The sequence below is a fragment of the Ranitomeya variabilis genome, chromosome 4 (genome assembly GCF_051348905.1).
Source record: "Ranitomeya variabilis isolate aRanVar5 chromosome 4, aRanVar5.hap1, whole genome shotgun sequence".
Lineage (NCBI taxonomy): Eukaryota > Metazoa > Chordata > Amphibia > Anura > Dendrobatidae > Ranitomeya > Ranitomeya variabilis.
In genome coordinates, this window is record NC_135235.1 from 560,231,880 (window position 1) to 560,303,679 (window position 71,800).

The 71,800-nt window shown below is 46.3% G+C and overlaps 5 non-coding genes and 3 pseudogenes across 5 annotated transcripts; all 8 read left to right on the plus strand.

Annotated features, from left to right (window-relative positions):
• The first annotated feature begins 36,142 nt into the window (after positions 1-36,142).
• On the plus strand, positions 36,143-36,272 carry LOC143770786 (U2 spliceosomal RNA; annotated as a pseudogene).
• An 871-nt stretch (positions 36,273-37,143) lies between these two features.
• LOC143771177 (U2 spliceosomal RNA) lies at positions 37,144-37,337 on the plus strand. The gene has a single exon (XR_013215031.1). It is a non-coding gene; the product is annotated as a U2 spliceosomal RNA (small nuclear RNA).
• Positions 37,338-38,211: 874 nt separating this feature from the next.
• LOC143771178 (U2 spliceosomal RNA) lies at positions 38,212-38,405 on the plus strand. The gene has a single exon (XR_013215032.1). It is a non-coding gene; the product is annotated as a U2 spliceosomal RNA (small nuclear RNA).
• Positions 38,406-39,276: 871 nt separating this feature from the next.
• On the plus strand, positions 39,277-39,470 carry LOC143771179 (U2 spliceosomal RNA). Its single transcript, XR_013215033.1, has one exon. It is a non-coding gene; the product is annotated as a U2 spliceosomal RNA (small nuclear RNA).
• Positions 39,471-45,976: 6,506 nt separating this feature from the next.
• On the plus strand, positions 45,977-46,170 carry LOC143771205 (U2 spliceosomal RNA). The gene has a single exon (XR_013215034.1). It is a non-coding gene; the product is annotated as a U2 spliceosomal RNA (small nuclear RNA).
• Positions 46,171-47,041: 871 nt separating this feature from the next.
• On the plus strand, positions 47,042-47,144 carry LOC143770787 (U2 spliceosomal RNA; annotated as a pseudogene).
• Positions 47,145-51,431: 4,287 nt separating this feature from the next.
• LOC143770789 (U2 spliceosomal RNA) lies at positions 51,432-51,558 on the plus strand (annotated as a pseudogene).
• A 2,498-nt stretch (positions 51,559-54,056) lies between these two features.
• On the plus strand, positions 54,057-54,242 carry LOC143770714 (U2 spliceosomal RNA). Its single transcript, XR_013214712.1, has one exon. It is a non-coding gene; the product is annotated as a U2 spliceosomal RNA (small nuclear RNA).
• Positions 54,243-71,800: the final 17,558 nt, after the last annotated feature.

A 71,800-nucleotide genomic window follows, 5' to 3' on the forward strand; every position in this document is an offset into this window, starting at 1 on the left:
AACAGAGCAACACCCTGTGGCAGAGGGTGTTGTGAAGGGAGAGACTGTAGGGTCTCTGCCAGGGGTGGGATCCTGGCAGAGGCTTGGCATTGAGAGAACGTAACGGGACCGTGCCTGCTCAGCTTAGCGGCAGTGCCCAAGAAAGGACTAGAAGCGAGGCAGATTGTGCTGAGTGAGAAACGAGATCAAGCAGAAGGAGAATACCAGCAGGGGTTTTGTTGAAAGAGGCAGCACCCTGCTGAGGCGCAATACCGGTGGCCGGAACGCCGAGGGAGTGGATTAGAATACAGCTTCAAGCCATACTCCAAACAGCGGCAGGACAGTCGGTCTCAGGCGGGCTGTCTACCACATATCACCTATGAAGTCTTGGGGGGCAATTGCGGGAGAGGGGCGTCTCTAGGGTCCCGGAAGAACTCCAGGCCTACCTGACAAACGGGTGCCATTCCAACCTGAATACAGGGAGGGGTGGATTACAGAGGAACATCAAATCGAGTTGTGAGGGAACTTAAGAAACAGACACAACCGTTGTGGGGTCACTTTCCGTGAGCACAGCAGGGAAGGACTACAACACATAGCGCTAGAAGGAAGGCACAGATTTCCACCTGAGAGGAGGACTCTGGAGGTGCCATTGGACCGGCTGGACTTGCGTAGCCTGGTGAACCGTGTTCTGGACTGAGGACTCAGAGATCTCCAGTAAAGAGGTAAAGAGACTGCAACCTGGTGTCCTTGTTATTTACTGCGACCTGCACCCCACAACTGCACCGCTACATCGCTATCATCACTACCAACACCCACACCTTACATTCTACTGTGCGCCCCCCACGGCAGGGTCACGGACCGGGGCCTAGCCGCCGTGACAACTCCAGAAGCAGAGACTCAGAGGCCCGGTACCGGGTACCCCTCGGCCCTGCGGCGGTGGAGCGGGGCGCGACACATGGATCCCAAGAAGGTGCAGGCTATTAGTGATTGGGTTCAGCCCCGTGACTTGAAGGGCTTGCAACTAGTGATGAGCGAGTATACTCGTTACTTGGGTTTTCCCGAGCACACTCGGGTGGTCTCCAAGTATTTATGACTGATCAGAGATTTAGTTTTCCTTGCCGCAGCTGCATGGTTTACAGCTACTAGACAGCTTGATTACATGTGGGGATTCCCTGGCAAACAGGCAACCCCCACATGTACTCAGGCTGGCTAGCAGCCATACATTATGCAGCTGCATCAACAAAAACTAAATCTCTGAGCAGTCACAAATACTCGGGAGACCACCCGAGCGTTCTCGGGAAAGCCCGATCAACGAGTATACTCGCTCATCACTATTTGCAACGCTTCTTGGGGTTTGCAAACTACTATCGAAAGTTCATCAAGTGTTTTTTGCAGGTAGTTAATAGTGATGAGCGAATATACTTGTTGCTCGGGAAATCTCCGAGTATTTGTGACTGCTCAGAGATTTAGTTTTTGTTGACGCAGCTGCATGATTTATGGCAATTATGGCACTTAGCCTCTCTCTTCCCACTGCCCTGTAGCGGTGGCAATGGGGTAATAGTTGGGTGGTTGATGTGACCTTTGAATTGTAAGGTCACATCAAGCCCGGCTTAGTAATGGAGAGGTGTCAATAAGACAGCTATCCATTACTAATCCTATAGTTGTTAGAGGTTCAATAAAGACACAGCCAGAATAAAGTCTTTTAATTAAATAAAACAATAAACACATTTTGCCATCTTTATTATTCAGCTAATCCATGAGACGCCCTCGATCTCCTGTAATGAATAAAAAAAACCAAACAACAATATACCTGTCCGTCGTTCTGTCCCACGCAGTAATCCATATCTGGGGAAAATACAGTTTGCAACCAGGACTGTGCTAAGATGCTACCAGCCCAGCTGCAAACTACTGGGGAATGAGGAGATACTGCCAGCGTAGCCTCAGTGACTAGCGGTGAAGTCACTGAGTCTACCCTCCCTGCTTGCCTGACCCGCGCTGAACTCTGGAGCGTGGGAAAATGCCAGTTCATTTTTCCACGCTGCAGAGTTCATTGCAGTTCAAGCCGGAAGGGAGGGCAGACTATGTGACATCAGCGCTAGTCTCTGTAGCTGCGCTGGCAGCATCTCCTCATTCCCCAGTAGTTTGCAGCCATGGCGGTTGCATTTCAGCACCGCTCCTAGTTGCAAACTGTATTTTCCCCAGATATTGATTACTGCGTGGGACAGAACGACTGACAGGTATGGTATATTGTTAATTTTTTTTAATTACAGGAGAACAAGGGCATTGTATGTATTAGCTGGATAATAAGGATGAAAAACTGTGTTTAGTGTTTTATTTCATTAAAAGACTTTATCCTGGCTGCGTCTTTATTGAACCTGTAACAACTATAGGATTAGCAATGGATAGGTGTCTTCTTGACACTTCTCCATTACTAAGCCGGGCTTGATGTGACCTTACAATATAAAGGTCACATCAACCCCCAAACTATTACCCCATATACCACCGATACAGGGCAGCGGGAAGAGAGAGGCTAAGTGCTGAAATTGGTGAATCTTAAAAATGCGACATTTCTGGGGAGGCTGAGAGCTAGTGTTTGAAGCCATGAGGGGGTCAATATCCATGGCCCCTTCCTAGGCTATGAATATCAGCCCGCAGCTGTCTGCATAGCTTTTTCTGGAATTTAATTATAAGGGTACCCCATGTCATTTTTGGGGGGCCACCCTATTTTTATAGCCAGTAAACACGAAAAATACAGCTGTGGGCTCATATTCATAGCCTGGGGAGATCCATGGGTATTAACCCCTTCTTAGGCTATAAACATTGGCCTCCAGTCGCTGGCTTTCCCTCTCTGGATTGGAAAATTACACGGGAGCCCGCAACATTTTTTCCCCCCAAAATAATCTTTTGTTAATTACATACATGTCCTCTAATTTGCACACACACTATACTAATTGTATTGATCACTGACATATACAGTACATATCTAAGTATTCTGCATCTACTTAGTGTATGTAAACCATGTCTTCTATCCTGTCGGCTCCAGCAGTGATTTTAGAGAGGCTGACAAATGAATTACCGGCTATTCTTCTATGTATCTCTCTCTGCAATATAAAGACTATATATATACAGTGTATATATATATTGTAGGGATTTCACTCGCTCAGGTGCGACGGCTGACACTTAGTAGGCAGGTTCCAACAAAAGTTCAAAGGTTTATTGCTTCATAAACTAGTTTAGCATAAACAGGAAAAACAAACAGCCTTTAACTCAGGCAAAAGGGAAAAAACAAGTGTCCATTCCTTCAGGCTCAGTGCTGGAGCCTCAACACACTGGAGGCTAGCACCTCCACACATATCCACTGTGTTAAACATTAGCCTGTCTTATATAGAGCTAACCACACCCAGTAACCCATCACATGATTAGCCATGTGGTCTGACATCACCACAGGTCCTGACATATAGGTAGCTATGGTTACATCACAGCGGCAAGCCATCTATGCGACACATATCTCCCGTCGATTAGACACCCTTTAGCCACGCTACATACCTCCCCCCTCTGCCTAAAGCCGTGGGGCTTGGCACTTTCCCCCACTAGACAAGGGATTCTTGACAGGGCATCAGCATTACCGTGCAGCTTTCCGGCCCTATGTTCCACATGGAAACAGAAGTCCTGCAGGGCTAAGAACCACCGGGTTACCCTAGCATTTCTACCCTTCGTTTCCCTCATCCACCTAAGTGGGGCATGGTCGGATATCAATCTAAATTTACGTCCCAGCAGATAGTACCATAATGTGTCCACCGCCCATTTTATGGCCAAGCACTCCTTCTCAACGACTGAGTAGTTCTTTTCAGACGAGGACAACTTCCTACCCAGATAGAGGACAGGATGCTCCTCCCCATGTAGCTCTTGGGAAAGGACTGCTCCCACCCCGACATCTGAGGCATCTGTCTGAAGAATAAACTCTTTTTTGAAGTTTGGGGCCATCAGAACGGGTTGCTTACACAAAGCCTCTTTCATTTCTTGGAAGGCTGACTCTGTTTCTTCGGACCACTTAACCATTGAGGCGCAGCCATCGTGGCGATGTTTGGGATGAACCTCCTGTAATATCCCACGATTCCCAGGAAGGCTTTAACTTGCTTCTTGGAAACTGGTTTTGGCCATGTTTGAATTGCCTCCACTTTACTGATTTGGGGTTTTATTTCTCCACGACCCACTATGTATCCAAGGTACTTAGCTTCTTCTTTACCCAAGGCACACTTCTTCGGGTTTATTGTAAATCCGGCCTTTCTTATAGCATCAAACACCGCTTGGACCTTTTCCAGATGACTCTCCCAGTCCGGGCTAAAGATGACGATATCATCCAGGTACGCAGCAGCGTATGCCTTATGGGGTGCAAGGATTCTATCCATAGCCCTCTGGAAGGTCGCCGGAGCTCCCTGTAGGCCAAACGGCATCCGGACATACTGGAAACATCCATCTGGTGTAGAAAACGCCGTCTTCTCCTTGGCTTCCTGTGCCATGGGGATCTGCCAATAACCCTTTGTCAAATCCAAGGTGGTTATGTACCTGGCGGGCCCAAGCCTTTCGATTATCTCATCAACGCGGGGCATGGGATAAGCGTCAAACTTGGAGACATCATTCAACTTCCGATAGTCGTTGCAAAACCTCCACTCTCCATCAGGTTTTGGGACCAGGACAATTGGGCTCGACCAACCGCTCTTGGATTCCTCAATGACTCCAAGCTTCAACATACGTTCCACTTCCTTGGAGATAACTTCTCAACGAGCCTCAGGAATACGATAGGGCTTCACGTTCACCCGCACATGTGGCTCTGTTAGGACCTCGTGCGCTATGACCTTCGTGTGTCCTGGCAACTCTGAAAACAGGTCCCTGTTTTTCTGGAGTAACTCCCGGCACTGTTGTTTTTGGGTCTTCGATAGCGTCTCCGCTATAGTAACCGCTCCAACCTCACCTTCTGGGTTGCTTAACAATGATGGAGTTACTGTCGGCTCTCTATCTTGCCACGGCTTGATGAGCTTGACATGGTACACTTGGAATGGTTTCCGTCTTCCTGGTTGGTGAATTTTATAATTTACTTCACCAAGTTTCTCGACAACCTCATATGGCCCTTGCCATTTGGCCAAGAACTTGCTTTCCACCGTCGGAACTAACACAAGAACTCGGTCTCCCGGATTGAACTGCCTCACTCTTGCAGACCGGTTGTAGATTCTGGCCTGAGCTTCTTGTGCCTGGAGGAGGTGTTCTTTCACGATAGGCATCACCTTTGCAATCCTCTGCTGCATCAGGGCCACATGCTCAATGACGCTTCTGTGGGGCGTGGCTTCGGCTTCCCAGGTTTCCTTGGCTACATCCAGGAGTCCTCGCGGATGTCGGCCATATAGAAGCTCAAACGGTGAGAACCCTGTGGAGGCCTGTGGAACTTCACGAATGGAAAACATCAGATTGGGTAAGAGACAATCCCAGTCTCTACCGTCTTTCTCTATAGCTTTTCTCAGCATGCTCTTCAGTGTCTTGTTAAATCTCTTAACAAGACCATCTGACTGGGGATGGTACACCGAGGTCCTCAACTGGGAGATTTTCAGGGCTTTGCATAACTCCCTCATCACCTTGCTCATGAAAGGTGTCCCCTGGTCAGTCAGGATCTCCTTCGGCAGACCTGTCCGGGAAAAGACATGGACCAACTCACGGGCTATACTCTTCAAGGAAGAATTTCTCAAGGGAATTGCCTCAGGATAGCGTGTGGCATAGTCCAGGATGACTAATATATACTGATGGCCCCGGGCTGATTTAACTAAGGGACCAACCAAGTCCATGGCAATTCTCTCGAACGGTACCTCAATAATGGGCAGTGGCACAAGGGGGTTCCGGAAATGAGGAGTGGGAGCAGTTAGCTGACATGTAGGGCAGGACCTGCAATAGTTCACTATTTCTCGGTGACACCCAGGCCAATAGAATCTCTGCACAACCCGTTCCTGCGTTTTTTCCACCCCTAAGTGTCCACCCAAGATGTGTGAATGGGCCATGTCCAACACCTTCCGTCTATATGGACCCGGCACTACCAACTGCCCTACCAACTCCTCCCTTATTTTTGTGACCCGGTACAACAACTCCCCACTCATCAGAAAATGGGGAAACCTTGTGTCTGCCCCCGGCTCCTGTACCACCCCGTCAATAACTGTGACATTATTAAAGGCTTCCCTCAGAGTGGGGTCCCTATATTGGGCAGTCCCAAAATTTTCACCGGTTACCTCTAACTCCATAGTGTCAGATGCAGGGGACACTTCCTCCTCATCCCCAACCAGCACACAAAAAGGAAACCTGTCTGTCTCTGGGTGTGGTGACACCCTTCCAGGGTTCACTGGTTCCCTACTCTTGCTAGGGAGCTCAGAACCTTTTCCCCACAAATCCCAAAACAGACAGAAATCCCGGCCAATAATTATAGGGTGCAACAAGTCCTGCACGACGCCGACTAGGTGGGACTCAGTGCCACATGCCGTTTCAATGTCCACCCTGGCCAAAGGGTAGTCCTTGGCATCACCATGTATGCACCGCACGCCGACCTTCTTTCCCGGGAGCAGGTGGAGAGGGAAAGTGGCCCTCACCAGGGTCACTAAGCTCCCTGAGTCCAACAGCGCCGTTGCTGCTCGACCGTTCACCCTTACGGGACACGCTTGAGGTCCCTCTTTGGGCGGAGAGTTCACACTGCAGGCTGGATACGCATAGTATGAACAACGGCGTCCCATGCTGCAGTCCATCTGCTCAGTGGTCTGGGAACAACGGGCAGCTATATGTCCTGGCCCGTGGCACCTCCAGCAAATAATATCACCCGTAGGGACCTTGGGCACCACCTCCCCCGCCCTTTGTGACCTTGAACGCGCCACCCCTTTTTGGGACTCAGCAGCTTTCTGGGACCCCCAGTACGGCATGGGCTGCCTCCCAAAGGAGCCTTCCATCCCTTGGTATCTCTTGACCAGTCCGATCAGTTCGTCGGCATTCTGGGGATCACCCTGGGCAACCCAAATCTGTATGGACCTCGGGAGGGAATGCACAAACCGATCCATCATCACTCGTTCCACCGTCTGTGCAGGTGTACATAACTCTGGCTGCAGCCATTTCTGGACCAGGTGCAACAGATCAAACATTTGGGAGCGAGGCGGTTTGTCCCGGTGATAGGCCCAGCAGTGAACTCGCTGTGCCCTAACAGTCAGTGTCACCCCCAAACGTGCGAGAATCTCGACTTTCAATTTGTGACACTCTTTGGCATCCTGCAAGGTCAAATCATAGTACGCCTTCTGGGGTTCTCCCGTCAGGTATGGCGCCAGTACCTCTGTCCACTGCTCTGGCGGGAGTTTTTCCCTCTCAGCGACCCTCTCAAACACCGTCAGGAAGGCCTCAACATCATCCCCGGGGGTCATTTTCTGTAATGCGCGTCTTAAGGTACCGTCACATTTAGCGACGCTGCAGCGATCCAGACAACGATCCCGATCGCTGCAGCGTCGCTGTTTGGTCGCTGGGGAGCTGTCACACAGACAGCTCTCCAGCGACCAACGATGCCGAGGTCCCCGGGTAACCAGGGTAAACATCGGGTTACTAAGCGCAGGGCCGCGCTTTAGTAACCCGATGTTTACCCTGGTTACCAGCGTAAAAGTAAAAAAAAACAAACACTACATACTTACCTTCCGCTGTCTGTCCCCCGGCGTTCTGCTTCTCCGCACTGTGTAAGCACAGCGGCCGGAAAGCAGAGCAGTGACGTCACCGCTGTGCCCTGCTTTCCGGCTGGCACTTACACAGTGCAGAGAAGCACAGCGCCGGGGGACAGACAGCGGAATGTAAGTATGTAGTGTTTGGTTTTTTTACATTTTACACTGGTAACCAGGGTAAACATCGGGTTACTAAGCGCGGCCCTGCGCTTAGTAACTCGATATTTACCCTGGTTACCATGGTAAAACATCGCTGGTATCGTTGCTTTTGCTGTCAAACACAACGATACACGGCGATCTGACGACCAAATAAAGTTCTGAACTTTAATCAACGACCAGCGATATCACAGCAGGATCCAGATCGCTGCTGCGTGTCAAACTCAACGATATCGCTATCCAGGACGCTGCAAGGTCACGGATCGCTAGCGATATCGTTTAGTGTGACGGTACCTTTACCGTCTTCCGGACGTGGGTGTCATCAGCCAAACCTGGGGTTGGGGCGCTCGTCTTGCCCTGGATGGCGGTTGCCAGAAGCTGCATCTGCTGCCGTTGCTCCTGCTGACTCTGCCGTTGCTCCTGCTGGCTCTGTTGTATCTGCTGCATCAACAGCTTGTTGGTCTCTTGCTGGTTCTGTTGCAACTGCTGCATAAACAGCCTGTTAGCCTCTTGCTGCTGTGACTGCGACTGGACCAAGTGTTTCAGCAGGTCCTCCATTTTCCCCGGCAATGCTTGCTGGCTTACAGCCGACTTGACCCAGGACATCCAAAAATAGACTTACGTCTCCACTGGGAACGCTGCCCGCACGTCTACCACCAATTGTAGGGATTTCACTCACTCAGGTGCGACGGCTGACACTTAGGAGGCAGGTTCCAACAAAAGTTAAAAGGTTTATTGCTTCATAAACCAGTTTAGCATAAACAGGAAAAACAAACAGCCTTTAACTCAGGCAAAAGGGAAAAAACAAGTGTCCATTCCTTCAGGCTCAGTGCTGGAGCCTTAACACACTGGAGGCTAGCACCTCCACACATATCCACTGTGTTAAACATTAGCCTGTCTTATATAGAGCTAACCACACCCAGTAACCCATCACATGATTAGCCATGTGGTCTGACATCACCACAGGTCCTGACAGACATATAGGTAGCTATGGTTACATCACAGCGGCAAGCCATCTATGCGACACATATCTCCCGTCGATTAGACACCCTTTAGCCACGCTACAATATATATATATATATATATATATATATATATATATATATAACCATATGCAAGAAGAAAGAGAAGGCACTCACCAATCTAAATTTCCCAACTTTATTTCATCTTAATGTTAAAAAAATTCCATGGCCGGGGGAGTGAGGAGCGGAGTTCTTGTGAGCAGGGATAGACGACGGCCGTTTGTGCTTGCGCTTCCACGGGTCAGTATTTTTTTAACATGAAGATGAAATAAAGTTGGGAATTTTAGATCGGTGAGTGCCTTCTCTTTCTTCTTGCATATGGTCATGGATTTTCGTGTATTTTCAGAAGAGCACCTATGATCTTGATGCATGGCTGATGCTAGGACTATTATTCATTAATACCTGAACCCGAAATTTTTGGATAACCTCGTTTCACAGACAGTGCCGTTCCTTTTTGGTCTTCTTGGCGTTAGATATATATACATATATATATACACACACACTAGCTATTGAACCTGTTCTACGCCCGGGTGGCGAGCATTTATATTGGTATATGGTCTCCATCCTGGTATGCGCCTCTTCCATCCTGCCCCCTAATCTTGTCATGTGCTGCTACCATCTTGCACCCCCATCCTGTCATACGCTGCTCCCATCCTGCGCCCCCTTCCTGTCGTGTGCAGCCCCATCCTGCACCCTCATCCTGTTTTGTGCGCCTCCATCTTGTCATGTGCTACTCTTTTCCTGTGCCCTCATCCTGTCATGTGCTGCTCCCATCCTGCGCCCCCATCCTGTCATGTGCTGCTTTCATCCTGCACCCCATCCTGTCATGTGCTGCTCCCATCCTGCGCCCCCATTCTGTAATGTGCTGCTCCCATCCTGCGCCCCCATTCTGTCATATGCTACTCCCATCCTGCGCCCCCATTCTGTTATGTGCTACTCCCATCCTGCGCCCCCATTCTGTCATGTGCTGCAACCATTCTGCACCCCCATTCTGTCATGTGCTGCTCCCATCCTGCGTGCCATTATGTAATGTGCTGCACCCATTCTGCGCCCCCATTCTGTCATGTGCTGCTCCCATCGTTGATGGCCCCCATAAGATGCTCCATAGCATAATATGCCCCGTATGCTGCTGCGATTTAAAAAAAAAAAATGACAGACTCACCTCTCGTCGCTGGGCGCCGAGTGCCTAAGCAGGCGGGAACACCAGCGCACTATGGGGGTCAGGTGCTGGAGTCGCCGCTGGCTAAGGCCCACGGTGTAACAGCGTGTCCCTCCCCCGGCCTGTGTCCCTGGACTGCTATGTAATCAGGCTTGAGTCAACAACCAGAAGGGGGAGCTTTCCCTCATGGAGGGATGGATCCCAGGACACAGAACAATAGACTCATGTGTTAGCTGATTCAATTGTGTGGTGACTTGCGAAGGGCTGGGATCGTATGCTGAGGCGAGATCCTGGTGCCCGTTTGTGGAGGGTTAAAAGCTACCACGTGGAATGGTGTTGTGTCCCTCATCTGTTGGATCCAGTAAACCCATCCCAGGATTATTTTTCTTTTCCCTGGCTTCGGATTGCCAGGTGGCGCCCCCGGATCTGCTCCCTTTGTGTGGACTCATTGTAGACTAATTACGGACGCTGCAGAATTACTTTGATTTGTGTTGTCCCAGTTCCCTGTTCCGATAAATTTTATTGGATTGATTACTGGCGTGGTGTCTCTTCCTGCTCTGTCGCATGCCCCGTCACACCCGGCACTTGCGATATTCACCTGTCTCTGTTCCACCGCCGCGCGCCACTCTGTCATCCGTGTCCTCTGGCTGTGACTGTTGAGGCAGGGGGCGCGCACTGACCACGTCATCGCGCCCTATGACCTGAACGTCACAGCCAGAGGATGCGGAAGACCCGGCGGTGGAACGGGGACAGGTGAATATAGCATGGCTCACCCTCCCCCTTCATATTCACCCTCCTGGTGCGTCTCTGCTTCTCCGTCGGAGATCGCGGTATGCGTTCAGTGCTTACTCATACCGCGATCTCCTGGGCCACAATCCTCCTCCCCGGATGCGTCACACTGTGGGATCCAGACTGTGCAGACGCGTCGCGCTTGCGCAGTCTATAAAGGCTTTGGACAGAGTGACGCTATCAGCGTTATATTATATATATATATATATATATATATATATATATATATATATATATATATATATATATATATATACACACACACACACACCACACATTTATTCTATGTGTATATCTCTATTCTATCGTAATCTAACCTGTCACTCTGATTAAAATGTACGTGGCTGATCATTTGCCGGCTTTTAATCTATCTATCTATCTATCTAGAATATATATACCGTATACGTTTTGAAGAGTATTACGTTTTAAAACTATGTGTAAATGATTAATAACATTTCTGTATGTAAAATCTCATGTTAAAATCGCACTGCAGTCGGATGTAGATCGGGTGTTAGGTGTGAAAAGTCAGATTGTACTCGCACAAAAAGCGCCTGACACTCACATGACACTTGCATTGCACTCGTCAGACTTTCCTGCAATAAATAGGACCGATTTTTAAATCGCTAGTGTGTCTCCAGCCTGTGTATGTAATAGTGGTGTGAGATCAGTGGCCAAGGTCATTTAACCCCTTCAAATTCAGTTACTTATTCAAATCATTAAAATCAATCCCAACTTTGATGCCAAATCTCACGGCCAGAACCCATTTGGGAAAAGCTAAAGTGACATGAATTTCATGCAGGGCATCACAATGCATGTAATAATGGTGTCAGATCAGTGGCCCAAAGTCATTTAACCTCTTAGAAAATCACTTACTTATTCAAATATGTGAAAATGGGCTGTTTGCCCACTTTGATGCCAGTTCTGATGCCCAGTACCCATTTGGGCCAGGCTAAAGGGACCTGAGTTTGATGCAGGGCATCACTATCTGTGAATTTTAATCGTCAGATCAGTGGCCCAAAGGCATTTAACCCCTGAAAAACATCAGTTACTTATTCAAATCTGCGAGAATGGGCTGTTTGCCCAGTTTGATGCCAATTCTGGTGCCCAAAACCCATTTGGGCCATGCTGAAGGGACCTTGGTTTGATGCAGGGCATCACTTTCTGTGTATTTTAAGTGTTGTATCAGTGGCCCAAAGGCATTTAACCCCTTAAAAACATCAGTTATTTATTCAAATCCGTGAAAATGGGCTGTTTACCCACTTTGATGCCAGTTCTGATGCCCAGAACCCATTTGGGCCAGGCTGAAGAGACCTGTTTTTGATGTGGGGCTCCCTGTTTTATATGTATGCACTGTGGTATCAGTGGCCCAAAGGCATTTAACCCCTTAAAAACATCAGTTACTTATTCAAATCTGTGAAAATGGGCTGTTTGCCCATTTTGATGCCAGTTCTGGTGCCCAGAACCCATTTGGGCCAGGCTGCTGGGACCTGGATTTGATGCAGGGCATCACTTTCTGTGTATTTTAAGTGTCGTATCAGTGGCCCAAAGGCATTTAACCCCTTAAAAATATCAGTTACTTATTCAAATCTGTGAAAATGGGCTGTTTGCTCACTTTGATTCCAGTTCTGATGCCCAGAACCCATTTGGGCCAGGCTGGAGGGACCTGGGTTTGATGCAGGGCATCACTGTCTGTGAATTTTATGTGTCATATCAGTTGCCCAAAGGCATTTAACCCCTTAAAAATATCATATACTTATTCAAATCTGCGAGAATGGGCTGTTTGCCCAGTTTGATGCCAATTCTGGTGCCCAGAACGCATTTGGGCCAGGCTGGCGGAACCTTGGTTTGATGCAGGGCATCACTTTCTGTGTATTTTAAGTGTCGTATTAGTGGCCCAAAGGCATTTATCCCCTTAAAAACATCAGTTACTTATTCAAATCTGTGAAAATGGGCTGTTTGCACACTTTGATTCCAGTTCTGATGCCCAGAACCCATTTTTGCCAGGTTGGAGGGACCTGGTTTTGATGCAGGGCTTCACTGTCTGTGAATTTTAAGTGTCGTATCAGTGGCCCAAAAGCATTTAACCCCTTAAAAACATCATTTACTTATTCAAATCCGTGAAAATGGGCTGTTTGCCCACTTTGATGCCAGTTCTGGTGCCCAGAAGCCATTTGGGCCAGGCTGGAGAGACCTGGGTTTGATGCAGGGCATCACTTTCTGTGTATTTTAAGTGTCAGATCAGTGGCCCAAAGGCAATTAACCCCTTAAAAACATCACTTATTCAAATCTGTGAAAATGGGCTGTTTGCCCACTTTGATGCCAGTTCTGGTGCCCAGAACCCATTTGGGCCAGGCTGGAGAGACCTGGGTTTGATGCAGGGCATCACTGTCTGTGTATTTTAAGTGTCAGATCAGTGGCCCAAAGGCATTTAACCCCTTAAAAACATCAGTTACTTATTCAAATCTGTGAAAACGGGCTGTTTGCCCACTCTGATGCCAGTTCTGGTGCCCAGAACCCATTTGGGCCAGGCTGGAGAGACCTGGGTTTGATGCAGGGCATCACTTTCTGTGTATTTTAAGTGTCGTATTAGTGGACCAAAGGCATTTAACCCCTTAAAAACATCAGTTACTTATTCAAATCTGTGAAAATGGGCTGTTTGCCCACTTTGATGCCAGTTCTGGTGCCCAGAACCCATTTGGGCCAGGCTGGAGAGACCTGGGTTTGATGCAGGGCATCACTTTCTGTGTATTTTAAGTGTCAGATCAGTGGCCCAAAGGCATTTAACCCCTTAAAAACATCAGTTACTTATTCAAATCTGTGAAAATGGGCTGTTTGCCCACTTTGATGCCAGTTCTGGTGCCCAGAACCCATTTGGGCCAGGCTGGAGAGACCTGGGTTTGATGCAGGGCATCACTTTCTGTGTATTTTAAGTGTCAGATCAGTGGCCCAGAGGCAATTAACCCCTTAAAAACATCAGTTACTTATTCAAATGGCCAAAATTGACTGTCTGCCCACTTTGATGCCAGTTCTGATGCCCAGAACCCATTTGGGCCAGGCTGGAAATAACTGGTTTGGATGTGGGGCGCCTTGTTCTATATGTCAGCAGTGTGAGACCAGTGGCCCAAAGGCATTTAACCCTTTCTTCAGCGCTCTTTGGTGCCCACTTTGATGCCCATTTTTGTGCCAGTGTTATTGTTTTTGTAGCCGTTGTTAAGTGTATTCACATCAGGGCTCCTCGCTGCTTTGTGTTTTATTATTGTGATGATTATTTTTTTTAAACCTATAAAAAACAGAAAAGAAAAAATTGCCGAATAAGAAACTGACGGATAAGAAACCAACTTCAGTCTCGTAAAGATCTCAATCTTCTGATCCGAATGTCCAAAAGTAACAGAAAAGAGATGAAAAATACACTAATTGTGAAGCTTTCTGGTGATATAAAAGGGGACACAATGTAACAATGCAGAAGGGAACATTATCCCTTTAGTGGGCAGGGTCACCTGAGAGAATTGATCACATGAGTGGCTAATGACTCAGACCTATTAGCAGCTGCAGAAACAATCACCCTCAATATGTTGCCTCCAGCAGTCATGAGCAGCTCTGCAGGTTGTGGGAGGTATGATGGGATATTATATGGTCATTTTTGCTGAATAAAATTAAGTTAAACACAAAAATTAAAGATTAGACTCTGCATATACTAATTTCTATAACGGCATTCAATTTTTCCCTATTTCCATAATACTTCCCAACAGATCAGATGTGGGCTCCACGTCCTTTATTATTTCCAGTAACATTGTAACAGGCCAGATTAGCTCCCCCACCTAATATGTACCCAGAGTTAAAGTGGCCTAGGCCACATTATGCCCCAGGTATATTCTGGCCTAGGCCAAACTATACCCCGGGGTATAAATTGGACCAGGCCAGTTTATACCCCTCTGGGCCAGAATATACCCCAGCTGCTGTAGATCCGATTTTTCATGCTTTTGAGAACCATTGAGTGATATACTTAATAACGGGGCTCCAGTCAGCGCTCAGGGGGGCAGAGACAGCGCATGGGGCCCCAGACATCACACAGGATTGAGTGATATACTCAAGAACGGGGCCCCAGGCAGCACATGGTGGGCAGAGACAGCGAACGGGGTCCCAGACAGCACACGGGGGGGCAGAGACAGCGAACGGGGGCCCCAGGCAGCGCACAGGGGGGCACAGACAGTGAGTGGGGTCCCAGGCAGCCACAGGGGCCCCAGGCAGCACACAGGGGCCTCAGGCAACACACGGGGCAGAGACAGCGCATGGGGCCCCACATAGCACACAGGGGCCCCAAGCAGCGCACGGGGGCCCCAAACATCACACTTTGCACAGGGGCCCCAGACATCGCACCGGACTGAGTGATATACTCAAGAACGGGGCCCCAGACAGCGCACGGGGCATAGACGCTGTCTGGGGTCCCATGCGCTGTCTCTGCCCCTCTGTGCACTGCTTGGGGCCCCTGTGTGCTGCCTGGGGCCCTGTTTGCTGTCTCTGCCCCCCATATGCTGCCTGGGGCCATGTGTGCGCTGCCTGGGGTCCTGTTCAATGCCTGGGGCCCCTTGCGCTGCCAGGGGCCCTGTATGCTGCTTGGGGCCACTGTGCACTGCCTGGAGCCACTGCCTGTGGCCCTTGTGTGTGCTGCCTGGGGTCCTGTGCACTGCCTGGGGCGTCCGTGTGCTGTCTGGGGCCCTGTGCACTGCCAGAGGCCCCTGTATACTGCCTGGGGCCACTGTATACTGCCTGGGGCCACTGTGTACTGCCTGGGGCCACTGTGTGCTGCCTGGAGCTCAGTGTGCTGCCTGGGGCTCAGTGTGCTGCCTGGGACCCCGTTCACTGTCTCTGCCCCCCATGCGCTGCCTGGGGCTCAGTGTGCTGCCTGGGACCCCGTTCACTGTCTCTGTCCCCATGTGCTGGCTGGGGCCACTGTGTGCTGCCTGGGGCCCTATGCGCTGCCAGGGGCCCCTTTATGCTGCCTGGGACCCCCGTGCGCTGCCTGGGACCCCGTTCGCCATCTCTGCCCTTCGTGTGCTGCCTGGGATCCCGGTCGCTGTCTCTGCCCCCATGTGCTACATAGGGCCCTGTGTTCTGCCTGGGACCCCGTGTGCTGCCTGGGGCCCCGTTATTGAGTATATCACTCAATGGTTGTCAAAAGCCTGAAAAATCTGATCTACAGCAGCTGGGGTATAAACTGGCCTAGTCCAATTTTATACCCCGGGGTATAGTTTGGCTTAGTCCAGAATATACCGGGGTATAATCTGGCCTAGGCCACTTTAACCCCGGATATATTCTGGGCGGGGGTTAATCTGGCCTGTTACAACGGGTTATAATGGCTGATGTGTGCTGCCGGGTAGGAGTATAGTAAAAGTCACCAGCATTTACGGCCTGGTACTCATTTGTACATCTGTAGGCATAGGGTGTATTCATCAAAAATGTATGCAAGGCTATGCCATACTTTCAAATATGCCTGTCTAAATATTGACATATACTTAATAAATGTCTATATCTGTGGGGTTTTTTGTTGTTTTTATTTTTTCTTTTGTAAGTCCTTTTTTTTTTTTTGGTACTAGCTTTTGATGTTAAAAAACAGGAGATTGTTATCTTCTTAGACTCTTAAGGTACCGTCACACTAAACGATATCGCTAGCGATCCGTGACGTTGCAGCGTCCTGGCTAGCGATATCGTTGTGTTTGACACGCAGCAGCGATCAGGATCCTGCTGTGATATCGCTGGTCGTTGATTAAAGTTCAGAACTTTATTTGGTCGTCAGATCGCCGTGTATCGTTGTGTTTGACAGCAAAGGCAACGATACCAGCGATGTTTTACAATAGTAACCAGGGTAAATATCGGGTTACTAAGCGCAGGGCCGTGCTTAGTAACCCGATGTTTACCCTGGTTACCAGTGTAAAATGTAAAAAAACAAACAGTACATACTCACATTCGCGTCCCCCGCCGTCCGCTTCCTGCACTGACTGACTCCCGGCCGTAAAGTGAAAGCACAGCACAGCGGTGACGTCACCGCTCTGCTGTTAGGGCCGGCGCTCAGTCAGTGCAGGAAGCGGACGCCGGGGGACGCGAATGTGAGTATGTACTGTTTGTTTTTTTACATTTTACACTGGTAACCAGGGTAAACATCGGGTTGCTAAGCGCGGCCCTGCGCTTAGTAACCCGATGTTTACCCTGGTTACCCGGGGACCTCGGCATCGTTGGTCGCTGGAGAGCGGTCTGTGTGACAGCTCTCCAGCGACCAAACAGCGACGCTGCAGCGATCGGCATGGTTGTCTGTATCGCTGCAGCGTCGCTTAGTGTGACGGTACCTTTAGAGTTTCTGGTTGGTATACATTTCAATTTGTCTCCCTTGGAGAATATTGGAAAGATAACGTTCTTCTATACGTTTTTTTAGGCTAGCTATCAAAAAAAAGTTGTCAAATACATTTAATTTTTTTGTGCATAAATCACCTCAACCCAACCAATTCCATGTTTCTCATTATATGCTTCTGGTATAAGTCTGGCGTATTCACGGTGATATACCATACATTTCTTCATTTCATACGTCCAGATGAATGTGACCAGAGCCCGGGAGGTATTCAGATATATGGATTACATTGTTTAAATGCAGTTGTTGTTTTTTTGCAAAAGGAAAAAATTATTTTATGTCTCGTTTCACCTGGAAAAATAACGATATAAAAAGAAAAAAAAAAAATCTTCGTCAAATTTATGTAGGTTTTAGTGAATGCAGAATCTGAACAAAAAATGGAGCCAGAGTAAGGGTATGTGTCCACGTTCAGGAAACGCTGCGTGTTTGACGCTGCATGGGGCCGCAGCGTCAAACACGCAGCGTCCAGATGTTCCAGCATAGTGGAGGGGAATTTATTAAATCCCGTCTCCACTATGCGTGGTAACACTCATCCGGCGGCCCTGCGACTCCGGACATGCGGCGCGTCTTTTAAGATCGCAGCATGTCCGTGTACGTTGCGGCGATGCTGCGCTGCCGCAAGGTATAACACAGGGCCCTATGTGTGGGGTGCGATGATCCCGGATGTGTGCTATGAACACATCCGGCATCATCGCATCTACAGAAGGGGGTGTGTTGTGAATTTGGTTTCTGGGCTCCCCCGGTGGTTACTGGTGGTACTGAACCTGTGTGCTTCATCTCCTCTGTTCACCTGTTTCCATCAGGATGTGGGAGTTTCTATTTAGCCTTGCTCCTCAGTCATTTCTATGCCGGCCAACAATGTTACCAGAAGCCTTTCTGTTGCATGTTCCTGCTCCTAGACTACTACCAGCTAAGTTGGACTTGTAGTCCTAAGATTGTTTTGCATTTTTGTTCCAGTTCTCTGCGTTTGAATATTTCTGAGGCTGGAAGCTCTTGTGAGCTGAAATTGCCACTCTGGTGTCATGAGTTGATATTAGAGTCTTAAAGTAATTTCAGGATGGTGTTTTGAAAGGGTTTTCAGCTGACTGTGAAGTTCCCTTTTCTGTCTTCCTACTATCTAGTAAGCGGACCTCAATTTGCTAAACCTATCTTCATACTTCGTATGTCAATTTCCTCTAAAATCACCGACAATATATGTGGGGGCTACTGTCTGCCTTTTGGGGAAAATTTCTCTAGAGGTAAGCCAGGTCTGTATTTTCCTCTGCTAGGGTCAGTCAGTCCTCCGGCTGGCGCTGGGCGTCTAGGGATAAAACGTAGGCACGCTACCCGGCCACTGTTAGTTGTGCGGTAGGTTTAGCTCACAGTCAGCTCGAGTTCCCATCTTCCAAGAGCTAGTCCTTTTGTATGCTTTACTACGGTCTCTTGCCATTGAGAACCATGACAGTTTGGCCGGCCAAGGGTTAAAATAATTGGCAGAAGAAAGGAGAGAAAAGAAGTCTGCAGAGAATTTTTTTTTTTTTTTTCTGAGTTTGCTCATTAGTTGCTTCACTTGCATCTCTGCTTACTGCAGCCTTCGTCTCTCTCTCCTTCTAATCCTTGAATGGTTCTGATTTCACCTGATTAAAATGGATCCTCAGAGTTTAGCTACAGGTTTGGATAATCTCGCTATGAAGGTTCAAAGTTTACAGGATTTTGTAATTCATGCTCCTATATCTGAACCTAGAATTCCTTTACCTGAATTTTTCTCCGGGGATAGATCTCGCTTCCAGAATTTCAAACATAATTGTAAATTATTTTTGTCTCTGAGATCTCGCTCCGCTGGAGATCCTGCACAGCAGGTCAGGATTGTAATTTCCTTGCTCCGGGGCGACCCTCAGGATTGGGCATTTGCTTTGGCACCAGGGGATCCTGCGTTGCTCAATGTGGATGCGTTTTTCCTGGCTTTGGGGTTGCTTTATGAGGAACCTCATTTAGAGATTCAGGCTGAAAAAGCCTTGATGGCCCTGTCTCAAGGGCAAGATGAGGCTGAAATATACTGCCAAAAATTTCGTAAGTGGTCTGTGCTTACTCAGTGGAATGAGTGCGCCCTGGCGGCGAATTTCAGAGAGGGTCTCTCTGATGCCATTAAAGATGTTATGGTGGGGTTCCCTGTGCCTACAGGTCTGAATGAGTCCATGACAATGGCTATTCAGATTGATCGGCGTTTGCGGGAGCGCAAACCTGTGCACCATTTGGCGGTGTCTACTGAGAAGGCGCCAGAGATTATGCAATGTGATAGAATTCTGTCCAGAAGCGAACGACAGAATTTTAGGCGAAAAAATGGGTTATGCTTCTATTGTGGTGATTCAACTCATGTTATATCAGCATGCTCTAAACGTACTAAGAAGGTTGATAAGTCTGTTTCAATTGGCACTTTACAGTCTAAGTTTATTCTATCTGTGACCCTGATTTGCTCTTTATCGTCTATTACCGCGGACGCCTATGTCGACTCTGGCGCCGCTTTGAGTCTTATGGATTGGTCCTTTGCCAAACGCGGTGGGTTTAATTTAGAGCCTCTGGAAGTTCCTATACCTCTGAAGGGTATTGACTCCACGCCATTGGCTAGTAATAAACCACAATACTGGACACAAGTAACTATGCGTATTAATCCGGATCACCAGGAGATTATTCGCTTCCTTGTGTTGTATAATCTACATGATGTGTTGGTGCTTGGATTGCCATGGCTGCAATCTCATAACCCAGTCCTCGACTGGAAAGCAATGTCTGTGTTAAGCTGGGGATGTCAGGGGACTCATGGGGACGTACCTTTGGTTTCCATTTCGTCATCTATTCCCTCTGAGATTCCGGAATTTTTATCTGATTATCGTGACGTTTTTGAGGAGCCTAAACTTGGTTCACTACCTCCGCACAGAGATTGCGATTGTACTATAGATCTGATTCCGGGCAGTAAGTTTCCAAAGGGTCGTTTATTTAATCTATCTGTGCCTGAACATGCTGCTATGCGGGAATATATTAAGGAGTCCTTGGAAAAGGGACATATTCGTCCTTCGTCATCTCCCTTAGGAGCCGGTTTTTTCTTTGTATCTAAAAAAGATGGCTCTTTGAGGCCGTGTATTGATTATCGGCTTTTGAATAAAATCACGGTTAAATATCAGTATCCTTTGCCATTGCTTACTGATTTGTTTGCTCGAATAAAGGGGGCCAAGTGGTTCTCTAAGATTGATCTTCGTGGGGCGTATAATTTAGTGCGAATTAAGCAGGGGGATGAGTGGAAAACCGCATTTAATACGCCCGAGGGCCATTTTGAGTATTTGGTGATGCCTTTTGGTCTTTCAAATGCCCCTTCAGTCTTTCAGTCTTTTATGCATGACATTTTCCGTGAATATTTGGATAAATTTATGATTGTGTATCTGGATGATATTTTGATTTTTTCGGATGACTGGGACTCTCATGTCCAACAGGTCAGGAGGGTTTTTCAGGTTTTGCGCTCTAATTCCTTGTGTGTAAAGGGTTCTAAGTGTGTTTTTGGGGTTCAAAAGATTTCGTTTTTGGGGTACATTTTTTCCCCCTCTTCCATTGAGATGGACCCTGTCAAGGTTCAGGCTATTTGTGATTGGACGCAACCCTCTTCTCTTAAGAGCCTTCAGAAGTTTTTGGGCTTTGCTAATTTTTATCGTCGATTTATAACTGGTTTTTCTGATGTTGCTAAGCCGTTGACTGATTTGACTAAGAAGGGTGCTGATGTTGCTGATTGGTCCCCTGCTGCTGTGGAGGCCTTTCGGGAGCTTAAGCGCCGCTTTTCTTCCGCCCCTGTATTGCGTCAGCCTGATGTTACTCTTCCTTTTCAGGTTGAGGTCGACGCTTCAGAAATCGGAGCTGGGGCGGTTTTGTCGCAGAAAAGTTCCGACTGCTCCGTGATGAGACCTTGCGCGTTCTTTTCTCGTAAATTTTCGCCCGCTGAGCGAAATTATGATATTGGTAATCGGGAGCTCTTGGCTATGAAGTGGGCTTTTGAGGAGTGGCGTCATTGGCTTGAGGGGGCTAGACATCAGGTGGTGGTATTGACCGACCACAAGAATTTGATTTATCTTGAGTCTGCCAGGCGCCTGAATCCTAGACAGGCGCGCTGGTCGTTATTTTTCTCTCGGTTTAATTTTGTGGTTTCTTACCTACCGGGTTCTAAAAATGTGAAGGCGGATGCCCTTTCTAGGAGTTTTGAGCCTGATTCCCCTGGTAATTCTGAACCTACAGGTATCCTTAAGGATGGAGTGATATTATCTGCTGTTTCCCCAGACTTGCGACGGGTCTTGCAGGAGTTTCAGGCGGATAGACCTGATCGTTGCCAGCCTGGTAGACTGTTTGTTCCGGATGATTGCACCAGTAGAGTCATCTCGGAGGTCCATTCTTCTGCGTTAGCTGGTCATCCTGGAATCTTTGGTACCAGAGATTTGGTGGCTAGGTCCTTCTGGTGGCCTTCCCTGTCGCGAGATGTGCGAGGTTTTGTGCAGTCTTGTGATGTTTGTGCTCGGGCCAAGCCTTGTTGTTCTCGGGCTAGTGGATTGTTGTTATCTTTGCCTATTCCGAAGAGGCCTTGCACTCACATCTCCATGGATTTTATTTCTGATCTCCCTGTTTCTCAGAAGATGTCTGTCATCTGGGTGGTGTGTGACCGTTTCTCTAAGATGGTCCATTTGGTCCCCTTGCCTAAATTGCCTTCCTCATCCGAGCTGGTTCCTCTGTTTTTTCAAAATGTGGTTCGCTTGCATGGTATTCCGGAGAATATCGTTTCTGACAGGGGAACCCAATTCGTGTCTAGATTTTGGCGAGCGTTCTGTGCTAGGATGGGCATTGATTTGTCTTTTTCGTCTGCTTTCCATCCTCAGACTAATGGCCAGACCGAGCGAACTAATCAGACCTTGGAGACTTATTTGAGGTGTTTTGTGTCTGCGGATCAGGATGATTGGGTTGCCTTTTTGCCCTTGGCGGAGTTTGCCCTCAATAACCGGGCTAGTTCTGCCACCTTGGTTTCTCCTTTCTTCTGTAATTCGGGGTTTCATCCTCGTTTCTCTTCCGGTCAGGTGGAGTCTTCGGATTGTCCTGGAGTGGATGCTGTGGTGGAGAGGTTGCATCAGATTTGGGGGCATGTGGTGGACAATTTGAAGTTGTCCCAGGAGAAGACTCAGCAGTTTGCCAACCGCCGTCGTCGTGCTGGTCCTCGTCTTTGTGTTGGGGACTTGGTGTGGTTGTCTTCTCGTTTTGTCCCTATGAAGGTTTCTTCTCCTAAGTTTAAGCCTCGGTTCATCGGCCCGTACAAGATATTGGAGATTCTTAACCCTGTGTCCTTTCGTTTGGACCTCCCTGCATCTTTTTCTTTTCATAATGTCTTCCATCGGTCATTGTTGCGCAGGTATGAGGTACCGGTTGTGCCTTCCGTTGAGCCTCCTGCTCCGGTGTTGGTTGAGGGTGAGTTGGAGTACGTTGTCGAGAAGATCTTGGACTCCCGTGTTTCCAGACGGAGACTTCAGTATTTGGTCAAGTGGAAGGGCTACGGTCAGGAGGATAATTCTTGGGTGACAGCCTCTGATGTTCATGCCTCCGATTTGGTCCGTGCCTTTCATAGGGCTCATCCTAATCGCCCTGGTGGTTCTGGTGAGGGTTCGGTGCCCCCTACTTGAGGGGGGGGTACTGTTGTGAATTTGGTTTCTGGGCTCCCCCGGTGGTTACTGGTGGTACTGAACCTGTGTGCTTCATCTCCTCTGTTCACCTGTTTCCATCAGGATGTGGGAGTTTCTATTTAGCCTTGCTCCTCAGTCATTTCTATGCCGGCCAACAATGTTACCAGAAGCCTTTCTGTTGCATGTTCCTGCTCCTAGACTACTACCAGCTAAGTTGGACTTGTAGTCCTAAGATTGTTTTGCATTTTTGTTCCAGTTCTCTGCGTTTGAATATTTCTGAGGCTGGAAGCTCTTGTGAGCTGAAATTGCCACTCTGGTGTCATGAGTTGATATTAGAGTCTTAAAGTAATTTCAGGATGGTGTTTTGAAAGGGTTTTCAGCTGACTGTGAAGTTCCCTTTTCTGTCTTCCTACTATCTAGTAAGCGGACCTCAATTTGCTAAACCTATCTTCATACTTCGTATGTCAATTTCCTCTAAAATCACCGACAATATATGTGGGGGCTACTGTCTGCCTTTTGGGGAAAATTTCTCTAGAGGTAAGCCAGGTCTGTATTTTCCTCTGCTAGGGTCAGTCAGTCCTCCGGCTGGCGCTGGGCGTCTAGGGATAAAACGTAGGCACGCTACCCGGCCACTGTTAGTTGTGCGGTAGGTTTAGCTCACAGTCAGCTCGAGTTCCCATCTTCCAAGAGCTAGTCCTTTTGTATGCTTTACTACGGTCTCTTGCCATTGAGAACCATGACAGGGGTGGAGCTTAGCGCGGAGCGGGTTTGCCACTCTGACCAAACCGCCGGCCATCCTGAAGGTGGACACATACCCTAATTGTTATATTCTCGCATTTTAGTCAATAAGGCCACATACACACAATGAGTATTTGACTATTATACCTCAGTATGTTTAAGCCAAAACCAGGCGTGGTTGATAAATACAGAAGTGGTGCACATGTTTCTATATAGGGTATGTGCACACTTTGTGAATTTGGCTGGAAAACCAAATCCGCAGTGCACATTCTGGGGAAAATTCCATGCGGAAACGCAACGGTTTATTTTCTGCAGCATGTCAATTCTTTGTGCGAAATCCGCAGCGTTTTACACCTGTTCCTTTATAAGAATCCACATTCATTCTCCTCTGCTCGCGCTGCTGCTGGCAGAGCAGGGGACAAAGAATGGAAGCCAGCTACTTCACCACAAGCAGGGGAACAGCGGCTTACAGTAGCGCTGCTTCCCCTGCGGCCGTCCGTGCGCACGGAGGACAGTGTACACTGTTCTCCGTGTAATGTGTGCGGGACGTTTGGTGGGTCAGGTTTCCTGGTAAAAACGGACATGTCTACATGTTTTGCACGCGGACACATGATCCATCAAAACACTCTGACATCTGCATAGTTTGTCAGCGTCTCCGGTACGTGAGAAAACTGTCACTACACTTACCGGAGGCACTGACGTGTGAAACCGGCCTAAGCAGAATGAGGTGTACTTTGGTTAGAATTCAACTGTCACTGGAATGGAATGGCTGTCAGACATGTAGAGATGGTGATTTTTAGAAAACTGTGCAGTAGTCTCTTAATTTTTGCCAGAGCTGTATGCTATTTTTTTAGGAGATGAGCGAATATGTAAGAAAAACGATCGCCAAATATAAATTCTGCACGAAAATGACAAATTCGGATTCGTGATCGGAAACGTGAGCAAATTTTTATAAAATCGGGAAAAAATCAATAGCATTTAGTAAAAAGTGCTGGAAAATATCTGCTTTGGCGTGCTTGTAAACTTTGTTTTTTTTCTTCTAACTTTGGCTAGCCACCAGGTACGGACTGGGGATGAAATTCAGCCCTTGCATTTGAAATCACACAGGCCCATGGTGTCCCCATCCCCAATAACCAGATGGAATATATAACTAATATTACCATGGATGGAGGAAAGGAAGATTTACTACGAAACCAATATTTTCCCTTCCCCCATGACAGCACACCTGAGAGAGGGGATCCGCCCAGTCAGGACAGGAAACCCTACTGAAAATAAAAGGGCGACACCTCTCTGTCGCTTCAGTTGGGTTTCCTGCCCTGACAGGGACCCTTGTGCTGAACACGGCGGTGATTCCACTTACCCAGGTCCCGTCCCGGCGTGGAAGAACAGGCAGCGCCTGTGCGTCGGTGTTCGGGAGTCTGGAAGCGCCGTCCGCATGTCCTCCGGGTCTCTGCGTCCGAGCGGGCATTGTTGAAGCACGGTCGGATATTCCAGCTCCTTCCATGGCTGCCACGCCGCCCTCCTCCCTCTGCCGGCATCCAGGTGCGGCGGCCGCTTCCGAGTCGCCCGTCTGGCGTCACGCGCAAGGCATGCTGGGAATGGGCGTGCCCGCGTGATGTTGGGGGCGGGCGCCGGATCCAAGATGGCGGCGCCCATGAAGAAAACTCCGGCCGGTGGAAAGGGACTCTGGCGGCGCGGCAGAGGAGGGGAGGGGCCACTATTGGGCACCGGAGGAGGCGGGGAGTGCAGTGGTCCCCCCATAAAAGGGTGCTTGACCACAGAAGACGCCCTCATGTCCAAAAGCTTCAGCATGGAAGTGGGACAACAGGAGCAGCAGCCGCCGCCATCACAGCAGCAGCGTCAGGAGCTCTCGCCAGATGCTTTGCCGAGCCACCAGCACAGGAGCAGCCAGCCGCTCAAGTGGTAGGAACAGCAGCCGTCCTGTCCGGCAAGACTCTTCAGGGTCCAGAAAGGACACTGCACGTGCATCTGTCCAGCCTCCAAAACCGGTACCCTTGACTGTCGGCGGTGGTGAGTGATCTACGTGAATGTCACCCTTATGGTAACAGGGTCCATTTTTTCTGTTTGATCACTAGGGGTCGAGGAAATCTAGCGGCAAAACAAAGAACCGTGAATGTGCCCTTTGTAAAGCCCCGCTTGCAGTTCAGTGGCAGAAGGACCTCTGCTCTGACTGCATTTATAAAACCATACAGGATGAGACCCCTAATTTTGCCACTAGCCTTAAAGCCATAATACAGGCTGAAATAAAAGACTCCTTGAAATTGGTCCTTAATAAACCGAGAAGGAGAAGCCGTAAGGCGTCTACAGAGTCAGATGCCTCTCAGAGACAGGAGAGTCATAAATCATCCCGATCTCCCTCTACCTCCTCGGCCTCTGTCCAGTCTTCAGATTCCTCCTCGGACAGTGATTCAGGAGGTCGTCCATGTTTTCCAACTGAGGACGTAGACAAATTAGTTAAAGCAGTTAGATCTGCAATGGGTCTTAAAGAGAAGACACCTAGGTCACTAGAAGATGTCATGTTTGTTGGCTTAGAAGAGAAAAGAAAAAGGCACGTTTCCGGTCAATGCGAAAATCAAAGCATTAATTGAGAGAGTGGAAAAAACCTGAAAAAATGGGTTCTTTGCCCTCTTCATCCAAAAGGAGATATCCTTTTGAAGATAAAGACTCTGAATCCTGGGAGAAGGTCCCTAAAATTGACGGGGCAGTAGCCAAATGTTTAAAAAGATCGTCCCTTCAATTAGAAGACTCGTGTGTTCTTAAAGACCCGCTTGATAAAAAAGCAGATGGTTTTCTGAGACATATCTGGGAAGCCTCAGCGGGGGGCCTGAAGCCAGCAATTGCTGGAACATGTACGGCCCGTGCTCTAATGGTCTAGCTACAGCAGATAGAGGATCAGCTAAGGAACAAAGTACCCAGAACCGACATCCTTGCAAATATATCTTTAGTGCAAGGAGCAGCAGCTTTTTTGGCAGACTCTTCTGCAGATTCCGCAAGACTAACGGCCAGAGCAGCAAGTTTGTCCAATGCGGCAAGAAGAGCCCTTTGGCTCAAGGGTTGTCCGGGGAATTTGCCATCTAAACACAAGCTGTGCTCCATTCCATCTGACGGCCAACTTCTTTTTGGGAAAAAACTTGAAGAGATCCTGGAACATGCAGGAGATAAAAAGAAAGTTTTTCCCAATATCCCTAAAGATTCCAAAAAACCTTTTTTTCGGAGGAGAAGATATAACAGAGGTCGCCCCCCCAGGGGAGAGGAAAAATTGGGACTTTAAGGATAAGAGAGGATCGGGCTATATGTTTAAAGGGCCCTCCACATCGGCAAAAAAATCCCCCCAATGACATTACGCCAGAAGTGGGAGGAAGACTCTCCCTCTTCTTTCTGGCCTGGGTAAATATCTCCCCCAGTACCTGGGTCATGAATATTATCAAAGACGGCCTAAAAAAAAATTCATCTGTCTACCCAGGCGAAACTTTAGAATAACTCCCCGTAGAAAATCCCAGCAGGAACAATCTGCCCTGGAAACCGAGGTCTTGGGACTTATCCACAAAAAGGTTCTTCAGGAAGTCCCGATTCAGAAAGAAAGAGGCGGGTTTTACTCCCCCCTCTTCTTAATCCAAAAACCAGATGGTTCTTGGAGAACTATTATAAATCTAAGGAAGCTCAACCAATCTATAGAGAACTACTCCTTCAAGATGGAGTCTATAAACACGACCATAAAACTTCTCTTCCAACACTGCTTCATGGCAGTAATAGACTTAAAAGATGCATACTACCATATACCAATACATCAGGAATATCGGAAATACTTGAGAGTAGCTCTCTATATTCAGAATCAGGTAAAGCATTACCAATATACAGCCCTTCCATTCGGCCTGTCTACAGCCCCCAGAGTTTTCACCAAAATAATGGTGGAAGTAATGTCATACCTCCGATCCCGGGATGTAGTAATTGTCCCATATCTGGACGATTTCCTTGTAATAGGGAGATCAGAGTACCACTGCACTCATCAAGTATCAGTGTTAACATCAACTCTAATGGAGCTGGGTTGGATAATAAATATCCCCAAGTTAAGATTACTACCAGTAAAACTACAGTCCTTCCTGGGGTTAATGCTGGACTCCGAGCATCAGCTCTGCCTCCTTCCAGAAAACAAAGTAGCCAAGATAATAAACCTGGCCAGTACAGCAATACATCAACCAGCAATGACTCTGAGAAAGGCAATGTCCCTACTAGGCTCGCTAACATCGTGTATTCCGGCAGTAGGATGGGCACAATTCCACCTAAGACAACTACAGTGGGAAGTTCTCTCAGCTCAAAGACTGTTAAGAGGGCGTTTAGAAGGAAATCTATGTCTCTCCCTGGGCGTAAGGGATTCCCTAGTTTGGTGGATGGTGGAAGACCACCTGACTATGGGGGTCCAGTGGCAAAATCCGGTCAAAGACATCATCACGACCGATGCAAGCGGTACAGGTTGGGGGGCTCACCTGAGGTCTCACTCTGTACAAGGAACCTGGTCCTTACGAGAAAAAAACTATGGGTCAAACGAAAAAGAGCTATGGGCAGTGGTGAAAGCCCTAAGACATTTTCTCCCTTTACTGCGGGGTCGCCATACTTGAATCCTGACGGACAATCGAGCAGTGGTGGCGTATGTCAATCATCAGGGGGGGACAAGGTCAAAAGGCCTCATGGAAGCATCAAAACTACTCTTGCAGTTGGCAGAACAACACCTGTCATCTCTGTCGGCGCTACACATCAAAGGCATTGAAAACACACAAGCAGACTTCCTGAGTCGCAGAGGCTTAAGACAGGGGGAATGGTCCCTAAACCCCCAGATATTCCAACAAATAGTCCAAGCCTGGGGCACACCAGAAATTGACTTGTTTGCCAACTCACAAAACAAAGTCAAAAAGTTCTGCTCCTTAAATCCAAGAGAACATCCCTTTGCAGTAGATGCCCTACTGATACCCTGGAAGTTCTCTCTGGCCTATGCATTCCCCCCGATAGTGATGATTCCAGCTGTGATCCAGAAGATCAGATAGGATCAGGCAAAAATGATCTTCATAGCTCTATTTTGGCCAAGGAGATGATGGTTCTCCCTTCTAAGGCAGATGTCGGTAACGGACCCATGGATTCTGCCAGAGGTTCCGGACCTGCTAACCCAGGGCCCAGTGACACACTCTCAGGTGAAGGGCTTCCATCTGGCAGCCTGGAATTTGAGAGGGCGTTACTAAGTCACCAAGGATTCTCACCGGGTTTAATCTCCACCCTATTGAAAAGCAGAAAACTCATCACCTCTAGGATCTATGGTAGGACATACATGGAAAAAATGTCTTAACTTCCTGGGTGAACCATTGGGGGAGGTGGCTCCAGTGGGTCCTATCCTAGAATTCCTGCAAGCAGGATTACATCTTGGGTTAGCAACCAGCACCCTTAAAGTTCAGGTCTCAGGCTTGGGGGCCCTATATAACTGTAATCTTGCCTCAAATAGATGGGTTTCGCGATTCATAAAATCTTGTAGTAGATCTCGGCCGGTTGTTATCCCAAAAATCCCTCCTTGGGATCTAAATTTAGTCTTAGAAGCCCTAACTAAACACCCTTTTGAGCCCTTGCAGGAGTTATCACCTAAGTTACTTACCCTTAAAACAGTTCTACTAGTAGCCTTAACATCGGCAAGTAGGGTCAATGATTTACAGGCCCTGTCAATATGCCCTCCTTATACTCAGGTTTTTGATGACAGGATCGTTCTAAGACCAGACCCGGCGTATCTTCCCAATGTGGTTCAAAAATTCCATAGGAGTCAAGAGATTACTTTACCATCATTCTGTAGTAATCCTAAAAATCCAGGGGAACAAAAGTTCCACATGCTAGATGTGAGAAGATCTATGTTACAATACATATCTATGACTAGTCAGTGGAGGAAAGACTAAACCCTATTCTTAGCCTTTCAGGGTAGCAAAAGAGGGTGTGGGGTAGCTAAAAGTACTATTGCTAGATGGATTAGGGAGGCCATTAGTTTATCCTACTCTGCGGGTGGTACTCCAGTTCCTGAAGGCATCAAGGCTCACTCCACCAGAGCCGTGGCTACCTCCTGGGCAGAAAAGGCTGAGGTATCAATTGATCAAATTTGCAAGGCCGCTACCTGGTCCTCACCCTCAACTTTTTTCAAGCACTACCGGCTAGATCTTTCTTCCTCTGCTGACCTAACCTTTGGTAGAAGGGTACTACAAGCGGTGGTCCCTCCCTAAGGTTTCATTCTACAAAAGTCGCTCAGGTGTGCCGTCATGGGGGAAGGGAAAACACCAAGGTTACTTACCGGTAGACGGTTTTTCCGGAACCCATGACGGCACCCGTATATTCCCCCCCTTTATCACCCCTTCGGTGTGCACTATTGCTTTGGGTGCTTTTTTAGTTAATATGATGTGGTGATGGATTGCCATGTATACTAACCAGGGGGGCCTCTCAGGCTCTGAAAACCAACTGAAGCGACAGAGAGGTACCGCCAGAGGCGTAGCTAGGGTTTCAACTTAGGGGGGGGCGAAACATCTGAGTGGGCCCCTAACCAGCTAACCCTGATTACAGCTACGGTTGCGCACTCTAATTGTGAATGCATCCCAGAGTTTCTGGAAATGTCTTCCATGCGGCACGCTTTTGCTCTGTCTCCACAATGGGTGTCAGTTTTAGGCCTAGGTGCGTCAGAAGTGGCAAACCATTTCTGGTTAACGCTTCTGGCCGAATGGCCGCCGCTCAAGTGTAGTAGTATCTGTTCTTATCAGTTTAATATCTGATACGTCCCCTGTCATGATTCCCCAATGGCATGGGAACATCAGAAACACAAAATAACAGACTAGCCCTCGGGTGATGGAAACTCAAGCTGACCGTGACCTAAATCTACCACACAACTAACAGTAGCCAGGAAGCATTCCTACGGCTGCCTAGATGCCATGCGCCAGCCGGAGAACTAACTACACCTGGAAGAGGAAGGAACAGACCTGGCTTACCTCTAGTGAAATTCCCCAAAGATGATAGTAGCCCCCACATATATTAACGGTGAGTTCAGAGGAAAAGACATACACAGTATGAAGGTAGATTTAGCAAAGCGAGGTCCACTTACTAGATAGAGGAAGGATACAAAAGAGGACTTCACGGTCAGCTGAAAAACCCTTTCAAAAACCCATCCTGAAATTACTTTAAGACTCCTGTGTCAACTCATGACACAGGAGTGGCAATTTCAGTCCACAAGAGCTTCCAGTAACAGGAAAAGACAAACTGTAAACTGGACAAAAAATACAAAACAAAAAGGACAAGAGTCCACTTAGCTGATCAGCAGACTGGTAGCAGGAACATGCAACTGAAAGACTCAGGTTACAATGATGACCGGCAAGGAAGTGACTGGAGAGCAAGGCTAAATAGGGAACTCCCAAAACTGATGGAAGCAGGTGAGCTGAGGCAGAAAAGAACACACAAGTCTCCAGTACCACCAGCCACCACTAGGGGAGCCCAAAAAGCGGATCACAACAGTACCCCCCCCTTAAGGAGGGGGCACCGAACCCTCACAAGAACCGCCAGGGCAACCTGGATGAGCCCTATGAAAAGCACGAACCAAATCCGAGGCATGAACATCAGAGGCAGTTACCCAAGAATTATCTTCCTGACCATAGCCCTTCCATTTAACCAGATACTGGAGTCTCCGCCTGGAAATACGGGAGTCCAAGATCTTCTGTATAACGTACTCCAATTCACCCTCAACCAGCACAGGAGCAGGAGGCTCAGCAGAAGGAACCACCGGCACCTCGTATCTCCGCAACAACGACCGATGGAACACATTATGGATAGCGAAAGATGCCGGGAGGTCCAAACGAAAGGAAACAGGGTTAATAATCTCCAAAATCCTATAGGGACCGATGAACCGAGGCTTAAATTTAGGAGAAGAAACCCTCATTGGGACAAAACGGGAAGACAACCACACCAAGTCCCCAACACGAAGGCGAGGACCAACCCGACGCTGGCGGTTAGCAAACCGCTGAGTCCTCTCCTGGGACAAATTCAAATTGTCCATCACTTGTTCCCAAATCCGATACAACCGATCCACCACAGCATCTACTCCAGGACAATCCGAAGATTCAACCTGACCAGATGAAAAACGCGGATGAAACCCTGAATTGCAAAAGAAAGGAGAAACCAAAGTGGCAGAACTAGCCCGATTATTAAGAGCAAACTCCGCCAACGGCAGAAAGGCAACCCAATCATCCTGATCCGCAGACACAAAACACCTCAAATAAGTCTCCAAAGTCTGATTAGCTCGCTCCGTCTGGCCATTAGTCTGAGGATGGAAGGCAGACGAAAAAGACAAATCAATGCCCAACCTGGCACAGAATGCCCGCCAAAATCTAGAAACGAACTGGGTACCCCTATCAGAAACGATATTTTCAGGAATACCATGCAAGCGAACCACATTTTGAAAAAACAAAGGAACCAACTCAGACGAGGAAGGCAACTTCGGCAATGGCACCAAATGAACCATCTTAGAAAAACGGTCACACACCACCCAGATAACAGACATCCTCTGAGAGACAGGAAGATCAGAAATAAAGTCCATCGAGATGTGCGTCCAAGGCCTCTTCGGAATAGGCAAGGGCAACAACAACCCGCTAGCCCTAGAACAACAAGGCTTGGCCCGAGCACACACATCACAAGACTGCACAAAAACACGCACATCTCGAGACAGAGATGGCCACCAGAAGGATCTAGCCACCAAATCCCTGGTACCAAAAATTACAGGATGACCCGCCAGCGTAGAAGAATGAACCTCCGAGATGACTCTACTGGTCCAATCATCAGGAACAAACAGTCTACCAGGTGGACAGCGATCAGGTCTATCCGCCTGAAACTCTTGCAAAGCACGTCGCAGATCTGGGGAAATAGCGGATAATATCACCCCATCCTTAAGGATACCTGTAGGTTCCGAATCACCAGGGGAATCAGGCTCAAAACTCCTAGAAAGGGCATCTGCCTTCACATTCTTAGAACCTGGTAGATATGAGACCACAAAATTAAACCGAGAGAAAAACAACGACCAGTGCGCCTGTCTAGGATTCAGGCGCCTGGCAGACTCAAGATAAATCAGATTCTTGTGATCAGTCAAAACCACCACCTGATGTCTAGCACCCTCAAGCCAATGACTCCACTCCTCAAATGCCCACTTCATGGCCAAAAGCTCCCGATTACCGACATCATAATTTCTTTCGGCGGCAGAAAATTTTCGAGAAAAGAACGCACAAGGTCTCATCACTGAGCAATCGGAACTTTTCTGCGACAAAACCGCCCCCGCTCCGATCTCGGAAGCATCGACCTCAACCTGAAAGGGGAGAGAGACATCAGGCTGGCGCAACACAGGGGCAGACGAAAAGCGGCGCTTAAGTTCCCGAAAGGCCTCCACAGCGGCAGAGGACCAATTGGCAACATCAGCACCCTTCTTAGTCAAATCCGTAAGAGGCTTAGCAACACCAGAAAAACCAGTTATAAATCGACGATAAAAATTAGCAAAGCCCAAGAACTTCTGAAGACCCTTTAGAGAAGTAGGCTGCGTCCAGTCACAAATAGCCCGAACCTTGACAGGGTCCATCTCAACAGAAGAAGGGGAAAAAATGTACCCCAAAAAGGAAATCTTTTGAACCCCAAAAACACACTTAGAACCCTTTACACACAGAGAATTCTCCCGCAAGACCTGAAAAACCCTCCTGACCTGCTGAACATGAGACTCCCAGTCCTCAGAAAAAATCAAAATATCGTCCAAATACACAATCATAAATTTATCCAGATATTCACGGAAAATATCATGCATAAAGGACTGAAAAACTGAAGGTGCATTAGAAAGGCCGAAAGGCATTACTAAATACTCAAAGTGGCCCTCAGGCGTATTAAATGCGGTTTTCCACTCATCCCCTTGCTTAATTCGCACCAAATTATACGCCCCACGGAGATCAATCTTGGAGAACCACTTAGCCCCCCTTATGCGAGCAAACAAATCAGTAAGCAGCGGCAACGGATACTGATATTTGACAGTAATTTTATTCAGGAGTCGATAATCAATACAAGGCCTCAGCGAGCCATCCTTTTTAGAGACAAAGAAAAACCCAGCTCCTAAAGGTGATGAAGAAGGACGAATATGTCCCTTTTCCAGGGACTCCTTAACATACTCTCGCATGGCAGCATGCTCAGGTACAGATAGGTTAAACAAACGACCCTTTGGAAATTTACTGCCTGGAATCAGATCTATGGCGCAATCACACTCTCTGTGGGGAGGGAGAGATCCAATTTTAGGCTCTTCAAAAATATCCCTAAAATCCAACAAAAATGCCGGAACCTCAGAGGGAATAGATGACGAGATAGAAACCAAAGGTATGTCCCCATGAGCCCCCCGACATCCCCAGCTTAACACAGACATAGTTTTCCAGTCCAGTACTGGGTTATGAGATTGCAACCATGGTAATCCAAGCACTAACACATCATGTAAATTATGCAACACGAGGAAGCGAATCATCTCCTGATGGTCTGGAGTCATACGCATAGTCACTTGCGTCCAGAACTGTGGTCTATTACAAGCCAGAGGTGTAGAATCAATACCCTTCAGAGGTATAGGAACTTCCAGAGGCTCCAAATCAAACCCACAGCGCCTGGCGAAGGACCAATCCATGAGACTCAGAGCGGCGCCAGAGTCCACATAGGCATCCACGGTAATAACTGATAATGAACAAATCAGAGTTACAGACAGAAGAAATTTAGACTGTAAAGTGCCAATAGAAACAGACTTGTCAACCTTCCTAGTACGTTTAGAGCATGCTGATATAACATGCGCGGAATCACCACAGTAGAAGCACAAGCCATTTTTGCGCCTATAATTCTGCCGCTCGCTTCTTGACAGAATTCTGTCACATTGCATTTTCTCTGGCGTCCCTTCAGAAGTTACCGCCAAATGGTGTACGGGTTTGCGCTCCCGCAAACGCCGATCAATCTGAATCGCCATTGTGATGGACTCATTCAGACCTGTGGGCGTAGGAAACCCCACCATGACATCCTTAACGGCATCAGAAAGGCCTTCTCTGAAAATTGCCGCTAGGGCACACTCATTCCACTGAGTAAGCACAGACCATTTACGAAATTTTTGGCAGTATATCTCAGCTTCATCTTGCCCTTGAGACAGGGCTATTAAAGCTTTTTCAGCTTGAATCTCCAAATTAGGTTCCTCATACAGCAACCCTAAAGCCAGAAAAAACGCATCCACATTGAGCAACGCAGGATCCCCTGGTGTCAATGAAAATGCCCAATTTTGAGGGTCACCTCGCAGCAAAGAAATCACAATCTTAACCTGCTGAACAGGATCTCCAGAGGAGTGAGGTCTGAGAGAAAGGAATAATTTACAATTACATTTGAAATTCAGAAACCGAGATCTATCTCCGGAAAACACCTCTGGTGTAGGAATCTTAGGTTCAGAAATAGGAGTACGTATAACATAATCTTGTAAATTCTGAACCTTCGTAGCAAGATTATTTAAACCTGCAGCCAAACTCTGAGAGTCCATCCTTAAACCGGAGAGATCAGAGCCATTCAAGGATTAGAAGGAGAGAAAGGCAAGGCTGTAAATAGAGCAGAAATACAACTGAGCCAACTAAGTAGCAAACATGTGAGGGAAAAAAAAAATAAAAAATCTACAGACTTCTTTTACACTCCTTTCTTCTGCCAATTACTTTAACAGTGGCCGGTCATACTGTTATGATTCCCCAATGGCATGGGAACATCAGAAACACAAAATAACAGACTAGCCCTCGGGTGATGGAAACTCAAGCTGACCGTGACCTAAATCTACCACACAACTAACAGTAGCCAGGAAGCATTCCTACGGCTGCCTAGATGCCATGCGCCAGCCGGAGAACTAACTACGCCTGGAAGAGGAAGGAACAGACCTGGCTTACCTCTAGTGAAATTCCCCAAAGATGATAGTAGCCCCCACATATATTAACGGTGAGTTCAGAGGAAAAGACATACACAGTATGAAGGTAGATTTAGCAAAGCGAGGTCCACTTACTAGATAGAGGAAGGATACAAAAGAGGACTTCACGGTCAGCTGAAAAACCCTTTCAAAAACCCATCCTGAAATTACTTTAAGACTCCTGTGTCAACTCATGACACAGGAGTGGCAATTTCAGTCCACAAGAGCTTCCAGTAACAGGAAAAGACAAACTGTAAACTGGACAAAAAATACAAAACAAAAAGGACAAGAGTCCACTTAGCTGATCAGCAGACTGGTAGCAGGAACATGCAACTGAAAGACTCAGGTTACAATGATGACCGGCAAGGAAGTGACTGGAGAGCAAGGCTAAATAGGGAACTCCCAAAACTGATGGAAGCAGGTGAGCTGAGGCAGAAAAGAACACACAAGTCTCCAGTACCACCAGCCACCACTAGGGGAGCCCAAAAAGCGGATCACAACAGTCCCCTATTTGGGGACCATATATTAAATGGATTTCTAGAACAGGGAGATGGAAAAAGAGCTTGCTCTGTCCACTCCACGCTTTGACCCGTTATTGCAGTCTCTCCGGGAACAGTGCACTCCTTCTCTGATCCGGTTTCCAAAAACAGATTGAATTTAAATCAGCGCAAATTGTCTTTCAACCCTTTCTGTGAATACTTTTCAGTACTTTCAATACTTTCAGCAAAGCACATTTCAGATGCCGCCAAATGTAGCATTTTGCTTGATTTCAATTGACCATTTGCAACATTTTGTGTGCCTTGCCTGGCCTTGCTGTCACCTATGTATGTCAAGCATTGTATTGCATTCAATATGCAATCAATCAGTCAATCACTTTCTCTTTACTGGTTGCTGCAACAGGTGTGTTGAGATGTAGGCCTCTATTAGGCCTTTCTTACAGTGTTGCAAATATAATGTGTCGTCTACAAAACTAGGCCCCTGCTGTCAGCACTTGGTATTTAAATTGAAGTATCCAATGAGTAGTTCTGCCATACATACCAAATTTGTGACCGCATGAATCCTTTGGGAAAGCATTGTTTCCCTCTTGTGGACCACCGACTTTTCAATGCGGTGTATTGTATGCATTTAAAAAAAAAAAGTAAAAATGGTGCCTGTGCTGATCTTGAATATGCTTGTCTTGTCTATCTACACCTGTGTGATTAGTACACTAATGCTTTTGAGCAACCAGGTGCGCTGCCTGCAGTAGATAGAATCTTGGCACGGAACATCCATGTGCAGTCACAATGGGGATGGAGGGTGTGGTCAAAGTAGGCGGAGTTATGCAGATTCAAAATGCGTTGTGCACAGCTTGAACACACACACACAGCAGAACTGTCATTGAGAATGCATCCCAGAGTTTCTGGAAATGTCTTCCATGCGGCACGCTTTTGCTCTGTCTCCACAATGGGTGTCAGTTTTAGGCCTAGGTGCGTCAGAAGTGGCAAACCATTTCTGGTTAACGCTTCTGGCCGAATGGCCGCCGCTCAAGTGTAGTAGTATCTGTTCTTATCAGTTTAATATCTGATACGTCCCCTATTTGGGGACCATATATTAAATGGATTTCTAGAACAGGGAGATGGAAAAAGAGCTTGCTCTGTCCACTCCACGCATTGACCCGTTATTGCAGTCTCTCCGGGAACAGTGCACTCCTTCTCTGATCCGGTTTCCAAAAACAGATTGAATTGAAATCAGCGCAAGTTGTCTTTCAACCCTTTCTGTGAATACTTTTCAGTACTTTCAATACTTTCAGCAAAGCACATTTCAGATGCCGCCAAATGTAGCATTTTGCTTGATTTCAATTGACCATTTGCAACATTTTGTGTGCCTTGCCTGGCCTTGCTGTCACCTATGTATGTCAAGCATTGTATTGCATTCAATATGCAATCAATCAGTCAATCACTTTCTCTTTACTGGATGCTGCACCAGGTGTGTTGAGATGTAGGCCTCTATTAGGCCTTTCTTACAGTGTTGCAAATATAATGTGTCGTCTACAAAACTAGGCCCCTGCTGTCAGCACTTGGTATTTAAATTGAAGTATCCAATGAGTAGTTCTGCCATACATACCAAATTTGTGACCGCATGAATCCTTTGGGAAAGCATTGTTTCCCTCTTGTGGACCACCGACTTTTCAATGCGGTGTATTGTATGCATTTAAAAAAAAAAAAGTAAAAATGGTGCCTGTGCTGATCTTGAATATGCTTGTCTTGTCTATCTACACCTGTGTGATTAGTACACTAATGCTTTTGAGCAACCAGGTGCGCTGCCTGCAGTAGATAGAATCTTGGCACGGAACATCCATGTGCAGTCACAATGGGGATGGAGGGTGTGGTCAAAGTAGGCGGAGTTATGCAGATTCAAAATGCGTTGTGCACAGCTTGAACACACACACACACAGCAGAACTGTCATTGAGAATGCATCCCAGAGTTTCTGGAAATGTCTTCCCTGCGGCACGCTTTTGCTCTGTCTCCACAATGGGTGTCAGTTTTAGGCCTAGGTGCATCAGAAGTGGCAAACCATTTCTGGTTAACGCTTCTGGCCGAATGGCCGCCGCTCAAGTGTAGTAGTATCTGTTCTTATCAGTTTAATATCTGATACGTCCCCTATTTGGGGACCATATATTAAATGGATTTCTAGAACAGGGAGATGGAAAAAGAGCTTGCTCTGTCCACTCCACGCATTGACCCGTTATTGCAGTCTCTCCGGGAACAGTGCACTCCTTCTCTGATCCGGTTTCCAAAAACAGATTGAATTGAAATCAGCGCAAGTTGTCTTTCAACCCTTTCTGTGAATACTTTTCAGTACTTTCAATACTTTCAGCAAAGCACATTTCAGATGCCGCCAAATGTAGCATTTTGCTTGATTTCAATTGACCATTTGCAACATTTTGTGTGCCTTGCCTGGCCTTGCTGTCACCTATGTATGTCAAGCATTGTATTGCATTCAATATGCAATCAATCAGTCAATCACTTTCTCTTTACTGGATGCTGCAACAGGTGTGTTGAGATGTAGGCCTCTATTAGGCCTTTCTTACAGTGTTGCAAATATAATGTGTCGTCTACAAAACTAGGCCCCTGCTGTCAGCACTTGGTATTTACATTGAAGTATCCAATGAGTAGTTCTGCCATACATACCAAATTTGTGACCGCATGAATCCTTTGGGAAAGCATTGTTTCCCTCTTGTGGACCACCGACTTTTCAATGCGGTGTATTGTATGCATTTAAAAAAAAAAAGTAAAAATGGTGCCTGTGCTGATCTTGAATATGCTTGTCTTGTCTATCTACACCTGTGTGATTAGTACACTAATGCTTTTGAGCAACCAGGTGCGCTGCCTGCAGTAGATAGAATCTTGGCACGGAACATCCATGTGCAGTCACAATGGGGATGGAGGGTGTGGTCAAAGTAGGCGGAGTTATGCAGATTCAAAATGCGTTGTGCACAGCTGGAACACACACACACAGCAGAACTGTCATTGAGAATGCATCCCAGAGTTTCTGGAAATGTCTTCCATGCGGCACGCTTTTGCTCTGTCTCCACAATGGGTGTCAGTTTTAGGCCTAGGTGCGTCAGAAGTGGCAAACCATTTCTGGTTAACGCTTCTGGCCGAATGGCCGCCGCTCAAGTGTAGTAGTATCTGTTCTTATCAGTTTAATATCTGATACGTCCCCTATTTGGGGACCATATATTAAATGGATTTCTAGAACAGGGAGATGGAAAAAGAGCTTGCTCTGTCCACTCCACGCATTGACCCGTTATTGCAGTCTCTCCGGGAACAGTGCACTCCTTCTCTGATCCGGTTTCCAAAAACAGATTGAATTGAAATCAGCGCAAGTTGTCTTTCAACCCTTTCTGTGAATACTTTTCAGTACTTTCAATACTTTCAGCAAAGCACATTTCAGATGCCGCCAAATGTAGCATTTTGCTTGATTTCAATTGACCATTTGCAACATTTTGTGTGCCTTGCCTGGCCTTGCTGTCACCTATGTATGTCAAGCATTGTATTGCATTCAATATGCAATCAATCAGTCAATCACTTTCTCTTTACTGGATGCTGCAACAGGTGTGTTGAGATGTAGGCCTCTATTAGGCCTTTCTTACAGTGTTGCAAATATAATGTGTCGTCTACAAAACTAGGCCCCTGCTGTCAGCACTTGGTATTTAAATTGAAGTATCCAATGAGTAGTTCTGCCATACATACCAAATTTGTGACCGCATGAATCCTTTGGGAAAGCATTGTTTCCCTCTTGTGGACCACCGACTTTTCAATGCAGTGTATTGTATGCATTTAACCCCTTCATGACCCAGCCTATTTTGGCCTTAATGACCTTGCCATTTTTTGCAATTCTGACCAGTGTCCCTTTATGAGGTAATAACTCAGGAACGCTTCAACGGATCCTTGCGGTTCTGAGATTGTTTTTTCGTGACATATTGGGCTTCATGTTAGTGATAAATTTAGGTCGATAATTTCTGAGTTTATTTGTGAAAAAAACGGAAATTTGGCGAAAATTTTGAAAATTTCGCAATTTTCACATTTTGAATTTTTATTCTGTTAAACCAGAGAGTTATGTGACACAAAATAGTTAATAAATAACATTTCCCACATGTCTACTTTACATCAGCACAATTTTGGAAATAATTTTTTTTTTTGCTAGGAAGTTATAAGGGTTAAAATTTGACCAGTGATTTCTCATTTTTACAACAAAATTTACAAAACCATTTTTTTTAGGGACCACCTCACATTTGAAGTCAGTTTCAGGGTTCTATATGGCCGAAAATACCCAAAAGTGACACCATTCTAAAAACTGCACCCCTCAAGGTGCTCAAAACCACATTCAAGAAGTTTATTAACCCTTCAGGTGTTTCACAACAGCAGAAGCAACATGGAAGGAAAAAGTGAACATTTAACTTTTTAGTCACAAAAATAATCTTTTAGCAACAATTTTTTTATTTTCCCAAGGGTAAAAGGAGAAACTGGACCACAAAAGTTGTTGTCCAATTTGTCCTGAGTACGTTGATACCTCATATGTGGGGGTAAACCACTGTTTGTGGGCACGGCAGGGCTCGGAAGCGAAGGAGCGCCATTTGACTTTTTCAATGAAAAATTGGCTCCAATCTTTAGCGGACACCATGTCGCGTTTGGAGAGCCCCCGTGTGCCTAAACATTGGAGCTCCCCCACAAGTGACCCCATTTTGGAAACTAGACGCCCCAAGGAACTTATCTAGATGCATAGTGAGCACTTTAATCCCCCAGGTGCTTCACAAATTGATCCGTAAAAATGAAAAAGTACTTTTTTTTCACAAAAAATTTTTTTAGCCTCAATTTTTTCTTTTTCACATGGGCAACAGGATAAAATGGATCCTAAAATCTGTTGGGCAATTTCTCCTGAGTACGCCGATACCTCATATGTGGGGGTAAACCACTGTTTGGGTGCACGGCAAGGCTCGGAAGGGAAGGCGCGCCATTTGACTTTTTGAATGAAAAATTATCTCCATCGTTAGCGGACACCATGTCGCGTTTGGAGAGACCCTGTGTGCCTAAACATTGAAGCTCCCCCACATGTGACCCCATTTTGGAAACTAGACCCCCCAAGGAACTTATCTAGATGCATAGTGAGCACTTTAAACTCTCAGATGCTTCACAAATTGATCCGTAAAAAATGAAAAAGTACTTTTTTTTCACAAAAAAAATTTTTTAGCCTCAATTTTTTCATTTTCACATGGGCAACAGGATAAAATGGATCCTAAAATTTGTTGGGCAATTTCTCTTGAGTACGCCAATACCTCATATGTGGGGGTAAACCACTGTTTGGGTGCACGGCAAGGCTTGGAAGGGAAGGCGCGCCATTTGACTTTTTCAATGGAAAATTAGCTCCAATCGTTAGTGGACACCATGTTGCGTTCGGAGAGCCCCTGTGTGCCTAAACATTAGAGCTCCCCTACAAGTGACCCCATTTTGGAAACTAGACCCCCCAAGGAACTAATCTAGATGTATAGTGAGCACTTTAAACCCCCAGGTGCTTCACAGAAGTTTATAACGCAGAGCCATGAAAATAAAAAAATATTTTTCTTTCCTCAAAAATGATTTTTAGCCCGGAGTTTTTTATTTTCCCAAGGATAATAGGAGAAATTGGACCCCAAATGTTGTTGTCCAGTTTGTCCTGAGTACGATGATACCCCATATGTGGGGGTAAACCACTGTTTGGGCGCACGGCAGGGCTCGGAAGGGAAGGCACGCCATTTGGCTTTTTGAATGGAAAATTAGCTCCAATCATTAGCGGACACCATGTCGCGTTTGGAGAGCCCCTGTGTGCCTAAACATTGGAACTCCCACACAAGTGACCCCATTTTGGAAACTAGACCTCCCAAGGAACTAATCTAGATGTGTGGTGAGCACTTTGAACCCTCAAGTGCTTCACAGAAGTTTATAACGCAGAGCCATGAAAATATAAAATTATTTTTCTTTCCTCAAAAATGATTTTTTAACCCACAATTTTTTATTTTCCCAAGGGTAACAGGAGAAATTGGACCCCAAAAGTTGTTGTGCAGTTTCTCCTGAGTATGCTGATACCCCATATGTGGGGGTAAACCACTGTTTTGGCACACGTCGGGGAGCGGAAGGGAAGTAGTGACGTTTTGAAATGCAGACTTTAATGGAATGCTCTGCGGGCGTCACGTTGCGTTTGCAGAGCCCCTGATGTGCCTAAACAGTAGGAACTCCCCACAATTGACCCCACTTTGGAAACTAGACCCCGAAGGGAACTTATCTAGATGTGTGGTGAGCACTTTGAACCCCCAAGTGCTTCACAGAAGTTTATAACGCAGAGACGTGAAAATAAAAAATGTGTTTTCTTTCCTGAAAAATATTTTTTTAGCCCAGAATTTTTTAATTTTCCCAAGGGTAACAGGAAAAATTTGACCCCAAAAGTTGTTGTCCAGTTTCTCCTGAGTACGCTGATACCCCATATGTGGGGGTAAACCACTGTTTGGGCACATGGCGGGGCTCGGAAGGGAAGTAGTGACGATTTGGAATGCAGACTTTGATGGAATGGTCTGCGGGAATCATGTTATGTTTGCAGAGCCCCTGATGTGCCTAAACAGTAGAAACCCCCCACAAGTGACCCCATTTTGGAAACTAGACCCCCCCAAGGAACTTATCTAGATGTGTGGTGAGCACGTTCAACCCCCAAGTGCTTCACAGAAGTTTACAACGCAGAGCCGTGAAAATAAAAAATCATTTTTTCTTTCCTCAAAAAAGATGTTTTAGCAAGCAATTGTTTATTTTCACAAAGGTAACAGGAGAAATTGGACCCCAATATTTGTTGCCCAGTTTGTTGTGAGTACGCTGGTACCCCATATGTGGGGGTAAACCACTGTTTGGGCGCACGTCAGGGCTCGGAAGGGAAGTAGTGACATTTGAAATGCAGACTTTGATGGAATGGTCTGCGGGCGTCACGTTGCATTTGCAGAGCCCCTGATGTGCCTAAACAGTAGAAACACCCCACAAGTGACCCCATTTTGGAAACTAGACCCCAAAAGGATCTTATCTAGATGTGTGGTGAGCACTTTCAACCCCCAAGTGTTTCACATAAGTTTATAACGTAGAGCCGTGAAAATAAAAAATAATTGTTCTTTCCTCAAAATTATGTTTTAGCAAGTAATTTTTTATTTTTGCAAGGGTAACAGGAGAAAATGGACCCCAATAGTTGTTGCCCAGTTTGTCCTGAGTACGCTGGTATCCCATATGTGGGGGTAAACCACTGTTTGGGCGCACGTCGGGGCTTGGAAGGGAGGGCGCACCATTTGACTTTTTGAACGCAAGATTGGCTGGAATCATTGGTGGCGCCATGTTGCGTTTGGAGACCCCTGATGTGCCTAAACAGTGGAAACCCCTCAATTCTAACTTCAACACTAAACCCAACACACCCCTAACCCTAATCCCAACTGTAGCCATAACCCTAATCACAACCCTAACCCCAACACACCCCTAACCACAACCCTAACCCCAACACACCCGTAACCCTAAATCCAACCCTAATCCTAACCCTAATCCCAACCCTACCCACAACTGTAACCCCAACACAACCCTAACCCTATCCTTAACCCTAACCACAAGCCTAATCTTAACCCTATTTCCAACACTAGCCCTAATTCCAACCCTAAGGGTACCGTCTCACATAACGATTTACCAACGATCACGACCAGCGATACGACCTGGCCGTGATCGTTGGAAAGTCATTGTGTGGTCGCTGGGGAGCTGTCACACAGACCGCTCTCCAGCGACCAACGATGCCAAGGTCCCGGGTAACCAGGGTAAACATCGGGTTACTAAGCGCAGGGCCGCGCTTAGTAACCCGATGTTTACCGTGGTTACCAGCGTAAAAGTAAAAAAAAAAAACGTACATACTCACATTTTGGTGTCCTTCAGGTCCCTTGCCGTCTGCTTCCCGCTCTCACACACAACGATCCAGCGATGACAGCGGGAGATCCAGCGACGAAAGAAAGTTCCAAACGATCTGCTACGACGTACGATTCTCAGCAGGGTCCCTGATCGCTGCTGCGTGTCAGACACAGCGATATCGTATGGATATCCCTGGAATGTCACAGATCGTACCGTCGTAGCGATCAAAGTGCCACTGTGAGACGGTACCCTAACTCTAATTCCAACCCTAACCCTAAGGCTATGTGCCCACTTTGCGGATTCGTGTGAGATTTTTCCGCACCATTTTTGAAAAATCCGCAGGTAAAAGGCACTGTGTTTTACCTATGGATTTACAGCGGATTTCCAGTGTTTTTTTGTGCGGATTTCACCTGCGGATTCCTATTGAGGAACAGGTGTAAAACGCTGCGGAATCCGCACAAAATTGACATGCTGCGGAAAATACACAGCGTTTCTGCACGGTATTTTCCGCACCATGGGCACAGCAGATTTGGTTTTCCATAGGTGTACATGGTACTGTAAACCTGATGGAAAACTGCTACGAATTCGCAGCGGCCAATCCGCTGCGGATCCGCGGTAATCCGCTGCGGATTCGCAGCCAAATCCGCACTGTGTGCACATGCCCTAACCCTACCCCTAACCCTAACCCTACCCCTAATTCTAACCCTAATTCTAACCCTAGTTCTAACCCTAACCCTAGCAGAAAAAAAATATATATATTTTATTTATTTTTATTATTGTCCCTATGGGGGTGATAAAGGGGGGTCATTTACTTTTTTTTATTTTGATCACTGTGATAGGCTATATCGCAGTGATCAAAATACTTCTGAAATGAATCTGCCAGCCGGCAGACTCTGCGGGCGCAGTGCGCATGCGCCCGCCATATTGGAAGATGGCGGCGCCCATGGAGAAGCCGGACGGACATCGGGAGGCCCGGTAAGTATGAAGGGGGGGTGATCGGATCACGGGGGGGGGGACCGGAGCACAGGGGGGGGACCGGAGCACAGGGAGGGGGCACCGGAGCACGGGGGGAGCGGACAGGAGAACGGAGGAGCGGACAGAACGAATTAGGGGGGCGGACCGCGCACCGGAGCACTGGGGGGGCGATCGGTGGGGTGGGGTGGGGTGGGGGCAGATTAGGTTTTCCAGCCATGGCCGATGATATTGCAGCATCGGCCATGGCTGGATTGTAATATTTCACCGTTTTTTGGGGTGAAATATTACAAATCGCTCTGATTGGCAGTTTCACTTTCAACAGCCAATCAGAGCGATCGTAGCCACGGGGGGGGGGGTGGTGAAGCCACCCCCCCTGGGCTGAAGCACCACTCCCCCTGTTCCTGGAGATCGGGTGAAATTGGAGTTAACCCTTTCACCCGATCTGCAGGAGCGCGATCCCTCCATGACGCATACGCTGCGTCACAGGTCGTGAAGGCACCGACTTTCATGACGCAGCGTATGCGTCAAAGGTCGTTAAGGGGTTAAAAAAAAAAAAAAAAGTAAAAATGGTGCCTGTGCTGATCTTGAATATGCTTGTCTTGTCTATCTACACCTGTGTGATTAGTACACTAATGCTTTTGAGCAACCAGGTGCGCTGCCTGCAGTAGATAGAATCTTGGCACGGAACATCCATGTGCAGTCACAATGGGGATGGAGGGTGTGGTCAAAGTAGGCGGAGTTATGCAGATTCAAAATGCGTTGTGCACAGCTTGAACACACACACACAGCAGAACTGTCATTGAGAATGCATCCCAGAGTTTCTGGAAATGTCTTCCATGCGGCACGCTTTTGCTCTGTCTCCACAATGGGTGTCAGTTTTAGGCCTAGGTGCGTCAGAAGTGGCAAACCATTTCTGGTTAACGCTTCTGGCCGAATGGCCGCCGCTCAAGTGTAGTAGTATCTGTTCTTATCAGTTTAATATCTGATACGTCCCCTATTTGGGGACCATAGACTAAATGGATTTCTAGAACAGGGAGATGGAAAAAGAGCTTGCTCTGTCCACTCCACGCATTGACCCGTTATTGCAGTCTCTCCGGGAACAGTGCACTCCTTCTCTGATCCGGTTTCCAAAAACAGATTGAATTGAAATCAGCGCAAGTTGTCTTTCAACCCTTTCTGTGAATACTTTTCAGTACTTTCAATACTTTCAGCGAAGCACATTTCAGATGCCGCCAAATGTAGCATTTTGCTTGATTTCAATTGACCATTTGCAACATTTTGTGTGCCTTGCCTGGCCTTGCTGTCACCTATGTATGTCAAGCATTGTATTGCATTCAATATGCAATCAATCAGTCAATCACTTTCTCTTTACTGGTTGCTGCAACAGGTGTGTTGAGATGTAGGCCTCTATTAGGCCTTTCTTACAGTGTTGCAAATATAATGTGTCGTCTACAAAACTAGGCCCCTGCTGTCAGCACTTGGTATTTAAATTGAAGTATCCAATGAGTAGTTCTGCCATACATACCAAATTTGTGACCGCATGAATCCTTTGGGAAAGCATTGTTTCCCTCTTGTGGACCACCGACTTTTCAATGCGGTGTATTGTATGCATTTAAAAAAAAAAAGTAAAAATGGTGCCTGTGCTGATCTTGAATATGCTTGTCTTGTCTATCTACACCTGTGTGATTAGTACACTAATGCTTTTGAGCAACCAGGTGCGCTGCCTGCAGTAGATAGAATCTTGGCACGGAACATCCATGTGCAGTCACAATGGGGATGGAGGGTGTGGTCAAAGTAGGCGGAGTTATGCAGATTCAAAATGCGTTGTGCACAGCTTGAACACACACACACAGCAGAACTGTCATTGAGAATGCATCCCAGAGTTTCTGGAAATGTCTTCCATGCGGCACGCTTTTGCTCTGTCTCCACAATGGGTGTCAGTTTTAGGCCTAGGTGCGTCAGAAGTGGCAAACCATTTCTGGTTAACGCTTCTGGCCGAATGGCCGCCGCTCAAGTGTAGTAGTATCTGTTCTTATCCGTTTAATATCTGATACGTCCCCTATTTGGGGACCATATATTAACCCCTTAAGCCCCGAGGGTGGTTTGCACGTTAATGACCGGGCCAATTTTTACAATTCTGACCACTGTCCCTTTATGAGGCTATAACTCTGGAACGCTTTGACGGATCTTGGCGATTCTGACATTGTTTTCTCGTGACATATTGTACTTCATGTTAGTGGTAAAATTTATTCGATATAACTTGCGTTTATTCGTGAAAAAAATGGAAATTTGGCGAAAATTTTGAAAATTTCGCAATTTTCCAACTTTGAATTTTTATGCCCTTAAATCACAGACATATGTCACGCAAAATACTTAATAAGTAACATTTCCCACATGTCTAGTTTACATCAGTACAATTTTGGAACCAAAATTTTTTTTTGTGACGGAGTTATAAGGGTTAAAAGTTGACCAGCAATTTCTCATTTTTACAACACCATTTTTTTTTAGGGACCACATCTCATTTGAAGTCATTTAGAGGGGTCTATATGATAGAAAATACCCAAGTGTGACACCATTCTAAAAACTGCACCCCTCAAGGTGCTCAAAACCACATTCAAGAAGTTTATTAACCCTTCAGGTGTTTCACAGGAATTTTTGGAATGTTTAAATAAAAATGAACATTTAACTTTTTTTCACACAAAATTTATTTCAGCTCCAATTTGTTTTATTTTACCAAGGGTAACAGGAGAAAATGGACCCCCAAAGTTGTTGTACAATTTGTGCTGAGTACGCTGATACCCCATATGTGGGGGTAAACCACTGTTTGGGCGCATGGCAGAGCTCGGAAGGAAAGGAGCGCCATTTGACTTTTCAATGCAAAATTGACTGGAATTGAGATGGGACGCCATGTTGCGTTTGGAGAGCCCCTGATGTGCCTAAACACTGAAACCCCCTACAAGTGACACCATTTTGGAAAGTAGACCCCCTATGGAACTTATCTTGATGTGTGGTGAGCACTTTGACCCACCAAGTGCTTCACAGAAGTTTATAATGCAGAGCCGTAAAAATAAAAAATCATATTTTTTTCACAAAAATGATCTTTTCACCCCCAATTTTTTATTTTCCCAAGGGTAAGAGAAGAAATTGGACCCCAAAAAATGTTGTGCAATTTGTCCTGAGTACGCTGATACCCCATATGTGGGTGTAAACCATTGTTTGGGCGCATGGCAGAGCTTGGAAGGGAAGGAGCGCCATTTGACTTTTCAATGCAAAATTGACTGGAATTGAGATGGGACGCCATGTTGCGTTTGGAGAGCCCCTGATGTGCCTAAACATTGAAACTCCCTACAAGTGACACCATTTTGGAAAGTAGACCCCCTAAGGAACTTATCTAGATGTGTTTTGAGAGCTTTGAACCCCCAAGTGTTTCACTACAGATTATAACGCAGAGCCGTGAAAATCATTTTTTTTTTTTTTCTCAAAAATGATTTTTTAGCCCCCAGCTTTGTATTTTTACAAGGGTAACAGAATAAATTGGACCCCAAAATTTGTTTTCCAATTTGTCCTGAGTACGCCGATACCCCATATGTGGGGGGGAACCACTGTTTGGGCGCATGACAGAGCTCGGAAGGGAAGAAGCGCCATTTGGAATGCAGCCTTAAATGGATTGGTCTGCAGGCGTCACGTTGCATTTGCAGAGCCCCTGATGTACCCAAACAGTACAAACCCCCCACAAGTGACCCCATATTGGAAACTAGACCTCCCAAGGAACTTATCTAGATGTGTTGTGAGAACTTTGAACCCCCAAGTGTTTCACTACAGTTTATAACGCAGAGCCGTGAAAATAAAACATCTTTTTTTTCCCACAAAAATGATTTTTAGCCCCCCAAATTTTTATTTTCCTAAGGATAACAAGAGAACTTGAACCCCAGAAGTTGTTGTTCAATTTGTCCCGAGTACGCTGATAACACATATGTTGGGGTAAACCCCTTTTTGGGCGCACGGGAGAGCTCGGAAGGGAAGGAGCACTGTTTTACTTTTTCAACGCAGAATTGGCTGGAATTGAGATTGGACGCCATGTCGCGCTTGGAGAGCCCCTGATGTGCCTGGACAGTGGAAACTCCCCAATTCTACCTGAAACCCTAACCCAAACACACCCCTAACCCTAATCCCAACGGTAACCCTAACCACACCCCTAGCCCTGACACACCCATAATTCTAATCCCAACCCTAATCCAAACCGTAAATGTAATCCAAACCCTAACCCTAACTTTAGCCCCAACCCTAACTTTAGCCCCAACCCTAACCCTAACTTTACCTCCAACCCTAGCCCTAACCCTAACCCTAGCCCTAACCCTACCCCTACCCCTAACCCTAAACGTGACTGAAATACGTGGCACTGAAATACGTGGCACTGAAATACGTGGCACTTAAATACGTGATACGTGGCACTGAAATACGTGGCACTGAAATACGTGGCACTGAAATACGTGCAACTGAAATACGTGCAACTGAAATACGTGGTACTTAAATACGTGGCACTAAAATATGTGGCACTGAAATACGTGATACGTGGCACTGAAATACGTGATACGTGGCACTTAAATACGTGGCACTGAAACACGTAGCACTGAAATACGTGGCACTGAAATACGTGGCACTGAAATACGTGGCACTGAAATACGTGGCACTATGACTGTCAGAAAATGTTCATTAAACGGTTAGGGGTGAGGTTAGGGGTAGAGTTAGGGTTAGGGTTTGGATCTCTTTATCACCTTGATGGTGGTGGGTGGCTTTTCAGTGTGTTTTCTGTTTTTTTTTCCGATAAAAACGCATGCGTTTTTAACGCAAACGCATGTGCTTAAAAACGCAAGAAAATACTGCAGGTTGTATTTCTGAAAATGAACGCATGCAGAAAAAAAACACATGCGTTTGAAAACGCGACCAAACCCGTACAAAAAAACGCATGCGTTTTCAATGTTAAATATAGGGAAAAAACGCATGCTTTTTTTGTGCAAAAAACGCTGCAGACAAAAACGCAAGTGTGAAACCAGCGACGCTTTTTATAGCAAAAAAGTTTTTGCGTCTCCACATTTTGAGACCTATAATTTTTCCACATTTTGCTCCACAGAGTCATGTGAGGTCTTGTTTTTTGCGGGAGGAGTTGACGTTTTTATTGGTAACATTTTCGGACACGTGACCATTTTTGATCACTTTTTATTCCGATTTTTGTGAGGCAGAATGACCAAAAACCTGCTATTCATGAATTTCTTTTGGGAGAGGCGTTTATACCGTTCCGCGTTTGGTAAAATTGATAAAGCAGTTTTATTCGACGGGTCAGTACGATTACAGCGATATCTCATTTATATCATTTTTTTATGTTTTGGCGCTTTTATACGATAAAAACTATTTTATAGAAAAAATAATTATTTTGGTATCGCTTTATTCTCAGGACTATAACTTTTTTATTTTTTTGCTAATGATGCTGTATGGCGGCTTGTTTTTTGCGGGACAAGATGACGTTTTCAGCGGTACCATGGATATTTATATCAGTCTTTTTGATCGCGTGTTATTCCACTTTTTGTTCGGCGGTATGGTAATAAAGCGTTGTTTTTTGCCTCGTTTTTTTTTTTTTTTCTTACGGTGTTTACTGAAGGGGTTAACTAGTGGGGCAGTTTTATAGGTTGGGTCGTTACGGACGCGGCGATACTAAATATGTGTACTTTTATTGTTTTGTTTTTTTTATTTAGATAAAGAAATGTATTTATGGGAATAATATATATATATTTTTTTATTATGTATTTAGGATTTTTTTTTTTTTTTTTTTTTTACACATGTGGAAAATTTTTTTTTTTACTTTTTTACTTTGTCCCAGGGGGGGACATCACAGATCGATGATCTGATAGTGTGCACAGCACTCTATCAGATCACCGATCTCACTTACATCGGTGCAGGCTTACCAGCGTCTGCACTGAGCAGGCACTCGGTAAGCCACCTCCTTCCCTGCAGGACCCGGATGCCGCGGCCATCTTGGATCCGGGACCTGCAGCCAGGAAGGAGGTAGGAGACCCTCGCAGCAACGCGATCACATCGCGTTGCTCCGGGGGTCTCAGGGAAGCCCGCAGGGAGCCCCCTCACTGCGCGATGCTTCCCTATACTGCCGGTACACCGCGATCATGTTTGATCGCGGTGTGCCGGGGGTTAATGTGCCGGGGGCGGTCCGTGACCGCTCCTGGCACATAGTGCCGGATGTCAGCTGCGATAGGCAGCTGACACCCGGCCGCGATCGGCCGCGCTCCCCCCGTGAGCGCGGCCGATCGCGTATGACGTACTATCCCGTCACCCGGAATTAAGTCCCAGGTCACCTTGACGGGATAGTACGTCATACGGGATTAAGGGGTTAAATGGATTTCTAGAACAGGGAGATGGAAAAAGAGCTTGCTCTGTCCACTCCACGCATTGACCCGTTATTGCAGTCTCTCCGGGAACAGTGCACTCCTTCTCTGATCCGGTTTCCAAAAACAGATTGAATTGAAATCAGCGCAAATTGTCTTTTTCAACCCTTTCTGTGAATACTTTTCAGTACTTTCAATACTTTCAGCGAAGCACATTTCAGATGCCGCCAAATGTAGCATTTTGCTTGATTTCAATTGACCATTTGCAACATTTTGTGTGCCTGGCCTTGCTGTCACCTATGTATATCAAGCATTGTATTGCATTCAATATGCAATCAATCAATCAATCAGTCAATCAATTTCTCTTTACTGGTTGCTGCAACAGGTGTGTTGAGATGTAGGCCTCTATTAGGCCTTTCTTACAGTGTTGCAAATATAATGTGTCGTCTACAAAACTAGGCCCCTGCTGTCAGCACTTGGTATTTAAATTGAAGTATCCAATGAGTAGTTCTGCCATACATACCACATTTGTGACCGCATGAATTCCTTGGGAAAGCATTGTTTCCCTCTTGTGGACCATCGACTTTTCAATGCGGTGTATTATATGCATTTAAAAAAAAAAAAGAAGTAAAAATGGTGCCTGTGCTGATCTTGAATCTGCTTGTCTTGTCCATCTACACCTGTGTGATTAGTACACTAATGCTTTTGAGCAACCAGGTGCGCTGCCTGCAGTAGATAGAATCTTGGCACGGAACATCCATGTGCAGTCACAATGGGGATGGAGGGTGTGGTGAGTTATGCAGATTCAAAACGCGTTGTGCACAGCTTGAACACACACACAGCAGAACTGTCATTGAGAATGCATCTCAGAGTTTCTGGAAATGTGTTCCCTGCGGCACACTTTTGCTCTGTCTCCACAATGGGTGTCAGTTTTAGGCCTAGGTGCGTCAGAAGTGGCAAACCATTTCTGGTTAACGCTTCTAGCCGAATGGCTAAGATCAAGTGTAGTGGCTTGACTGTTGCTGCACTTGGTCTGGCCTAAGGTGTCTGGGGTACCCGGTTCGTCGGCCTTGGGGGATCGTCCTCACTTAACGGTGGGGACTTCACCCCCTTGCTGCTATAGGCGTCCGGCTTAGTCCCCAGACAACGAGAGGCGATCACCTACCTGACACTTCGGTGTTGAAGGGTCCTTTTGAGGAGGAGTGGAGACTTTTCGTGAGGAAAATGGCTGCAACTTCGCAGGATAGAGGATCGGAGGATGTTCCTGGATTTTCTAAAGTGCAGAATTCCATTCGGCTGTATGTGCAAGAGAACTTTCGTGTTCAGAAGGACTTCCAGTATGTGATGCGGGAAATTCTGCTGGATCTTTTTAAGGTAAAAACAGAAGATGTGTTGGCGATTATGGATTATCCTAAGAGAGGAGTGTATGACATTGTTTTTGTGGATAGAGACTTATTTGAAGATCATCTAAGAAGAATACTTGCAACTCAGGATAAAAGAATGGAGGGAGTGAAAGTTATACCTCACTTTCCTCCTAAAGAGAAATGGGTGATAATTAAAATGTACTCTCCATTAGTAGATGAGGAGGATATAATCACTTTTTTGAAGTTTTATTGTACTTCTGTAGTGCCAAATGGGAAGATTTTCAATGAATTTGGTTTCTGGACTTCGAAGTGGAAATTTTTGGTTCGTCTTAAAGAGGATCATCAGGGGAGACTTGTGTTTCCACCAGCTAGGTTTAAGTTAGGTAATGTAAATGGAGACTTTTTTTTCAGTGGTATGCCTAAGTTTTGTAGAATTTGTGGAAGATACGGGCATGAAAAAGAAGATTGCACAGGTGGCGTATGTGGTTTTTGTAAAGGAGAAGATCATGAGTCAAAGGATTGTAAAAATCGCAGGAAGTGTAATTTGTGTCATGATATTACGCATATTTTTAAGAATTGTCCAAGTAGGAAGAAAAATCAAGAAAAGGTAGAAGTAAAAGTGACTACTGTTTCTAAGGGAAAAGAGAGGAAAAGTGAAGAAAAAGTGTTGGTGCCAGAAAAAAAGGTGAAAATAAGTGAACAAAAAGTAGAGGGAAAAAAGAAGGAGGAGCTTGAAGGAAAGTTTTCACAAGAAGTGGATAAGAAGAAGTGTGCCGCTGACTCAGTGGTGGTGGAAGGTGGGGCTTCATGTGACACTACAGAGTTGGAAGGGAAAAGGGAAAAGAAGAGGCATGAAGAAAGACATAAAGATGATCATTATTATAATGAGTTATTAACAAAATTGGATCAAGAAAAACGTTTGGATTATTTAGTGAATAGTTGTAAGAATGAATTAGTCAGAGATAAAGAAAGGTTTTTTAGGAGATATGGTATACCAGAGCATTTACAGGGGCATTATGAAAAAGCTAGTACGAGGGATAGGGCTTGTACACTTATTGCAGTAATGGCTTTTGACAACGGTCACAAATACTTTACTTGAGAAACTATAGTTGTTTTGTTTTGTGTTCTTACTATTTGTAATTTGTTTTTGTTTTGTTTTGTAGATATATTTATTTTAATAAGAAATGGTTTCAAGATGATGAGTCGAACTCATGTTTAATATCGTTCAATACGATGAGTTTTATTTTTGAGTTATGACACTGATGAAACCTCGTCTGTTCTTATCAGTTTAATATCTGATACGTCCCCTATTTGGGGACCATATATTAAATGGATTTTTAGAACAGGGAGATGGAAAAAGAGCTAGCTCTGTCCACTCCACGCATTGACCCGTTATTGCAGTCTCTCCGGGAACAGTGCACTCCTTCTCTGATCCGGTTTCCAAAAACAGATTGAATTGAAATCAGCGCAAGTTGTCTTTCAACCCTTTCTGTGAATACATACAAAAGCACATTTCAGATGCCGCCAAATGTAGCATTTTGCTTGATTTCACATGACCATTTGCAACATTTTGTGTGCCTTGCCTTGCTTTCACCTATGTATATCAAGCATTGTATTGCATTCAATATGCAATCAATCAATCAATCAATCAATCAATCAGTCAATCAATTTCTCTTTACTGGTTGCTGCAACAGGTGTGTTGAGATGTAGGCCTCTATTAGGCCTTTCTTACAGTGTTGCAAATATAATGTGTCGTCTACAAAACTAGGCCCCTGCTGTCAGCACTTGGTATTTAAATTGAAGTATCCAATGAGTAGTTCTGCCATACATACCACATTTGTGACCGCATGAATTCTTTGGGAAAGCATTGTTTCCCTCTTGTGGACCACCGACTTTTCAATGCGGTGTATTGTATGGATTAAAAAAAAAAAAAAAGAAGTAAAAATGGTGCCTGTGCTGATCTTGAATCTGCTTGTCTTGTCTATCTACACCTGTGTGATTAGTATTATAATGCTTTTGAGCAACCAGGTGCGCTGCCTGCAGTAGATAGAATCTTGGCACGGAACATCCATGTGCAGTCACAATGGGGATGGAGGGTGTGGTCAAAGTAGGCGGAGTTATGCAGATTCAAAATGCGTTGTGCACAGCTTCAACACACACACACAGCAGAACTGTCATTGAGAATGCATCCCAGAGTTTCTGGAAATGTCTTCCATGCGGCACGCTTTTGCTCTGTCTCCACAATGGGTGTCAGTTTTAGGCCTAGGTGCGTCAGAAGTGGCAAACCATTTCTGGTTAACGCTTCTCGGCCTCATGGCTAAGATCAGGGTTTATTGCCCTGGTCTTTGCTGAGAGGTGCGTATCCAGGGTTCGAGTGGTGGAGAAAGCGATCCGTGCCTTGGGCATTATAATGGCGGCAGTGAAGAATACAGTGCGTTTGGAGGTGATTGAGGACCACAGGCACACATCGTGTTGGAGCTCACCGGGATTAAACTGGAGAAGATTTTTTGCATCCAAGAATTCCCTAAAGCCGGTAATTATGACATTTCCTTTTACATGGAAGCAGACTGTCTGACTTTTTTCCAGCGTTTGAAGGAGAAAAGTCATCATGAATATTTACAATTCATAGTCCCAAAGCCATTATTTTCAAACATTGAAAGACCTGTTACTGTGCATAAGTGCAGCGCCCCAGAGTTCTGGTCGTTGCAGTACTGTGGCTTCGCCGCTAAGGGGAGCCATGGTACGTTCGATGGCACCGAAGGAGTTCCTCCAATCAGGTATCACAGACACCAATATGTTTCACAGCTGGGCCTCCGGGGGGAGCTAAGGGTGCTATTCATTAGGCCACTCCCCACCATAGTGGGTAAACTGGGGGTCAGGCAGAAAGTTAGAGAGAACGCTGACGGGATTGAACGGAGCAACACCCTGTGGCAGGGGGTGTTGTGAAGGGAGAGACTGTAGGGTCTCTGCCAGGGGTGGGATCCTGGCAGAGGCTTGGCATTGAAAGAACGTAACGGGTCCGCGCAGGCTCCTGGAAGCGGCGGGACTCAAGGAAAGGACTAGAAGCGAGACAGATTGTGCTGAGTGAGAAACGAGATCAAGCAGAAGGAGAATACCAGCAGGGGTTGTGCTGAAAGAGGCAGCACCTTGCTGAGGCGCAATACCGGTGGCCGGAACGCCGAGGGAGTGGATTAGAATACAGCTTCAAGCCATACTCCAAACAGCGGCAGGACAGTCGGTCTCAGGCGGGCTGTCTACCACATATCACCTATGAAGTCTTGGGGGGCAATTGCGGGAGAGGGGCGTCTCTAGGGTCCCGGAAGAACTCCAGGCCTACCTGACAAACGGGTGCCATTCCAACCTGAATACAGGGAAGGGGTGGATTTCAGAGGAACATCAAATCGAGTTGTGAGGGAACTTAAGAAACAGACACAACCGTTGTGGGGTTACTTTCCGTAAGCACAGCAGGGAAGGACTACAACACATAGCGCTAGAAGGAAGGCACAGATTTCCACCTGAGAGGAGAACTCTGGAGGTGCCATTGGACCGGCCGGACTTGCGCAGCCTGGTGAACCGTATTCTGGACTGAGGACTCAGAGATCTCCAGTAAAGAGGTAAAGAGACTGCAAACTGGTGTCCTCGTTATTTACCGCGACTCACACCCCACAACCGCACCGTTATATCGCTACTATTACTACCACCTATTTCACCGGACGTCCCCCACTGACGGACAGGGCCATGGACCGGGTCTAGCCACCGTGACAACCCCCAGAGCAGAGACTCAGAGGCCCGGCTCCGGGTACCCCTCGGCCCTGCGGCGGTGGCGGGGCGCTCCAACTTGGCGTCACGAACAGGATCTACTTAAGCCTGAAGAATCAGGTCATGTGTGCCTAGAGACTGTGATTTACTGTGCTTGGACTGTACTTTATTGCAAGACTGTGTGCTGTGCCATTTGCCGCCAAAATCCGCCGCCATTGCAGCGCTGAGGAAAGCGCAGGAAGAGAAGAGGGGCGTGGAGTGGGCGTAGACGAGCTGGAGAGCGCGAAGAATAATGGCCGCCCAGTCTAAATATTTCTGTGCAGTGAGGACGTGTCCGTCAGCAGCAGAGATCCGCCTCCTAATCCTTAATGGGGGGCGGAGGCAGAGAAAACGAAACTGCTCACGCAGGAGAGAGCGGGAAAAAGACCAGGAAGCGACCCACGTGGAGGACGCTATGGCCAGCAGCTCCGAACCCGACAGCGGGGTTGAAGTGGAAGTCTCCCCTGACTACCCGACTGAGCCCAGCAGCTTGTCCTCCGTGGATAACACCAAATTCCTGAGAGCCGAGATGGAGGATTTATATAACCAGCTCCTCCAACTGCATGTAAGAGTCCAGGCCCCGCATCAGGTGGGACCGGCAGTGGATTCCCGGACATCGGAAGAACCAGCGGGACCTGTCGCGGAAAGTGGAATCGTACCAGTGGGTGAGTCCGCCGATTCTACCCCACTAGCAGAGGGTGTGTTAGTGGGTCCCGTAGCAGCACCACCTCTCCCGGGGACCCATAGACTTCAGCGCCTGTTACCGTGGGAGGAAGCCACGGGCATGGAACACCGTATGCGAGCCCCAATCACCCCTACTCCCTTGCCGTGTGAGGTCAGCGCGGAGCGCACGGTGTGCCGCTGGGTGAACCCTGGATCCAATCTCATGGGGTTCCCCGGGGTGGAGACCCAGAAGGGAGAAATGGTGCAGGCCCTAAGCTGGGGGGAATACCAGATCCAGCTAGAACAGCGGTGGCGAGAGGAAGAGAAAACACATCAGGCTAAACGGGAGGCCTATCATCAAAAAGATTTGGCGGTCAAGGACCGGGCCCGTAAGGACCCCACCACTCACCAGGCCCCGCGCAGGCAGGGCATCATCACCGTCTTTAAACTCCAAGGAGGCTGGGGCTTCATTAAAGAACCGGGGCTATACGCAGAGGTCTTTGTTAACCGACGGGATGTCGAGTCACACCTTAGAGAGGGTCACCCCGATCGAGACCTCTATCCGGGAGACAGTGTTACCTACACCCGGCACCTTGGGGAAAAGGGGTGGTTCGCTCTGAACGTCTACAAGAAAGAGAAACCAGCCCCTGTGGCCAAAGTGCCGCCGTGTGACCGATCTGTAACCACCCTGGTCGGCCCCACCTGCCTGACCACAGAACTTGCGATCCGCCACCCGATCGCCGCCACCACTGTCGTGCCTAAAGAGGTGCCCCTTCGAGTGACCGATGTTCCGGATGTGCCAGCACAGAGAGAAGTGGGAACACAGACCTTGATCGCCGCACACGACCTGGTCGTGCAACAGACCCAAACCCATGGGGTGTATCTGGCAGCGGGAGTGGACCTGAAACCTGGATTGCAGGGGTCCGCCCGCCAGGAGGCGCCTCATGGAAACTTCTGAAAGAAGAGTCACTTTATGAAAATGTAAATAGTTACTGTTTGTCTTTTATTCCTTTAAGTTGCTGATAAACCCGCCCAGGGTTAATGGATCCCTCTGTTGACCCGGGATCCTCTTTGTTTGTTTTCCTTTTCTGAAGTTGTTGCACAAAAGTTATACAAACTGCAGAAATCATGGACTGTGCATGATTCGAACTTCCTTTGTAAATAGTTTGCACCTTCTTAAAGGTGCTCCCTACTGGTTTTAGCCAAAGACACTTTGCGAAGATATTTGCCCTATTTGCTTGAGCCAAAGACACTTTGTGAAGATATCTTTCCTACCGGTTCTAGTTAAAGACACTTTGCGAAGATACCATGCCGGAACCTTTGCATGGGCCGGTAGGCTGAGAAGACGAGCTACCTTAGGGAGACTTGGTCTCCTCTTAAAGGGGATGTGAGAAACTGAACTTGAGAGAGATACTGTTGCAGAACAGTAATGCCATAATGATGCCTTGAAAAGAAATGTAACTGTTTTACATGCTAAGTTATATGTGTTGAATTTGTTGAAATGTATAAATAATGTTTTGAAGAAAGAAAAGATGCAGAGAGCCCGTAGGGGTAGAGATAGAGGTCTGCATAGTTGAAAGTAAGCGAAGTAATAATGAAGGTGAGGATAGAAGGTAAACCCCGCGTCCCCATTGAAAGTTACTTTGTTACTAAGGACAGAGAGTGAACCCGTAGGGGTTAGAGAGTGAGTCCTTAAAGGAGCCGAGTAGAGCTGGCTCAGAGTTCTTTAAACGAAAGGAATGTTATGTCTATACCATGTATAGTAGAGAAAGGCAGTAGGCCCTGGATGAACAGGGCGGTCCTGTAAAAGAAAGGAGAGGCAGTAGGTCTGGTGCCATAGGGACAGGCGGTCCTGCAGGTTCAAAGTAGGAGAATGTAAAGTTACCTTACCCTGTAATGTGATTATAGGAAGGCCTTTGGTAAACTAAGAGTGTATGTTTCCTAAAGGCAATGTTAATTTATTGTTCCAGAATTTGCACTAAGTAGAATACCCGGTTGGGTAACAGGAGTTATGCATAGCCTGTAATTTATAATGTTGACTATGTTTGTAACGTTAAAAGTGTCCTCACCTCCCATAAAGGGAAGCCTGTTCAAGTATACTTATTGTTTTGCACTCAACAAAATTGTATGTCTGTTTACTAATCTGTATTGTTGTTTTTCTTCCCAGTCCCGGAGTACTGTGTTTAACCAGGGGGGAGTGCAGCGCCCCAGAGTTCTGGTCGTTGCAGTACTGTGGCTTCGCCGCTAAGGGGAGCCATGGTACGTTCGATGGCACCGAAGGAGTTCCTCCAATCAGGTATCACAGACACCAATATGTTTCACAGCTGGGCCTCCGGGGGGAGCTAAGGGTGCTATTCATTAGGCCACTCCCCACCATAGTGGGTAAACTGGGGGTCAGGCAGAAAGTTAGAGAGAACGCTGACGGGATTGAACGGAGCAACACCCTGTGGCAGGGGGTGTTGTGAAGGGAGAGACTGTAGGGTCTCTGCCAGGGGTGGGATCCTGGCAGAGGCTTGGCATTGAAAGAACGTAACGGGTCCGCGCAGGCTCCTGGAAGCGGCGGGACTCAAGGAAAGGACTAGAAGCGAGACAGATTGTGCTGAGTGAGAAACGAGATCAAGCAGAAGGAGAATACCAGCAGGGGTTGTGCTGAAAGAGGCAGCACCTTGCTGAGGCGCAATACCGGTGGCCGGAACGCCGAGGGAGTGGATTAGAATACAGCTTCAAGCCATACTCCAAACAGCGGCAGGACAGTCGGTCTCAGGCGGGCTGTCTACCACATATCACCTATGAAGTCTTGGGGGGCAATTGCGGGAGAGGGGCGTCTCTAGGGTCCCGGAAGAACTCCAGGCCTACCTGACAAACGGGTGCCATTCCAACCTGAATACAGGGAAGGGGTGGATTTCAGAGGAACATCAAATCGAGTTGTGAGGGAACTTAAGAAACAGACACAACCGTTGTGGGGTTACTTTCCGTAAGCACAGCAGGGAAGGACTACAACACATAGCGCTAGAAGGAAGGCACAGATTTCCACCTGAGAGGAGAACTCTGGAGGTGCCATTGGACCGGCCGGACTTGCGCAGCCTGGTGAACCGTATTCTGGACTGAGGACTCAGAGATCTCCAGTAAAGAGGTAAAGAGACTGCAAACTGGTGTCCTCGTTATTTACCGCGACTCACACCCCACAACCGCACCGTTATATCGCTACTATTACTACCACCTATTTCACCGGACGTCCCCCACTGACGGACAGGGCCACGGACCGGGTCTAGCCACCGTGACAACCCCCAGAGCAGAGACTCAGAGGCCCGGCTCCGGGTACCCCTCGGCCCTGCGGCGGTGGCGGGGCGCTCCAACTGTACAACCCTTTTGTGGAAATTCCTTTGATTAGAGCCTTCTTATCCAGATATTGCTCAGTAATAAGAGGGGGAATTATGCAGAAAAATATTTTTGCTGTCTTTAATGGAAATGTGAAATTTTGGGTTCGCTTTAAACCAGACCCTGAGAACATTGGTGGAATTATGCATCCGCCGGCAAATTTTTCTATCGGTGGAAATCGTGGCTTTTTGCACTATCCTGGGCAGCCTTCCTTCTGTAGGAAATGCTTTCAATATGGTCATACAGTTGAGGAATGTACCTCTGATATTACCTGCAGAAATTGTAAAAAATCTGGGCATGAAGCCTTTGAATGCCCCTGCCCTAGAGTTTGTGATTTGTGCGGAGAAAGTGGTCACTCTTGCAGATCTTGTCCTAACACTAGCCGGCAGGCTTTTTTTGGACATCCATATCCTGAGAGGCGTAGGGCATGGGGAGAGAGGCGCGAGTCTCCTCTGGCTCAGGACAGTTCCACTGAAACTTTGGTTGACCCTGGTCCTGCTGTGACTGTGGAGGAGATGGTGGATTTGATTAATACTGTGGCTGAAGGTCATGATCCGCTCTTGGTAGAGGGAGATACTGAAGACCAGGTGCCACTTGATGTGGGGGTGGTGCCTTCTGACAAGCCAGAGTTGCTACCTGGGTCAGAGGCAGAGAAGTCTCTCAATGAGGTAATTGAGGAGGCATACAGCCCTGAGGAGTTGTCTCCCAGCAGCTCTATGGATATTGAGTGGTCAGAAACTCCAAAGGGAAAGAAGATGGCCAGGGAGACTGAGGTGGAAAATGCTGCCATTGTTCATAAGGCTATGTCTAAACAAGTAAAGAAGAAAAATGTTAAAGTGGTGAAAAGGTTGCAGAAGAAGAAAACCGAATCTTTTGTGTCCCACAATCCTTTTTCTGTTTTGTCTGACTCAGGGGATGACTCTAGGTCAATTGAACAATACCAGGCCGCTTCCATATCGCCAAGTGAATGTTTTTTGGAAGAGAAGGACGTGGCTGGCTTGGCAAGCCTATTTGAATATCCTGAGATAACCTGAGTTGTTTTTTTTTTTTTTTCCTCTTTTCAGCGGAACTAGAATGCTCTGTGTTTTTTCTTTTTTTTCTGAGATAGCTATATATGGCTATGCGTTTGAAAATTATCTCTCAAAATGTGAGAGTTTTTCAGTCTCTGGCTAGGCGTGCATCAATTCTGGATTTTTTGAGTTTAAAAGGGGGTGATATTGTATGTGTGCAGGAGTGTGGTTTGAATAGGTATCCTAAAAAGAATGAATGGAGGTTTGGTGAGGCCATATGGTCTTTTTCTTTGGTTAATAAGAATGATGGGGTTGGGGTTTTGATTAGGAATAAGGATATTGTGGTAAAACAAAGTGTTGTGGTGGAGGATGGAAGGTGTATATGTCTGCTTCTTTCCTGTAGGGGGTGGGATTTTAAGTTGATTAATATTTATGCACATGCAGATAAAAACGCCAGGCTTGCTCTGTTTGATAAGCTGAAATTCTTTTTGCATGGCAAACTTCCAACCTTTGTGGTGGGGGATTTGAACTGTATCCTGGAGAAAGATGCCAGGGCTGGGTCTTATGTATCCAGGGTAGATGTTACAGGTAACAGGTGGAAGCAGCTGGTGTCTGATTTTTCACTTAAAGATGCAGTGGAAGTTAGTCCTGGCCCTTTTACTTATCATGCGGATGATGGGTGCACTGATTCCCGCTTGGATTTTTTCTTTTACACATCTTTTGCGGTTAAGTGTGTGATGTATGAGCAGGAGCGGGTGGGGTTTTCTGATCATGAATGTTTGTCTGGAGTGTTTGAGGTTAATAATGTTTTCCATGGCCGGGGTGTGTGGCGAATGAATGTTAGTATGTTGCATGATGTGAATGTAAGGAGGGTGTTTGAGAGAAAGTATGCTTTTTGGTGTAGGAAGAAGGGCTGTTTTTCAAATCTTTTATTGTGGTGGGATTGGGTTAAAATTAAAATAGGTGGTTTTTTTCAGGCATTTGGGATATGCAAGGGCAAGGAATAGGAGGTTGTTGTATAAGAGGCATGCTGGGAGGATTTCTTATTTGCATAAATGCAAATCTTTGGGTTTGGATGTGCAGAATGATTTGGAGCGGGCTAAAAAGGAGATGAATGGTTGGTTTGGAGAGGAAGGTAGGAAGATTATTTTCAGAGCAAGAGTGGAAGTGAGAGAGAAAGATGAAAAGTGTACTCGTTTCTTTTTTTAAAAAATGTGTAGTGGTAGAAGGGACATGAATGTGTTGTTGGATGGGAATAATTGTGAGGTGCGTGGTATGGAATTTTTGAAGTTGGTGGCTGATTTTTAAAGTGGTTTATATGAAAGGAAAGTTTGTGATTTGGGAGTTGATGATGAGTTTTTGGATGTGATAGAGAGGTTTGTCCCGGAGGGGGAGTTTCAGTTTCTAATGGGGGAAGTTACAAAGGAGGAAATTGGGGGGGATTGTATCTAAGGCAGCTAAAAATAAAGCTCCTGGTCATGATGGGATTTCTTGGGAATTTTACGAGAAGTATTGGGAGGTGATTGGTGGTGATGTGGTGGAAGTGATGAGTATGATTTTTGGGGGTGCAAGGATGACAGAGTATGAAGCAAGGGGTTGTGGTGTTAATTTTCAAAAAGGGTGATAGGCGTTTTTTGGGTAATTGGAGACCCATTACTCTATTGAACACTGATTATAAAATTTTTTCTAAATTAATGGCAAATCGTGTGAGAGAGGTGGTGGGTCATGTTATACATGAAGACCAGGTTTGTGCAGTGCCTGGGTGAAAGATTCATGATAATGTAGTGTTAGTACAGGATATGTTGGGGGATTGTAAATCTAGGAAGTGTGGTGTGATTGTATGTGCTTTAGATTTTGAGAAAGTGTTTGACCGGGTGGCTCATGTGTTTTTGTTTAAAGTGTTGAGGCGTATGGGGTTCCCGGATAGGTTTGTTGATTTGTTGTTTGGTATGTATGAGGGGGCTAAGAGTAGGGTGTTGGTGAATGTTTTTTTCACTCTTCCTTTTGATATTCTTTCTGGGGTAAGGCAGGGGTGTCCTTTGTCTCCCATCTTGTTTATATGTGCTATTGAGCCGCTTTTGGTGATGTTGAGAAAGGATAAGGTTTTTAGAGGTTTTTTGGTTCCGGGGAGTGATGGAAGGTTTTTAAAGGCGTTGGGTTATATGGATGATATTTGTGTTTTCTGTGATTCGGTTTGTGAAGTTGCCAGAGTGAAGTTATTGGTTAGTCTTTTCTGCATTGCTTCTGCATTTAAGATTAATTGGGGGAAAAGTAATATTAAGGTTTTCTTTAAACATGTTTCTTTAGTGGATTGTGGTATGGTATTAGCTGGTGATTGTATTAGAGTGTTGGGGGTGGATTTTAGTGAGGGTCTGAATGGGGATGAGTGTTGGGTGGAATTAGGACGTAGGATTTCCAAGAAGCTTGATTTTTGGCGTTTAAGGGACTTGTCCTTTACTGGTAAAGTGCTGGTTGTTAAGAGTGTTGTTTTGCCTATGATTTTATATATTGCTTTGGTGTTTCCTCCTTCCAATGTGATGTTAAAAGGGGTTAATCGGATTCTTTTCTTGTTCTTATGGGGGTCTGGAATAGAGAAGGCAAAACGGGAGATTTTGGTTAAGAGGAGGGAAGTTGGAGGACTTGATTTTCCCAATATTGATGTTTTTCTGGGGATTAATTATATTAGTTTTTTTGTTGGGTCTCTTTCTAAGTCTTCCAAGACCGCCTGTATGTTGAGGTATTTGGCTGGTTCGGTGTTGGGTCGTTTGAAGTGGGTGGTTCCTGATAGGAGCAAGCCTTTTGCTTTTTTTTTGTCCTGAATGGTATTTGTATGTTGAGCGGTTTGTGAGGAAGTATAGATTGGAAAATGTAAAAATGGAACAGTTTGTAAGTGGGAAAAAGTCAATTAAGAGAATGTGTGTGGATGGGTCTATATGTGATGTAAATGGCTTGAAATCTGCGGAGGCGGAAGCTGTGTGGGGGAAAGTTTCTAAATATGATTTGTCAAATAAGCAGAAGGATCTTGTTTGGATGTCTTTGCATGGCATTTTACCAGTTAGGTGTGTGCAGAAGAGGAGAGGTCTTGTGCCTTCTGAAAGGTGTCCTAGGGTTGGATGTGGAGATGATGAGGATGTAAGTCATGTTTTCTGGTCTTGTAGGTATGCAAGAGATGTATGGAATAGATTAGGTAGGATGTGTTTTGGTCTGACTGGGATTAGGCGTTTGACCTTAGAAATTGTTGTGTTTGGTCTCTGTAGGCTGAGTAGGAGAAGTGATAGGTTGCTATGGTTGTTTTTGGCATGTGTGAAGGAAGTTTTGTGGGATGTGAGGAATTTGAGTGTTTATAAGAATGAAGTGTTTGAGATAGATGATTGTGTGAGAATGGTATTGGATAAGTTGTATTTTTGTTATAGGTGGGATGCTGATAGAGGTATGGATGCTGAAGGTAACTGGAAATTTTTGAAGTGGAAGCATTGGGTGGTGGGTGTGTGATTCTTGATGGATTTCATGTTATTTTTCTGATGTTGTATTATGGATTGCTTTTGTGTGCTTAATAAAAAAATGGCCATTATGATGAGTTTTGGGATAGTCTTGTCAGGTGGTTTTGCCCTTTTTAGGGTTGACTTCTGACTTTTTGACTATGTTTGGAACCTGAATGGTTTAAAAAAAAAAAAAAAAAAGTCTGTTCTTATCAGTTTAATATCTGATACGTCCCCTATTATGGTATTTATTTATTTTCAACCCTTTCTGTGAATACATACAAAAGCACATTTCAGATGCCGCCAAATGTAGCATTTTGCTTGATTTCACATGACCATTTGCAACATTTTGTGTGCCTTGCCTTGCTTTCACCTATGTATATCAAGCATTGTATTGCATTCAATATGCAATCAATCAGTCAATCACTTTCTCTTTACTGGTTGCTGCAACAGGTGTGTTGAGATGTAGGCCTCTATTAGGCCTTTCTTACAGTGTTGCAAATATAATGTGTCGTCTACAAAACTAGGCCCCTGCTGTCAGCACTTGGTATTTAAATTGAAGTATCCAATGAGTAGTTCTGCCATACATACCACATTTGTGACCGCATGAATTCTTTGGGAAAGCATTGTTTCCCTCTTGTGGCCCACCGACTTTTCAATGCGGTGTATTGTATGCATTTAAAAAAAAAAAAAAGAAGTAAAAATGGTGCCTGTGCTGATCTTGAATATGCTTGTCTTGTCACACACCTGTGTGATTAGTATTCTAATGCTTTTGAGCAACCAGGTGCGCTGCCTGCAGTAGATAGAATCTTGGCACGGAACATCCATGTGCAGTCACAATGGGGATGGAGGGTGTGGTCAAAGTAGGCAGAATTATGCAGATTCAAAATGCGTTGTGCACAGCTTGAACACACACACACAGCAGAACTGTCATTGAGAATGCATCCCAGAGTTTCTGGAAATGTCTTCCCTGCGGCACGCTTTTGCTCTGTCTCCACAATGGGTGTCAGTTTTAGGCCTAGGTGCGTCAGAAGTGGCAAACCATTTCTGGTTAACGCTTCTGGCCGAATGGCTAAGATCAAGTGTAGTGACCTTACAGTTGCTGACTTGGTCTTGGCTGAGAGGTGCTTGGGGTACCCGGCTCCTTGGCCTGGGGGGATTGTCTCACCTCTGGTGGGACCACCCCCCTGCTGCTATTAGGGAGTCGGCTTAGTCCCCTTGCATCCGTTTGCGATCTCCAGGCTATAGGCCGTGTCCCTGTGTGACGACCCTCGTGGTGGAATCTCTTCTTTTTCCTGTGGTAATCTATACCGACAGATTTTTTTCATCATGAATTTCGTGAAGAATACGATTCGTATGACCGTGGACCCAAGCAACTCGAGGAAGAACACCGTTGTTTTCATCATTCGGGATGTTATTGAGGGAAAAGCTGGAGCAAGACGAACGGAAATTTTCAGCTGCAATGAGTTTCCTCGTCAAGGTAATTATGACGTTACCTTTGTGGATCAGAATGTTTGCCTGAATGTCTATGAGTGGCTTCGAAACAACGCTGATGATCCTATTCTTGAAGGAGTTGCTTGGATACCCTTGTTTGGACTGCAGGAAAAGGAGGTAACTGTCACAGTGTATAACCCCTTTACAGATCCTGCGTTGTTACAGAGCTTTCTCTCTCAATACTGTGACTATGTGAAAATAGGAGAGCGGCAGGTCAATATTTTGGGAATTTTCAACTGTAAATATATTTACCGTGTAAAGTTGAGAAGGGACCCTGACTGTGTGGGGGGTTTCAGACACCCTCCTGCAAACTTTTCTGTGGCAGGTCATAGAGGTTTTTTGACCTACCCAGGACAGCCTCGGTTTTGTAGGAAATGCTTTTCCTTTGGGCACATACAGGCGGAGTGCAACAAAGGACAGTGCTGCCGTAACTGTAAGAAAGAGGGGCATACTGCTAATCAATGCCCTTCGCCTAAGACCTGTGATGTGTGTGGTAGTGGTGACCACATGTACAAAGACTGTCCCAAGAGTGCACCTAGGCGGTCGGACAAGGAGCAAATGGAGGAAGAGTTGGATAGGAGGGAAAGGGCAAGAGTTGCAAAAGAACTTGCAAGGATCGAGAGGGAGGAAGAAGGGGGGAGGAGGCGGAGTGCAAGTAGAGCCACACCCCCTCCAGATCCAGAGAGTGTGAGTCTGAGGCCGAGATATACGGCAGAGAAAGAGGAGAAAAAGGAGGAAAAGAAGAAGAAAAAGAAGGAAAAGGAGTGGAGGAGGGAAGAGCAGGAGTTTTGGAAGGCAGCTGCAGAGGTGGAGGCGCAGTTTCCTGAAATGGAGGTGCAGTTGCCTGAAATGATGGCCTTTAGTGAGGCAATGGACGCCGCGGAGAGCGATGCGCAAATTTCTGAGGTTGATAGCCCTGAGCACTTGTCTAACCCTGAACATATTGAAGAGTTTGTTTCAGATGACGGTAGAGATGCAAAGAAGAGCCGGCAGGAGAATGATGGAGACAGCGAGGAGGTGGAGAGCAGTGCTCCTCTGAGAAAGACTGGTCCTGCGAGAAGGAGGAGTGAGGGTGGTGAGATCAGTGGGTCAGACACTTGCTGTTCAATTCAGATGGTGGAGGAGGATAGTGGTGATGCTGGATAGTGTTGCCATATAGTGCACTAAATGTGTTGTTGTTTTTTTCTCTTGTGAGCTTTGGCTTAGGCCAAAGGCTTTTCATTTTTGAGTATTTAGCTGAAGTGTGTTTTTTGTAATATGGGGTTTACTATAATTTCACAAAATGTTAGAGTCTTTAAAAGTAACGTTAGGAGAGCTGCAATTTTTGAGTTTTTGGCTATGCAAAATGCATCTATTTTTTGTCTACAGGAATGTGGGGTAGTGGATGGTGTGAAAGGGGATGAATGGTCTTATGGTGCGTCTGTGTGGTCAGGGAGTGCATGCAATAAGAATGATGGGGTGGGAATTTTAGTTAAAGGGAGAGAAGTGGCTTTGAGTGACTATCTGGTGATTGAGGTAGGGAGGTGTATTTTGGCTAATTTTGAGTATAGGAATGTAAAGTTTTGTGTTATAAATATTTATGCGCCAGTTGATAAAAATGAGCGTAAAGCCTTATTTGAAAAAGTCAAGCTTTTTGTTCCAGGGAGGATGCCTGTAGTGATTGTGGGGGATATGAATTGTGATATGGGGAAAGTGAATGTGGATGTGTCAGGGAAAGCTTTGTTGGAGTTAGTGAGTGATTTTGATTTGTGTGATATGCAGCGTGTGTGTAATGTGAGTCCTGTGTTTAATACTTTTTTTTCTGAGAGTGGAAGGGTGCAGTCTAGGTTGGATTATTGCTTTATTTCAAAAAATATAATTGCTGTTGATTATAAGCAAGAAAATGTTTTGTTTTCTGATCATGTGTGTATGAAGTGTGAGTTGGATATAAAGGTTGATGGAGTGTTTGGAAAAGGGTTGTGGAAGTTAAATGTGAAGTTGTTAGAGAGTGAAGATGTGAGAAAGGAGTATGCAAGACGGTATGAAGGGTGGCGTAAGTGTAAAAATGGTTTTGGGAATGTTTGTGGTTGGTGGGATTGGGTGAAGAGACAAACAAAAATGTTCTTTAGAAGTTTAGGGTATAAGTTTGCAGCTATTAAAAGAGAGAATTTTGTTAGGTTGAATGCACGTTTGAGTGTATTGTATAAGTTGAGGGAAGGAGGGATGGAGGTGGAAGAGGAAATATTACAGGTGAAAAAGGAAATTAATGATTTTTTGTTAGAGAAAGGGAAGAGTATAGTTTTTAGAGCAAAAGTTGACAAAATGGAACATGATGAGAAATGTTCACGTTTTTTCTTTAAAAAGGTGTTTGGGAAGAAACAGAGTATGAGTGTGCTGAATGGGGAGGATGGAAGAGAAGTGAGTGGTGAGGATATGTGTGAAGAGGTGGCTAAGTTTTATGAGGAGTTGTATGCAGTGAAGTGGAGGGATGAGGGTTTGGAGAGTGAGGTGTTAGGTATGTTAGAGGGTAAGTTGACTGAGACGGAAAGGGAGAGTGTGATGTGTGAGGTGACTAGTGATGAGGTGTGGAAGGTAATAAATAGTATGGCGCTAAATAAGAAGACGCCAGGGGAGGATGGTCTCCCAGTAGAGTATTATCGAGTAATGTGGGATGTAATTGGTAATGATTTTGTGGATGTATGTAAGTATATGTGGGCAAATATGGAGGTGGCAGAGAGTATGCGTGCGGGAATGGTTGTATTGATACCTAAAAAGGGGGATTTGAGGAGTTTGAGAAATTGGAGGCCGATAACATTATTAAATTGTGATTACAAAATCTATGCAAAGTTAATGGCAAATAGGATGCGTGATGTGATAGAGAGTGGAGTGTGATTGGGGATGAACAGTGTTGTGCGGTACCTGGGAGGCATATACATGATTGTGTGTGTATGCTGAGAGATTGTTTGTGGGACTGTATGGGGCGAAAGAAGAGTGTGTTTTTGTTGAGTTTAGATTTTGAGAAGGCGTATGATAGATTATCGCATGGGTTTTTGTTTAGTGTGTTGTTAAGAATGGGTTTTCCTGCTGATTTTGTTGGGAGAGTGAGGAGTTTATATAAGGATATTTACAGTTGTGTTTTGATGAATGGTTATGTGGGAAGGAGAGTGAATGTCTTTTTGGGGGTGCGACAGGGGTGTCCTTTATCCCCTGTGGCCTTTATTTGTGCAAATGAACCTTTGCTTTGTATGCTGAGGAAAGATAAGGTGGTTAGGGTGTGCAAGTGCCAGGTGGAGGGGGTTGGCAGTGGAAAGTCAGTGGTTATATGGATGATGTGTGTGTATTGTGCGATTCAGAATGTTCGGTGAGGCGGGTGAAGTTATTAGTGTCCTTTTTTTGTGGTGCGTCAGCATTTAAAGGGAACCTGTCACCCCGTTTTTTGAAGATGAGCTAAAAATAGCGTTAAATAGGGGCAGAGCTGGGCGTTACATTAGTGTCTTTGTGTGCCTTTATTACCCACCTATGCTGCCGAAATACCTTTGTAAAGTCGCTGTTTTCTGTTGTCACTCACGCTGGTCTGGTCCTATGGGCGTGGTGACAGCGCTGTTTCTCCCCCAGAATCCTGCTCATCATTATGTTGGTGGCGTAGTGGTGTGCGCATGTCCAAAAGGCGAATCCACTGCCCAGGTGATGAAAAACAGCGCGATCTGCGCTATTCAGCCGTTTACCGGTGGGCGCGGCCATCTTTCCTGTGGCCGCGCGTGCGCAGATGGAGCGCTCTGCTGCCCGGGGCTTCAGGAAGATAGATCCCTTACTATCCTCTGTCTATCTAGTGAAGACTGGCCTCCTTTGCTAATACCTGTTTCATTCCTGTGTTTGTGACTTTCCTCTTAACTCACCATCAATATTTGTGGGGGCTGCCTTTTCCTTTGGGGAATTTCTCTGAGGCAAGGTAAGGCTTATTTTCCTATCTTTAGGGGTAGTTAGCTCTTAGGCTGTGAAGAGGCGTCTAGGGAGAGTTAGGTACGCTCCACGGCTATTTCTAGTGTTTGTGTGATAGGATTAGTGTTACGGCAGAGCTCCCACTCCCCAGAGCTTGTCCCGATTTCCAGTTTAACCATCAGGTCATTCTGGGTGCACCTAACCACCAGGCCCATAACAACTCCCCCCCCCCCCCCCGGTTAAATCCAGTACTCCTGGACTGGGAAGAAAACAACAATACATGTCAGCAAAAAGACATACAATTTTGAAATGCAGTAACAATAAGCAAATTTGAACAGAGCTTCCCTTTATGGGAGGTGAGGACACTTGAATGTTACAAACATGGTTAAATACTTTAAATAACGTACTATAAATAACTTCTCTTACCCAACCGGGTATTCTACTAAGTGCAAGTTTCTGAACAATAATTTAACATTGCCTTTAAGGACGTACACACTGAATCCACCAAAGACCTTCTTATAAAACACTGTAAGGCTAATCAACTTTTCCTTCATTTTCCACCTTTACATCTGCAGGACCGCCTGTCTATCTGCCCCAGGCCTACTGCCTCTCGTTCTGTTGCAGGACCGCCCCTTTCCGCCCGGGCCTTCTGCCTTTCTGCTACTATACACAGTATAGAACGTATCATCCATCTCTCAGTTCAAGATCACTGAGCCATCTCTGTATGGCTCCTAGGAGAACTCACCGACTAACCCCGTACGGGTTGTAGCAGCAAAGAAACACATAAAAGGACGAACAGTTAACTATTTACATGTTCACAATATTAGGACATTTACTTGAACCACTCAGGAGGCAGCACCGGCGGAGGCAACCCCTTTGGATATTGCCTGCCGCCTGGTACTGCGTAAGGGGGTTCGTTGTCCCATCTGGGGGTCTGCGTACCCACTGTCTTCATTTCTGGGGCAGCAGGGGCACCGACCACCTGAGGAGGCGCCTCCTTGGCCACGACGGTGGTTGAGGTGACGATGCTGCAGGTAGTGGTTTTGACAATTGTTGCACGTTGGAGTGACCACGGTGGTCTTGGTGATGATCGTGGGCTGACCACAAGGGGGCACCTTCGCTACGGGGGACAGCTTCACCGGCACCTTAGTCGGGGGTGTCACGGGGTTTCGCTTCTTATGGACATTCAGGGCAAACCACCCCTTTTCCCCAAAATGCCAGGTGTAAGTGACTTCATCCCCCGG